At 40.5% G+C, this 71461-nt stretch overlaps 5 protein-coding genes across 5 annotated transcripts; all 5 read right to left on the bottom strand.

Moving 5' to 3' along the window:
* Positions 1–4536: 4536 nt before the first annotated feature.
* LOC138588704 (ras association domain-containing protein 8-like) lies at positions 4537–6431 on the bottom strand. The gene is made up of 2 exons (XM_069658944.1): positions 6402–6431; positions 4537–5196 (listed from the first exon to the last, which is right to left on the bottom strand). The coding sequence occupies exons 1-2, from the start codon at positions 6429–6431 to the stop codon at positions 4537–4539; spliced, it is 690 nt and encodes a 229-aa protein (XP_069515045.1).
* Positions 6432–14283: 7852 nt separating this feature from the next.
* On the bottom strand, positions 14284–18373 carry LOC138592502 (CUB and zona pellucida-like domain-containing protein 1). The gene is made up of 6 exons (XM_069663330.1): positions 18337–18373; positions 16776–16966; positions 16288–16688; positions 16037–16136; positions 14688–14901; positions 14284–14589 (listed from the first exon to the last, which is right to left on the bottom strand). Exons 1-6 carry the CDS (start codon positions 18371–18373, stop codon positions 14417–14419), a joined length of 1116 nt encoding a protein of 371 aa, XP_069519431.1. The 3' UTR covers positions 14284–14416.
* An 18584-nt stretch (positions 18374–36957) lies between these two features.
* On the bottom strand, positions 36958–38852 carry LOC138588684 (ras association domain-containing protein 8-like). The gene is made up of 2 exons (XM_069658922.1): positions 38823–38852; positions 36958–37617 (listed from the first exon to the last, which is right to left on the bottom strand). The coding sequence occupies exons 1-2, from the start codon at positions 38850–38852 to the stop codon at positions 36958–36960; spliced, it is 690 nt and encodes a 229-aa protein (XP_069515023.1).
* Positions 38853–46707: 7855 nt separating this feature from the next.
* LOC138588673 (CUB and zona pellucida-like domain-containing protein 1) lies at positions 46708–48579 on the bottom strand. The gene is made up of 3 exons (XM_069658910.1): positions 48454–48579; positions 47105–47318; positions 46708–47006 (listed from the first exon to the last, which is right to left on the bottom strand). Exons 1-3 carry the CDS (start codon positions 48577–48579, stop codon positions 46834–46836), a joined length of 513 nt encoding a protein of 170 aa, XP_069515011.1. The 3' UTR covers positions 46708–46833.
* Positions 48580–68418: 19839 nt separating this feature from the next.
* LOC138588662 (ras association domain-containing protein 8-like) lies at positions 68419–70313 on the bottom strand. Its single transcript, XM_069658899.1, has 2 exons — positions 70284–70313; positions 68419–69078 (listed from the first exon to the last, which is right to left on the bottom strand). The coding sequence occupies exons 1-2, from the start codon at positions 70311–70313 to the stop codon at positions 68419–68421; spliced, it is 690 nt and encodes a 229-aa protein (XP_069515000.1).
* Between the last annotated feature and the right edge of the window lie 1148 nt (positions 70314–71461).

Genomic DNA, 71461 nt, shown 5'->3' with positions numbered 1-71461 from the left:
ATTTATTTCAAAGTTGTTATAATTGTGGTTTATTTGTTTGTTTTGTAGTTTACGTTGAGTAGGGCCTAAAGAGCAGAATGAGCAGCGAGATTTACATGTGAAAATGCTCTCGTTAAATAAGTTGAATAAAAATCTCCTTTATGTCAAACAGGTCATTAAAGTGAGTCGTTGAGCAATATTGCAGTCATTTGATTTCAGCTACATTTCTATGGGCCAAACAGAGTTTTGATCTGCCTGCTACATTACGTCTCCTTCAGAGATACGCTACTGCCCCTGGCAAATAGTAAGCTTTTATTTTGGGGACATTTAAGTACTTTTGTCTTGTCAGATTTGGAGGCTACAGTTGATACAGTACATTGATACAGTTGTGGATTCAGTTTGTTTACCTGCAGCTGGAGCAGATATACTAGCTACCATTAGTAAACTCAGTGGTTAAAAGTAACCAAGTACATTTACCCGAGTGCTGTACTTATGCATTAATATGAGGTACTTTACTTTCTGCTCCTTTTATAGGCTACTTCTAAAGTACTCAACTACATCTCAGAGATAGACTGTGTATTAAACTTTTTACCCCACTACATTTATCTTACAGCTTTTAGTTACTTTTCATATTAATAATCAACGTTTGATATATAGATAAACTATGTGTAAGAAAAAATGTATTGGTCACCCATGGGTCATTCAACAATTGCCACCCAGCAGCACTTAAAGCTACAGCAGGCAACATTATCTCATAAGAATTTGGTTAAAATAACACATTTTGATCGTTGCATTTCCCTAATAATATCAAATTGAAATGATGTTGACTTGTGATCTGTGACTGTGAGCGCCTGCCCCTTTGTATCGAGTTTGTTAAAAAACTTGTCCGGTCTAAATCAAACAACCAATCAGCGTTAGCTTTCACGTAGCCACGTCACATAACCAATGAGAGCGACTCTATACAAACTAGCATCGTCCGGCTTCTACCTGAAGTGTGTCAGCAGCTCGCATGCAGCGGTTGTGTCAGTTAGGAGCTGTGGCAACTTTCGGTAAATTTCTTTTTGTATTTTAGCTGCATTTTGTAGGATAAGGAATCGAATAAGAAAACCCTTATTGATCCCACAATGGGGAAATTTCCAGTGTTGAACAGCAGCAAAGAGACATGTCCACAGAATGTGCTATTTTTGCAGCAGTCAATGGCTAGTGCAGGTGCCTATGCCTGAAAAATAACTGTCAAAAGTGTCGAAAGATGTTTTGGGGCTTTAATCCTTTCGCAACAGCATATTAGGAATAACTACAGTTTTGCTGAAATCATCTGTTCTGTCCTGAATGCTTTGGTGTCAGTCTCGTGGTTGCTAAAGTTTGCCAAATGAATTTCCCTCAGGATCAATAAAGTACCTGTCTGTCTATCTATCAACCAATATCCGTTTCCTGTCTTACATTTAAACTGTTTTCTTTTTCACTTAGATGCTGTGATCAAAGCTGCGGGCGAGGACATTGACCCGTTTGGTAGGTTGGACCTCTTTTGTGAGTATTCTTTTTGGGAGTTGTAACGGTAGCTTAGAAACACATGATGTAATTCCGGCGAAAGACTTAGAGGCGAGCGGTTTGCTTCCTGTGCTGCCTTGCTGGGAGTTCACCCTCTCCTTCACTTCTTTGACCATGAGCCCCGTCACCTCCTCCGTGCTCCGGCAGCAGATGTCCTTTCGAACACCTCTGCATGAGTCAGTGACACCCAGAAACTTGTGGACTTGGTTTTCTGTGACTTGTTGAATCTAGGAGCTTCTGAATGATTTTGGCTGACTTTGCTGCAAGTCCCTCTTCTCCAATGCCTTATAAATGTATTTGGATAAGATCCACGCACATCTCGGAAACAATCTCTTTTATGTTTTTGTCGTGAGACCCGTTTTCCAAACTGTCCCGCTGTGCTGCCGCCAGCTTGTCCAGAAACATGTGGATGTGGGACTAAGGGTCTCTGTTGGGATGACTGAAATGCTAAGTTCCATCATTTGTTTGTTGGGCTCCGCTTTGTTTCTTTTAGCTGAGTTCGCGTCTTTAAAATGAACTAAATGTTTTCTGACAGGCTGGAACTCATTCAACTTTGCCTTCGTAGGTTCAGGTGTCTGTTGTGATTCTGCTTCTGTGACGCACCTAGAAAAACTGAGCTTATTCTTGTAACTCTTATTTATAATTTTATTTGTCAAAGGTTCAGAAGTTTTTGGAATGTAATTCTTGGATATAAATAAACGTTTTAAGTTTTGAAATTGACAAAAGGGACCCAGACAATAAGATAATAACATTAACTGCCACCTGTTGAAACACGATGCATCACAAAAACTAAATATAATTTAGCAGAACATATACTTAAAGAATGTTTCGAGGGATTTTTATTACAACACAAGTTCTTTCAGGAATAAAATGTTTAATTTTGCTTCGAGTTAATCATTCTCAAGTGTTTCTTGAAAAACAGCCACATCACACACAACAAGCCCGCTGCCAGTTCAGAGAAGGCATAATGACGGGCAGAAGGGCAGTCTGTCTCCTGAAGGGGGCAGCTTGGGGACATTTTAAGAGGTGGACCAAATTTTCTCTTCATTGTTATAAAATGTACTTCTTATAATAATATAAGTACAAAATATGGTCCATATTATAGAGGATGTTTAAAGCTGCTACAAGCAGCTAAACTGGACTCATTATCTTTTGCACAAACCGATCTACATATTGAAATATTGATATCTTTATACAAGTGGCCACCGGCATTTGGTCGGTGTATTCAGGTTCCGGGGTTTGAGCGGCTCGCCCCGGAACTTGTATAAAAGGTCGGGTGTGTCGTCACACGCCAACTTTTGTCAATTCAACCCAGGAGCTCGTGTGTGTGTGTGTGTGTGTGTGTGTGTATGTGCAGGAAGGTCAGAAGGTGTGTGGCGTTAAATAATTGTGTTATGATTGAACTCTGTTTGTGCTTTTCTGTGAATGGAGGCATACCTGTCGCCAGCTCAAAATTTGAACCCTTGGCAGGCGAAGCGAGGGAATTGTTATAACATTGTAAATTACTGACGCTGTTGGTTTGAGCAATTTTAACTGAAACTGTAAGTATGAATTGACAATGTTTTGTGTGTTTTAGTTTCACGGTGTGACAAATAAAGACCAGATTGAGCACCAGTCGAACTCTACCGCTGTGTCATTGATGCCGAGGGCAGCTACACTTTATATGTTTATAGTTTATAGCGTGTGTGTTGTTCTGAGGTACGTGTTCGTACCTGGACTGGGCCAGGGGTTAGTTTAGTTTAAGTATTACACACTCATGTAAGGACTTCTTTGTCAGTGACACTAGGTGCAGGGGTGCTGTTTCACTTGTTGTTCGGTTCAGTTAGTCTCGTTTAGTTAGTCAGGTTTTATTTCTATTGTGTTTTACTTCACTCTAGGTTAGAGTCCTTCTTTGGTAAACTAAGTAATTAAAGTAATAAATATGTTTGATATTTCTATTTAAAGTTTTCTATCAAACATAATGAAAATGAAGTTATTCTAGAAATAATAAGGCCTAACATATTTAAACTTCTGGAAAATTGATAATGTATATAATCTAAGTGACATGTGCTTATGTCCCCTTATTTATAAATTCAATTGTTATAAAACCAAATGATTATGAAAACAACAATTGTCAGAAGACAAACAGCTCGCTCAGCCGATAGGCGGCTTCATTGAGTGTTTGTCCCGGCCGCTCACAGTGGATGTGTGATGTGTTACACAGAAAAAAACCCTCAGAACATCACAGCTAGCACCCTAAATTAAAAAAAAGCAGCGAGGCGTTTTAAGCTGCAACAATCACAGAAAAAGCTGTGAAATCCTGGAGGGACTGCATGAAGTCGTACTGCTGTATTCCAGGTTGTAAATGGTAAAAATAAAGGGCACCTGCTAATTGTTATCATTTAATCACTTCTCCATAGATGAGCAACCGATGAGACCATTGATGGTGAAGGAGGGAAATCTGTCGACATATCAAAGCACGACATATTTTATAACCCATTAGCTACCTTTAGACTATCGCTAATGCTAGCATCTAAGCACTTCCTTCATTATGTTAGCCAGTAAGCACGTTAACTAGTTAAGCGCTTTGACGCCCTCTAATGGAGCGCAAATAAACTGCATCATGAGCTGAACTGAAACAGTAAATACACACGAACCGTTTTCAAAAATAAAACAAACACTTTTAATAAATGTGAAAGTTTAATGATCAATAATTTACAAATCTGGTCTCATGTCACAGGTTCAATTAAGATATATTCATTTTTGTGAATAGCATCAACATTATTTTTATCCACTCTATAATTTGAAGAGATAATCTGGCAGTGACTGACACACACACACACACACACACACACACAGACAGTCAGACAGTCAGACAGACAGACAGACAGACAGGCACACACACACACACACACACACACACACACACACATAGACAGACAGACAGACAGACAGGCGCACACAGACACACACACACACACACACACACACACACACACACACACACACACACACACAATTTAGCATTGGCTAACAGCTCGATCCTCTCCAGCTCCTCCATCTCATCCACTGTTGTGCTGTTTTGACCTTCAGGGCCTCCGTACTGACCAGATGTGAAGACATACCTCGTTCTGTGTTTATCTCATCCTGTAACTGTCTCTCCCAGTGTTCTCTGTTCATCAGCTCTGTCTGGTTCTGCGTCAGCCGCTGCTCCAGCTCCTCCAGTTCCCCGGCTGGGACCGGATTCAGACCAGCAGACGATCTGTCCCGCTCCCAAACATCCGTCTCCCTCTCCGGAGCTTGAAGCTGAATCTCCAGGTCTTCTAGCCTCTTCTGTTGCTGCAGAATCTGCCTAAACACCTCTTCTTTAGAGGAGGAAGAAGGAAGAGCATTGACAGTGTTAAAGGGATCAAGGAGAGACACCAGGGAAGCTCTTGGTTCCGGGGAGGCTCGAGGCGATGGAGACCAGGCCCTGTTTGATTTCATCCTCCTGGGACTTGTTGACGGACCCAAACTGAAGGTGAGAGCTTTGTGTGGCTTTGTGCGGCCTTTAAGGGGCTCTGGTTCTGATGGTCTGGGCAGAGGATGAGCCTCTCTGGTGGGTGTGTCCCTGCCATCACTGAGGCTGGGACCCGTCCTCCGCAGAATTAACTGGACCTCTGCAGCCTGCTGCCCCAGCTGAGCCAGAAGCTGCAGAAAATACAAGCAGGAAGGGAAGGTCAGACCACAACATGAAACAGGACTGCAACCCAGGTCTGAAAGATGAACATCCTGTGTTGTTTTTCCCATCAATGGCTACTACTACTTCGCTAAACAGGACTTTCCCGTTCTTTTTACTACGTCACTTACAATACAGTAAGTTAGAGGCCCAATGTATCTCATGCAGAAGCTAAAATGCCAAACGGACTGTTTTTTTACCTGGGGTGGCACAAGAGAAAAGACTGTAGGATCATTTATATCAGGGTATATGCCTTTGGACGTGTGCTCAGCAAATCTCACAGACGGTCATTTATGGGGCGACACCTGCGAGCTAGTTCAGGCAGACAACTCGAGCTGCACTGATTTAATAATTGATATCGTCACTTCCACATCACCTGACAAACACTTCCTCCCAATTAGCGGTCTATTTTAGCTGCTTAAGATTTCCCGTCTCTCCCTCTGCTCTGTCATTGCCATCGCTGCCCTGCACCATTACTGCGCTCTTACTTTCAGCCCCACCACCACCCCAGCATCCACCTGCACGTCCGAATGGGGGGTTCAAGATGTTATCTCATCACTCCTCAATTTCAGCATGTAAAATAAATCGTCGAGGAGTGATGAGGTCGGAGCCTGGACGCCAAACACAAGCTGTGTTCTGCTGCTGCAACAAACATTTCAAACTATAACAAAGTGAGTTGTCTGACTGAAATATATTTCATGGTCAGAAACAAGAAAATCCATCTTTTGGTAAGTTCAAAACCTTTTTGGAAATTCCCGTCTACCTTTGACCGTCCTGTACCTGCGCCTCTGCTACCTGAGTGAGTGGGCACAGTCTATATACACATCTGGACTTCTACAGATGTCTCATCCCTGTATAAGTGTGATCTGAGTGTGTGATATGGAAACCAGTAAAACTTTTCCAGAATAAAACATAGGACTGTAACTCCGACCTTTGTCTTTATTCTAACAGACGTGTCATTGAGTTATTTCTAATCTTTGATCTAGACTACCTTTAGGGAAAGTCGGTATTCCTCCAAACCAAACCCTCTACAGATTCCTATCTGATAAAGCTCATTAGAATATGTGAACAAGCCTGTGTCGAAAGAAAAACTGAGCCACTTACCAACTGATTGTGCAAGAGCTATAACGACATCCTGGCAGGAAGTGTTCAGTGACAGGCCACACACCACTCTGACCACACCCTCCAGCCACACCTTCAGCTCCATCACTCTGTTCCAGCACTACAAGTGATCTGCAAGGAGACAGACGGAGACATCTGAAAACTGTATGTGTAATGCAATTTCAATAGAAAACAATATATATCCATTTAAAACATGAAATCAATACACGCATTAACCATTCAGGAAACATAAGCTATGAAAAGACCCCAAAAATAAAATCCACACCACTGGAGTTTGGTGATGTAGGATATACATGTGAGGGTTTTACATTTGTCTCTAGTCAGAGGTTTAGTTTGTTGTTTCTTCTAGTTTTAATAATGCTTGCGGGCAATATTGCAAATCAATGGACAGGACTGATATATTGCATTATTGAATTTTAATATTGTTTTTGCATCAAGTGATAAAGTACTTTGTTTTGCAGTGGAGGAACAACTACTCTGAGTCATTACCAAGTAAAACAGTCAAGAGCAAATATGCTCCTCCTGTGTGAAAAATTGTACTTAAAATATCAAAAGAAGGCTAGTTATTATGCAAATTACTTGACATGTATTAAATTGTAGTAAAATACAATATTTCTCTGAATTATAATAAAAATACATGAAATGTCCCCAGAAACCTCCAGAAGGGTTAGTGTCAGGTAAGTGCTCGAACAGCTGAGCTACAGATACACCCTGACTCTGACTTCTTTTTACCTTCACTGATTTTACAATCAAAGACCAATTTTGGGGCTCAGTAAAAGAGTTAAAAAATGTTTTTCATTAGTTGATTTTCGTTGATGGAGTCAAAGACTGTATTCACTGTTTCTTTTGCTGCGTTTTCAGAAAGTGTGAACCAACATTACATACATGTTTATTAAGTTTCCATTACTCTGTTGAAATATTTTGTGTGTAGCAGACTGTTACTATCAATCAAGCAATCAATCAAATTTTATTTGTATAACGCCGAATCATAACCCAAGTTATCTCAAGACACTTTAGAGCAGGTCTATACCGTACTCTTTGTTATGACTTACATAATGAAGAAAGAGCCAGAATAGAAATATAAAAAATGTAATGTATTTAAAATAATATATTGCCCCTGTAGATTTGTAGCTCTCAGCTCTTTTTATTCAAATGTTAAAAGTTAGGGTGGTGTGGTTGTCCAGAAAAGTCCGCTTAATTTAGCCTGCTAAACATAAAAATTGTCACGAAATATCAATAAAAACTAAACACACGTATTTATGTCTATAGATGTATGTATGTGTTTGGTGTTGCTTTAAACCGTCATACCTGAAATCAAAGCAAAACAACATTAAATGCAGCCTTTTACACTCTGGGATAAAATATATCACAACCGTTTAAATCTGTTTAACTTGCTCTCGTATGGATTACAGCACCACACGCTGTCTCTACAGAGCGACTACTGCCACCTGCTGGCGGACACAGAAACTGCACTAGAGCTACTGTAGCCGAGAGCAGGTGAGTTTTTCAGGGACTTAAATGTGCCAGAATGTATTTAAAGTAATTAGGACAAACAAATGATGAGGATGGGGACACTTTAGGGGGTTCATGGTATGAATACAATTTTAAATTAGTTGTAGGATATTTAAACCAGTACTGTTATACCTTAACACTAACGCATATTTAACACTCAAGTTTCAAGTTGTGATTTCAGTTATTTTTTTGAGTAGGGCAACTGACATGAAAGAAATTACATTAGTGTCTATTTTGAAATTTTTATCACATTTTATTGTTAAAAATATTAAAGACAATATTCCACTTTTATTACTAACTTAACCTGCACATTAAAAATACAAATAAACAATACAGCACACTTATAGTTACAGTAAAAATGGCCAAAAAACCCCAAATATATAAGCAAGTTTAACTTTGATGCAGCTGAATTTGACAAAATGTTGTTTAAAAGTGTGTTTTTAAAAATGTAAGCTGCACATTGAGGCTCTACTCTTTATTTACCATTGCCATGGGGAGTAATATTATCTGCACTTGATTATGTTTTCATTTCCCAGCCACGAGAATCAATGAAATATGCTTTTTGCTTAACAACAGACATAACAATTGACAGGCTATATGATTTAGTAATAAACTAATGATGTACTGTATCTATAATGAAACAATGTTGACGCCATAAACTGAGAATCTGAGCAGTTTTTTTTAAAGATAAAATCACAATGATATTGCTTTAAATCATTTGAATATTCAGTTTGACCCGTTGCTTCTTTTTTGGTTTTGATTTCTTCTATCGACATTTTTTTTACACTTTTATAACTTTACTAATGTTTCAAAGCCCATTTCGGTTGTCAAAAGGCCTCTGACAAGATTGAATGTGTCCGCTGTAAAATATGAGGAGAGTTCCCCCCCCAAGTGTGATCGTTTGTCAGACACAGAGGCAAAAACCAAAATATATTTAATGCTGCTGCTGACACAGCCAACAACATGTTCACATCTAAGTTCTAGAACCGTTTCTAGTGTTTTATTTAAATACACATTGTAGATCACTGACAACTCTACAGTTTTTAATGCAAACAAAGATATTGTATGAGAAATTTAAGTTTTCAAATTGTATTTTTATTTTTTCACATTTTTTAGGCAAATTATTTTAAGTGTGGGAAGAAACCAAGTGTGGCTGGTAGCACAGAGAAGAAGCTGGACATGATACAGGACTTCATTTTGATTAGATTTTTTCAGATTTTTTAATTTAACTTTTTTTTGCTAAATTATTTTAACTGTGGGAAGAAACCGAAGCACTCGGAGTAAACCCATGCCTACACAGGGAGCCTCCTCACAGCAATGGGGTCAAGGCTCTGATGTGAACCTTCACCTCCTTGCTGCGAGTTAAACACTGACGCCCTCTGGGGCCTGAAGTCCTGCATCATGTCCCACCTACCCAAAGAAAAAACCCATGATGACTAGCTACGTTGGAACATGGCAGTGAACGGCTTGGCCACGGTCTTAAAGACGGATCGGAAGAACCCTTTGATGCCGGTTTTCTTCTTTGGAGCCTCCAGATGTCTCTTTAAGGTTCCCACTATGTGCTGCATGACCGTCTGTTGCTGCAGCAGCATGCTCCTCCAGATCTCCTCTGCACCTAGATCTTTACACAGCTCCTTGTACACTGCCTTCGAAGTCTTATTAATGGTGTCAATACTAAGACTGACCTCGATCTTGGAGCCTTCCATCTCTGCCATGAGCAGCTCTGTCATTATTCTGAGGTGTTCTTTGAAGATGTCATTGGGCTGGTAAAGCTTAAGTTTTTTAAGAATCTGATATGCCAGCCCTGACACCATAACCTCACAGGTCAGTTTGTCCCATTTTAGTCCTTCCGTCTCACCTGTTGCTGGCTGTGCTGTCTCCTTTGCTTTGTCAATGACAGCTGGCTCATCAGTGACAGAAGCTGGTGCTGCGGTTAACAGGGGTGTCGTCTGCGTTTCTTCCTGTAACCAAGAAGCTTTACATCCTGAAAGACTTTTCACAACTCCCTCAATCAGCCTCAGAGCACCAGTAGACGGGTGTGTACTCCTCTCATACTTCCCCGCCTGCTGGTTGAGCCAGTTCCACATCAGCTTCATAAGCCTGTCGAATTCGGTGCGAATAAAACCCATGATGTGCACCTTTTGTTTCTTCTGTGGGTTCAGATTATTGAATATGAATTCACCCAGCATCTTCTGTGTGAATTCATGCAGACCGTTGGTGATGTCTCTGGCCATTCTCCTGAACAGACACATCACATCTGTGCCCGCTCTCCCGTCCTGTTCTTCTTCTGGTGGGATCATGTCCTCCACCAGGCAGTCCACGCCGTCGATTAGCAGCTTCATCGATGTTTTGTCTTTCTTTGGTAAGATGTCTTGGAACACTCTCTGAAGCTTTGCCACAACGTTGAGGATTGACTTCTTGGCAAACTTTTGGATGAAAAAGGCCTCTATTCTTCTCAACACCTTTGTCCAGCAGGATGTTGGTTCAGATGAGATCACTGACTCACATCTCCAGTGAGGTGGGTCTTCAGACTCCAGTTCAGCGTTGGCCATAATAACTTCCACAATGTCAGAAGCTGCCTGGTCTGTGTCTTTGTCAGAGCTGGACACAAGCAGGCCTAACTCTTCCTTTGAAACCTCATTATCACCATCAAAGACAGCGATATCATTTGTTTGGGCCTCCAGGATTGACTTGATTCTTTTAAAAGCTGTGGCTTTCAAGCTTTTCATGGGAAGAGTCCTTGGTGATTCATCCTCCACCAGTGGCGTTACGGGGGTCTGATATGACCCCCTGGTTACATCCAGCTCCTCCTCCTTCTCCTCCTGCTGCTGTGTCTCTGGTTCCTCTGATGTCTGAGATTCATCTTCGTCACTTGACTCAGGCAGGAATGACATATTCTTTTTTATATTTTCCAGAATATTCATAACGCATTTTGCAATTTTCTTCAGTCTTCGGGTGAAAGCCTTGGACACGCCGCCCCGCTCGGAATTCACCCTCTCCGTCACTTCTGTGACCACGAGCTCTGTCACCTCCTCCGTGCTCCGGCAGCGGATGTCCTCTCGAACACCCAACACCTCCGCGAGAGTCAATGGAATAGAGTCACCCACACACTCGCGGACTTGGTCCTCCGTGACGCTCTTCTGGGATTTGCTGGATCCACAAGAGCCTTTTGCAGTTTTCGGCCGACTCTGCAGTGAGTTCCTCTTCTGCACCATCTCATGAATGTATTTGGATAATATGCTAATAATATCCACAACCATTTCGGAAACTATCTCTTTTACCTTTGTTCCGTGGGATCCACTCTCCAGATCGACCCCCTGTTCCACCGTCAGCTTGTCCAGAAACCTGATGACAATCGGACGAAGTGTCTCGGTTGGAATGCCTGGAATGTGGAGTTCCATCTCCTCTTGTGTGTTTTGGCTCTGCATTGTTTTTTTTTAGTTGAGTTCGTGTCTTTGAAACGATGCAGACTAGTTGCTGCCGTGAGAGCTAAGGGGATCCCTTTAAACAAATAAACAAATGTATGTCTTCTGACAGGCTGGAACTAAAATAACTTCTGCTGTTGTGACGCACTGAGAAAAACGGACCTGTACACCACTTCAGTTTATAACATTTCACTTCAAAGGCTGGCTTTGATGTCTTGACGTTGACGATGACGTCATTGGGAAAGTTCTTAGAATGTAATTCTAATATGGTTGGACTGTCATGACGTCATATAAAATGGCTTTTTTTTTTTTTAAATTAAAAAAATATATATATTTATTTATTTTTAAACTTTATTGAGATTTGAAATTGACAAAAGGGATCCAGATAGTAAGGTTATATTAACTTCTATCTGATGAAACATGATGTATCACAGAAACTAAATATAATTGTGTGAAGTGTATCAGTGAAGGAAGTTCTTCATAAAATGTTTTGCTTTATTTAATTTTTTTTCTCATGTGTTGAACATTCCAAAAAGGCACAGTTCTGAACAGACAGTTTTTGTATTTATTCAAATCCAAACAAAACCAGGACCACAGACTCCTTCAGTTTGATCAGTTCATAGAAGGCATTAAGATAAGTCTCCAGAGGGGGGCAGTAAAGGGGCATTTAAGGTAGTGGACCAATTGTCATCCTTATTGCTCTAAAATTAACTGTCTAAGGAAGCTTAAAGAATAATGACCCCTCCCAAAAAATGGACTTTAATTTCCTAAAACAGCAAACATGCCTATGCGGGTGTACTGTGAAAAAAATGTGGTTTAACCAGGGAAGTTTTTACCCATTTTTACAGCATTATTTGCCCCCATGTGGGTTTTCTGTTGGCGGCCCACAGAAAGCCTTCTTGTCACAGAACTAATGAAACAAATCTCTCTTTCATATAGCCTATTTATAGTAATATATCACATATTGTAAAAAACAAACAAAAAAAAAGGCCCTCTGTTGCAGTTCATACTTGTCAGAAGATCACCGGGGGAGCTTCCCACTGGGGCCTGAAGTGTAACAGTTATGTTAACCACAGATCTTTTAATTAAGTCCTGTCCTTTTCTTTTGTGCTTTCTTTATTGTCACTTATGAACCTCAACTGTCAAGGGAGAATGTGGCACACACTCACTATCCCTTCTGCATGTGTGTCTCCCTTACGTCACAGAGATGTGTGTGCATGTGTAAATTGTCCCAAGATGAATGAAAGTTCATGGTGAATGAGATGCTTGAATGCTGCTGTCCGCTATTTTAACTGGCGTTGTGGCGTTATTTTTGGCATACTGCACATTTTGCTTTTGTTTGCATACTGCATACTTTATATAGTAGGCTACATGTTGGAGCCAAAATGTGATTTTTTTCTGTCTTTCATTTCTCCTGCCATGAGAACTTCTGTTACTTAGATCGTTTGTGGGGATCATTTTGTATTTATTTGGAATTTGGTAACTGAACACTAATTGGAGCCTTGTTCTGTATAGGGCTTCAGGTGATTGCTGGCAGGTGTGGATTGAAGCAAACAGTTTTGGACGGATTATTGGACATTGTGATTTCTGAAAACGTGTTTAATAATAGGATGTGATATTTTAAAGGGAAGAAATATGTGGACATTCGATCTGTTACTTTGGCTGGAGCACGAGTCCGAAACTTCCACAACTTGCACCTCGACGTTAGTGTCTATTTAGATAAAAATTAGTTTGTATAAATTAGGCACTAACTACATTTTAGTCAAATCAGTATGTACTGCTAGTATAGTATGGAATTTGGAGTTTTTATAGATGCTCACATCATAAGAAAGCTCCTGGACCCTGTGAGGAGTAACTGCAGATGTTCCCTGAAGCTTGGATCTGGGCATCCTCCAGGCAGACCACCATGGTGGACAGTTTTAAAGTCCAGCCTGAAATCCAACTTCAGCCTCGACTGTTTTCCTCCTTTGTCCCTTTGCTTCAGGTAACATCACATGAGCTTGTGAGTACAACATTTTATTGTTCTAACAAGACTATGAGTCATTCTAGTTTAGTTATGTTGTTGATTTATATTTTGGTGTTTTGATATCATTTTCTTTTTTTTCCTCGGTCACTTTGTCTCTTGTTGTCATGAGTTCTTATTGTTTAGTTTGTATATTGTGTTCCTGTCTTGGTTTAGTCTGGTTTAGTTGTGCATTTCATGTAGAGAATTTCCTGTTTTACTTTGTAGTCCTGTCAGTCCTGAGTTTGGTTCCTAGTGTTTCCTGTTTTATTTTGTAGTTCTTGCCCCTTGTATGTCATGTCTTGTTTTACTTCCCTCCGTTGTTCTGTTTCCCGCCTTTCAGATTGTTTTCACCTGCCCTTGATTGTCTCACCTGTGTCTAATTAGCTTCACCTCCCAGGTTTATTAAGTCTTTGTGCTCCCTTGTGTCAGTGTCGGTTCGTCTTCATCTTTATCCCGAATCTTTGTCAGTGATCCTGTTACCCGAACCTGTACCTGGACTTTCTTGTGACTCCCTATGTTTCTGTTGGATTTTTGGTTTTGCCTTTCAGTTGGATATTTTTGTTGGATTTCTACCTGGACTGTTTCCCAGTAAGCTTTTGTTTGTTGCCCTTTTGTCTTTTGTTAATTCAACTTTTGTTTGGTCTGCACCTTGGGTCCTCTCCCTTTTTGTTTTAGTCCAAACCCATCATGTTTCAACAGACTATATTATTGTTTTGTATTGTGTAGCTGTCTAAGGTGAAGCAATAAAGAATTTTTTTGCATGAAATTATGGCCTCCAAAAAGATTTTTATTTAAACTATTGTGATTACAAAAGACAAAAGTCAGCAATCAAGTGACTTGTCTTAAACTGTAACATGACATAGTTAGAAGCAGATGTGAAGCTTAATCAGATCCCACAACGACAAGAAACAACACTGAACAATCACCCAGCAGCTGCAGTGATAGATGATCAGAGTTCATTGATATAAAACTTATTTCCTGGTTTCCCATTTCCAAAGGTACACATCTCTCCTCCTTCAGGTTACACACCTGTGGACAAATCTATTTTAATTTGCACATAATTAGATACATGAACACCCAAATCCCTCAGCAGACATAATCTAAATAACTGCTTATATTCCAGTGTAATTAATATGGAATTGTTTCTCTGCCCACACTGCTGCCTTGACTTTCAAGTGTGGGCAGAGGCTGGTATTTCACCCCTGATATTTTGGCTTTGTACACGGCCACTCCGCTGATCATGCCAACAGCTGCAAGAAGACATCCAGCGATGAAAACCAGGTTGAGATTCAGGTTGATCCCTGGAGAAAGGAGAAGCACAACTTGAATCTGATCATGTCCAAACTGGGAGTCAAACAAGGCAGGTGTGCTGTGAAGAAAGCACTTCCTGTTTTCCTACCTGGGCTTTCTGTCCCGTCTGATGCTGATCTCACTGATCTCTTCAGGTGCAGGGGACCCTGGGAAATGAAGTGCGCCGTACTCTGGGTGACAGCCGCTCTCTTACGCTTGTAATTGCGGGGATTATTGGACAGTGTGGGGTTGAGGCATCCCTGCGAGCACCTGGTGTTGGGGTCTCCTGCTTGACACATCAGGACTGAGCAGCTGATGTACACCTGAATACAACAGGACATGTGCTCGTTATGTCAGGAAATTAACTGTTTTCAGCAGGATCCCTGAGAGGCAAGATACAACAAGAAAACTGTGGTCATCCATTTGTAAGTCATGGAAATAAATGTTTTGCAGCACAATAAGTTCGCAGGATAACTTCTCTAAGTTACTTTTTCTAATCTATGAAAATATGTCAGAAATTTGCCAGATGAAATAAAATAAACATCCCATTTTCCTACATATTTGTGGGTGTAATCTTCATTTTTCACAGCTACCCCATGTACTACTGGACTTTGTTTCTGGACTGAAACAATGACTGCATACAAAGATTGACAAGGCGTCTCACTGTACAACAATGAGGGCAAAATATCCCCTGGGGTAGGTGCTTCCATCTTGTACATTTGGAGCAATGACTGTATATAAAGATAGACAATGTGTCTCTCTATCTGCTCTCGTTGTACAAAAGTGAAGCCAAAATAACCCCGCAGTGGGCGCTGTCATCTGGCACATTTGGAGCCAGAGTCTGCACAGTAGAGATGGGCTGGTGGAGCCGCGGTATTGACATACCGCCCCTACCTCTAACCAGAACACACCTTTACCCGATCAACAAAACAACAAATATCCCTCATGTGTAGTTAACAGCAGAACAGTTCAGTGACTGTAGTGTTAGTGTTACTGTTAGTTATATCTCCTGTCAATCATGAGGCCACGCCCCCTTTTATAGCATCAAATAACTAATTCAAAGTAAACTTGTCAGAAAAATGAACACTGTGACATAAATCAGCATGATAAGAACTAACTATAATGACAGAAACCATGTTTGAGAAAAATGTTTTTGACGTGTATTTTGATTTTATAGTTTGACTCATGTCCCATCTGTTAACATGGAGGAGGCGGGCTTTATGAGCTATACTGCAGCCAGTCAGCAGGGGGCGATAGAGAGGGTTTAGCTTCACTTTAGGGAGCTGTCATGTCGGCCATCTTTTTATACTGTCTATGGACTGAAAGCATTGATATTTCAATGTCCCCATGCACTGTACAAACAACTTAGACATCATTTTATAAATTCCGTTAGATTAAAAAAAACCCAATTTGAGTTACTTGAGTTTCTCCAGTCTAACCACAAAGTGCATTCTTCACCTGGTCGTGTAAGCCAATGAACTTGAAGGCCTCCATGCTGAACCTGAACTGTCTGCTATGGGCAGGAGAATGGATTCTAACAGTTGAGTCCACGTTGCACCTGTCAGAGCAAATCAAAAAGTTCATGGGCAGAGGAGTTATTGTTTTGAGAGTGTCGATAAAAGCAGAAGATAAACAGAAAAAACAAACAAAAAAACACTCCCTAACTGGAATCAGAGCTTACAGAGCTTAGGGGGCGTACTCATGCCTACCCATTATCAATGATGGGGTAGGTTGGCCGGTAGTTGGGGTTGTCATATGGTGAAGCTCTGCAGGACTCCACAAACAGCTCGGTGTTGCTGACTGAAGACGTGGCCTCGATCTGCATGTAGATCCTGCTCCCTAAGTCGTACTCCAGAGGGTAAGAGCTCGGATCCATCATGGTCTGGAACTGGGCGTTAGGAAAGAACTCAAACTGGTACTTGAACTTTCCAAAGCCTTTCTCCCACACTGTGGTAATATTTCTGTGTGCTGTGAAGGCCTGAGTCACGTTCCCCCGTTTGGGGTACTGACAGTAGAACTTAACTTCCAGCAGGTGTTTCCTGGTGATCAGGTTTCTGCTGTTGTCAACTGTGATGATTTCATTCTTAAACTTTAGGTACTCGTCATCTTCCTGCAGAGTAAGAGGATATGCATTCAGTCCTCACACTGTTAAGAAGGAAAAAGCAACAACTAAAAAAGGAACAAATGACCCCGTTACCTCGATCTGAGTGCCGCAGGCGTTGAGGGGGATGATGGCGATGACATGAGTGCTGTTTGAGTGTGTCTGCAGGCTGCAGACGACGTTGGACGGGTCATTGAGCTGCAGATGATCCTCATGTAGTCTGGGAAACGTTGATTTGTCAACCTCTCCTCTCATTGTGGACTGCTTGCAGATCACATTAGCTTCCACTAGAGCAAGAGATGTGCAATCCCTTTTATTTTCATTGAAAAACACACATTATGTTGAGAGCTACGCATGTTTTAAAAAAAGGATCATGTGTAATAAAGCCAAAACCATATTTTTAACACGAAATTGCTCCAAGTTTGTCACACGTCAAAACCAAAGACAAACCCAAATGCACGACTCAGAGACCAGAGTTCACAAAAAAACAGTTTCTTTACTGAAACAGTAAACAGGTTACAAGGACAAAATATCCAGGCAGGCAAACCAAGTTAGAGGGATCAGACTGAGGCAGAGTCGGGAAACAGGCAGGGTCGATATCAGGATCAAAAACGGATAATAAGGCAGGATACAAAAACGCTGGAAGGTATAGGTACGAGACACTATGACAATCTGGCAGAGGGTGAGTGGGGAAGCACATGTTAAATAGTGTGGGGAGTGATTAGGGAATGAGGAGCAGGTGAGGTGAGACTACAGGTGAAGGGACTTGTCTAGATGAGGTAGGAGTGGTTAGGAGGTGGAGCTGGAGAGGAGGCGGGGTGAGTGAACTAAGGGTGAGGGGAGCTGAGAGATGAGAGTGACCGGGTCTGAAATGAGAGAATTAGTAAACAGAATATTGCAGACAAACAGAATGAATATTGCAGGTGTATAACTAAAACCATGACAAAGTTACAGTATGGATTTTTCTGAAGTGGGCTTGTATGAGGTACCATTAGTCAGTGCAGTGGTTGTCAAACGTTTTCAATCATTTCTCCAGCTCAGTGACCCCTGACCAGCACAGGAAAGTTATGGTAGAAAAAAAGTGTATTTGAAGACCAAAAACGTCTATACTGAAAAACACTTCATGAGGTCCGAGGCTTCATGCAGCTGTTGATCTAATTTAAACCCTTCCCAGCCTCTGCACTGTTTTTGTTGGGAGAAAATTAAGCAAGGGTTGTTTTTGCCTGTATTTTTTAGCTGTATCACTTCAACGATTCAAACCAAGAATCCATTTTGTTGATTGTCATTAAATATCAAAACTGCCTTTGGCTGATTTAACAACATAACAAACTTGATGTTATCGTGTTTGCTGTGACAGTTGACGGTCTACAACAGTTAACAATTGCACTGAAAATAAGAAAATTACAAATTAATTACAAAAGTACAATTATTATAGGAATTAAACATGACTGTACCTTTTTTATTTCAATACCGTTTGCAGTTCTCCAAAATACCTCTTGCTGTATTAGTACACCTGCAGAAACTCATATAGGCTAATGTAAACCAGGCATGTAGCCAAAGCATTAAGCATCATTATGTATATGTGCATCTATATTCATACCATTACAGCTTAAGTCACACTACAAAATGTTGATGCTTAAGTAGTAAATAGACTGACCTGTCCTCTCTCCAACGTCGACCACAACACACCTCATATCTGACTGATAGACGTTGGACCTGAAAAACATCCGAGGAACACTGAACACTTAAACTGTGGAGAGAAATGTAGCTGATTCATCATGAACATCATTAACAGGTACATCGTATACATCGTTGAATTTTATTTTTGCACAATTTACAATACACAAAAAGACAAAGATAACATGTAACAATATACAGTGAAGGGATTGACAGAAAACCCAATGGGCTTATGTAAAGTCTCCACTGAAATAATGTTAGAAATTTCACAATTTTATAAAGAACACAAAATTAGCACAGGGAAATAATATAACAACATATGATGGCAAACGAATAATATATATACTGTATATTGACAACAATAATACAACTAGTATCAAATTAAAATTTAAAATAGAGATTGTCAGTGTGTAGTGTGTATGTATGTGAGTATGTGTTTTGAGAATACTTGAGGTAAACAAATAAAACATGGATACATGGACAACAATGCATCAAAAGAGTAGTTTGAAGACAGCAGTTAGATGGTCTTTACGGCAACATTTTATGAACAATTTTTTTAAATGTCATAAAAGCCATTCCAAATACCTCAAAATCGTATGGAAAATTGACCTCTGCAAGTGAGAAATTTAAGATCTGAACATTCTGGAGGACCAACATTTTGCTCACAGTGCATTGTGTCTGTCACTTCTCCTTGGCCAAGCTATATAAACTCTTCAATCTCCTGAGTCTTCTTCCGTTTCTGGTTTGTCAAGCTACACAAATTCCCTCACAGTTAGCATAATAAAGAGCTGTAAAGGTAACATTGTGTCTGTCATTCCTGTTATCAGGCTGCAGAATTACAGATTATGGGCCGTAAATGAGGCTATGCAATGACCGACCTGTGTAACAAGTTGCAAAAGGGTTTTAATTTTTGGTAAGGCAAAATTGATCTAACGCTCTACTTTTCTCAGGAGGTAACGCAGTAACGTAACAAGTTACTTTTAAAAGTAACGTTACCACTGCTACCAAACCATCGACCTCTAGTGCTGTGTCTTGTGAATATAGCTCCCTATTCATAATCATGTGTATGTCAGCAGCTTTTGCACTCTCATTGCACTTTTGTCCATCGTCTCCTGTCCTGTGTTATTGTTGTGTTTTTAAATAATGTACACTACCAGTCAAAAGTTTGGACACACTTTCCCATTCACTTGTATGAGAAAATGTGTCCAAACTTTTGACTGGTAGTGTATATATATTTAAATCTTTATCTATAGGCCTGTACATAGCAGTTTTAGTTTTTGTTACCTTTAATTAATTAATTCATTCATTAATGTTACTTGTATTCTTGAATAAAATTCACTGAGATCAGGCATTTCAGGAAATGATGGCTCCAGTTACATAAATTATCTAGAGCAGAAAGACATTCACAGCAAAACTTGCTCCCAAGTGGCTCAGCACTTACCGTGTTGTGGCTCGAGTGGGTCCTGTTAACTGTGACGTTGTGATGTGGGACAGTGGAGCGGACAGGAAGGTGGTGCATGTCGCCCGTTTAAAGTCCTGCTATGCCACGGACAAAAAGACAAGGTGGACAAGCAGCCACTCCTTTATGAGGAGGTATCCATGAGGTCTTCCTGGGCTTCCCCGGAGAAATGGACACAAGTAGGAGGACGATGACGACAGAGGACAGTCTGCTGGAATGCACTTTTTTGTAAGGGGGAGACCCCAAATGCGATAAATGGCTGACCATTGGATATCAACATGGCGCACACTCACAGCACTCTTGTACAGCAGGAAGAGGTTCAGTCCATTTGTGTCCAACTGCCAGACCTACGTAGTCTTCTATTTTCTTAATTCCTCTGTCCCCACAAACTGGAATCATCCCACCAATTTACCCTCCAAATCTACGTTACCCCTCGAATCTACTATTCCCAGTAACATTATAGCGCAACAAGTATAAATATAAACTTCTAAGTTTAATCCAAAAGACAACTGGACTTGGTTGAAGTTCTTCAAGACGTCTTTAACGTTAGCTGTGAGTTAGCTGAACCAAGTACACCTCTGGTGTTGATGGGTCGTTAAGCTCACATGATCCTGAGTGTGAGTGTGATCTCAGCTGGGGCATCACACCTGTGGTGTGGCCACTATGTGACGCACAAAAAAGATGTGGTCACATTTTGTTTGTGAAGTAAGTACCTGATTGTGATGATCACGTGTATTTCAGCTATTGCTGATGAATTATTCTCTGTGTTAAAACACACTTATCTAGTTTTTGTGGACTTGTTAACCTTGTGCAATACCCAGCAGCGTCAGAAGGTGGCAGCAGGACGTTGGACAGCCGACCAGGATCCCGCTTTGCACTCTTGTTGACCCTCTCGCTATTCTGCTACGAGGATCAATGCAGCAACAGCCTTACGTTGCCCTGTCTGCTCATTATACCTTTTAAACAGGTTAGTGTCATGTATAAGCATGAAAAACACACAAGAATGGTACTTTGAAATAATGTATAATAATTAATGTATTTGTGCGGACTGTGTGTGAGTTGGAAGTGTGTTTTGAGAATGTTTGTGCCACGGAAATATAGGCTGCTTCCCAAGTCTCTTATTTGATAGCTCCTCGCTCCTCGCTCCTCGCCCGAACCGGAAGTAGTTCCGGAGCCGCCATATTGAGGACATAGACTGTATAAATAATGGACGTAGTCTCAGTGACGTCACCCATTGGTTTCTGAAGGTTCCTAAGAAGTGTTTGGAAGCCCGAATTGCGCCGCCGCTGGGGGTCGCCATATTGGAAATGCCAGAGACGGCTAATCCAGAGGCAGGCAAAGAGGCGGAGCACGACCGAGCTACAGCCTATGGCTGAGCTCTATGGGCGGGCCGCATGAATCAGCCAGCTACGGCTATGAAGCTAGGCTATATGCTCCTCAGCGTAGCTAACGGTTATTATCCATAGACTGTATAAATCATGAATGAGCTGGTTTGACTTTCCCAGGAGGAGATTCTGTCGGTGACTGACTGCAGGTGTTTAGTTATCAGACTAAAGAAGTAGCGGACTCGCTGCTCGCTCGCCCGGTGAGAGAGCGGCGAGCCGACACGTAACGGGAAACGTAAAAGAACCGGTCTTTATCACTACGGTCCGATGTAATCTCTCCGGGGAAACGCCAACAACTCCTGACTCCTATTTACTGACCGACGATTAAATAAATAAACACTGCACAGGCTAACAAGCAGCTAAAGGGAGCACAGTATACCTGCTACTTAGTGCTAAAAATATTTCAATACAATAACACTAGCATTTAACTCACCGAAAAGCTGGAGCTCAGACTTCTTGCACAGCCATAAAGTTCCATAAATCCCACAGAGAGATTATTTGTCCAAACTTTGAATGAAAAAATCCCCAAAAGTCTCCAACAACACAAACAGGTGAAGTTAAGCTCAGTGTCTGTGTGTCTGTGTTGACGTCTAGCAGACAGCCAGCAGGATCCACCTGTCAATCAATTGATCCGGCCCCTATGATTTAAGGCTTAATACAATTAAAACGAGTGTGTTAAATAAAAATTCACCCCCCGTACAGTTATCCTGAACAATAAAATTAGCTATTTATAACAAAACCGTTTTTTGTACCAGGCTGTAAACATGTTTATTTCAGCTGTAAAAATGGGCATTTTCCCACCTGCTATAATGTTATTTCTTGTTTTGTGGAGCCAGCCTCAAGTGGCCACTCGAGGAACTGCAGTTTTTTGCACTTCCGCATTGGCTTCATTTTTCAACACCCGAGGTTGCCGCTTGATTGAGGACCGTCTCAAAGCTCTTATCGCTGCTCGGAGGAGCGAGGAGCGAGGAGAGAGGAGGGAGTTCCGAGGATCGATAAGCGAGGATACACGAGAGCAGCCTCCACGGAAGTCTTTTACTGGCCGACACGCCCCCTTATTAGATATCAGTTAGTGATTGGACGCTGCAGCAGATCGGATTTGACAACCTGAGATCGTTTAGAACAAAATATTGATCATAACTTGTCGTAAAATATATAAAATGCAGTGAATAACTGCAGATTTGATTTGTTTTCTGAGTCAACATCTGAGTAAAAATAATAAAAATCAAAAGCAGCAAAAACAGATTCATTTCTATTAAATGTAATCTAAAAAAATACCTCTCGTCATGATCAGTTATTCCCCTGCTAACTTTTATTACAGATGAATGAAAGAATTCAGAGGGAGCAGGAGAGTCTCTCTGTCAGCAGGTAACACTTTTTACGTGTGAGAGTGATCATCAGGTCGGGTTTGATCAGCGTGACGTGATTTCTATTTATCCTGAAACTTTTAGCCTAATCAATAATGTTCATAGTTCATGAACAGACAGTATTTGGGCTTATTAAATAATGAATTCTGATCAGATGATCAGTGATCAAAAATGTAAATAATGAACAAATAATATAAAGACACAGTGCTGTAGGAAATGTCCGTCTGGCTCTGCAGCAGGAACACAGACTGCAGCCTGTTCTTCATGTGCAGGTGTTTGTTACACAGGTAACAGGATACAGAGAGGCAACACTGTTACTGTGCGTTTTATTAGAATTAATACAGAGCACATGTGTGCAGACAGAAACAGCTGTTAAAGCAGACTGACAGCTGATCCAGCGGTGATCAGCTGACGCGATCATCACAAACGGACGTCGCAGCACGTGACGCTTCATCGGAAAGGACGTCTCATGTCTCTTAAAAAACATTCCCTCGTTTCCTCTCTCCTCTCTTGGTTTCCTCGCGTCTCTCCATGCATCTCTGGTGGGAGGGACTAAGACGCAAGTGAACGACGCAAGTGAAGGGAACATGGATGCAATTTAAGAGGCTTGGGAAGCAGCCGTAGTGTGTCATCTCGTCGCCCCTTTTCTCTTTGGCTCCGCCCACTTACGGGTTGCTCTGCTCCAGTCTGCTCGCGTCCACCGGTATAGGTAGGTTAGTGTGTGTGAGGTGTTGCTGGCTTGTTTGAAATAAATATCCCTTGTTGCGCTGCCGTACTAGCCGTTTTTGCTTGTTTTAGACGCTCCTGTGCGGATCTCTCTTGGATCTCGCGGCTGTTTTGGCTCTACTGTGGCGCGAGCGGATACTTACTGCCTGATTGGGGTTGTTTGCCAGGTCTGAGAACGTTTCCCTGCTGCTGCGGCTCTAATTGGCGTAAGAAACACGGCTGCTTGGCTTCACAGCTTTTGCCCTGACTGTTTGCTTGCTTCACCCCACGTGATTTCGCCAAGCTCTGCTTCGCGTGGCTTTGCGTTTTAATCTCTATTTTTGTGTGTGTGGGTAAACCGTTTAAACCACCAGCCCCTCATTACCACTGGACTGACTTCTATTGACTGTATGTGGATTGGGGATCTGTTGGGGTTAATTTGATTTCGATTTTGCATTTCGTTGATTACTATTAGTTTCTTTTCTTTTGCTGTTTATTTCCTTGATTTGGTAATTATTTCTCTTTTGTCATCATTGTAATCATTCTTTTTTTTTTTTTTGGTTTATTGAAATTCAGTACTCATTAGTTGAGGTGATCTGTTAGTCCCCTTAATTAATATTATTTGTTCTCTTTAGTTTTGTTTAATTTCTATTACTCATTTTGGCAGCACATAACATTGGTTCATTTATTCGTTTAGTTTGTGTGTTGGTGGCTGCCAAACCCACAGTTTTGATATTTGTGTGTCATATCCTTTTGGGCACACTGATTGATCTGTTGTTTTGAGTGCGACCCCACTAATTTTCCTTTCTGTCCTTTCAGTTGCTGAGAGCCACGGGTGGAGGTGTTGGTGTCCTGGTGGCGGTGTCCCCTTCTGTGTGCTGTGTCTGGTTTGGGCTACCTCACGACTGTGCATGTGTGTGTGACTGGCACGTGTGATTGAGGGTGATTTACTTTTCGTGCTCCTTGGTTCCCAGGGATTTCCCCCTCACCTAGTGTCAGCTCCTCACTAGCGGTAAGCCTCAGCAACTGTTTGGTTCCCTTCCCCTCTTTTCCTCAAGTCCCACTGTTTTACTGGTTTTACTGATTGTCAACTTTATATTGTTTAATAAACTTTGTTTTACTTTGCAACTGGAACCACGTCTCTTGCCTCTCAGTTTAAGGAACCTGAGTGCCTGTTCTAATTCCTTGGATGCAATTCCCAAGGTGGCGTTGTCGGACTTGTGAATGTATAAAATAAGTGATTTATATACGTATATTATATCTATAAATAATTATACCTCTACCTCTAACTTGTCACACCACTTAGGGTTGCCACAGTCGTATCATAATGTGTGTCATTGCATCAAATCATTTCATATAGAATCATATTGGAGCATTTTGCATTGTTTTATAGTGTATCATTATGTTTTATCTTATTGTAACATGTATAGTATCATGTGGTATCTTATGGTATTGTACTGTTTTATTGTATTGTACTGTAGGTTATTGTATCATATTAAAGCACACTGTATGCTATTGTTTTGTATTGGGTCTATTGTATTGTTTAACTGTCTAAGGTTAAGCCATAAAGGATTTTAAACATGACATGATGGCCTTTAAAAAGATTTTTATACTGTAACATACAAATAAAAGTGCTGCACTCAAAATTATTCTTAAAATATCAAAAGTAGAGTAGTTGGGATGAAAATTACTTGGAAAAAATAAATTTAATTATAGTAAAATACAGTATTTCTCTCTGAAATATAGCAAAGAACGCATGAAATGTCCCCAGAAAACTGCAAAGGGGTTAGTCTCAGGTAAGTGCCGCAACAGGTGAGCTACAGATACACCTGACTTTTAAAAAAATATTTTATAATGTATGTGTAACAGGCTGTTACTACACTTGCATAATGAAGAAAGAGCCAGAATCGAAATATAAAATGTATTTAAAAACAAAAAAATCACATCGCCACACGCTGTCTCTACAAAGCGACTACTGCCACCTGCTGGCGAAAAACGGAAACTGCACTAGAGCGACTGAAGCCGAGAGCAGGCGAGTTTTTCAGGGGAATGTATTTAAAATAATTCTGACAAAGAAATGATGAGGATGGGGACACTTTAGGGTAAATGTTTTTAATGTTTGAATTTAGAGTTTCCCATCTATAAATTTGAGTGTGTTATCAAACCTTATTAATCAAATTTTCACAACAACAGACATAACAATTGACAGGCTATATGATTTAGTAATAAACTAATGATGTACTGTATCTATAATGAAACAATGTTGACACCATAAACTGAAAATGTGAGCATTTAAAAAAAAACAAAAAGATAAAATCACAATGATATTGCTTTAAATCATTTGTATATTCAGTTTGACTCGTTGCTTTTCACCCGTTGCTTCTTTTTTGATTAAAATCCAGGATAAACGAGTACAAACTGAGATCATGGCATCAAAAACATGAGTGCTAATTTCTCGTATTGACATCTTTTCATACTTCATTTTTTTTTACACTTTTATAACTTTACTAATGTTTCAAAGCCCATTTCGGTTGTCAAAAGGCCTCTGACAAGATTGAATGTGTCCGCTGTAAAATATGAGGAGAGTTCCCCCCCCAAGTGTGATCGTTTGTCAGACAGAGGCAAAAACCAAAATATATTTAATGCTGCTGCTGACACAGCCAACAACATGTTCACATCTAAGTTCTAGAACCGTTTCTAGTGTTTTATTTAAATACACATTGTAGATCACTGACAACTCTACAGTTTTTAATGCAAACAAAGATATTGTATGAGAAATTTAAGTTTTCAAATTGTATTTTTATTTTTTCACATTTTTTAGGCAAATTATTTTAAGTGTGGGAAGAAACCAAGTGTGGCTGGTAGCACAGAGAAGAAGCTGGACATGATACAGGACTTCATTTTGATTAGATTTTTTCAGATTTTTTAATTTAACTTTTTTTTGCTAAATTATTTTAACTGTGGGAAGAAACCGAAGCGCTCGGAGTAAACCCATGCCTACACAGGGAGCCTCCTCACAGCAATGGGGTCAAGGCTCTGATGTGAACCTTCACCTCCTTGCTGCGAGTTAAACACTGACGCCCTGTGGGGCCTGAAGTCCTGCATCATGTCCCACCTACCCAAAGAAAAATCCCATGATGACTAGCTACGTTGGAACATGGCAGTGAACGGCTTGGCCACGGTCTTAAAGACGGATCGGAAGAACCCTTTGATGCCGGTTTTCTTCTTTGGAGCCTCCAGATGTCTCTTTAAGGTTCCCACTATGTGCTGCATGACCGTCTGTTGCTGCAGCAGCATGCTCCTCCAGATCTCCTCTGCACCTAGATCTTTACACAGCTCCTTGTACACTGCCTTCGAAGTCTTATTAATGGTGTCAATACTAAGACTGACCTCGATCTTGGAGCCTTCCATCTCTGCCCAGAGCAGCTCTGTCATTATTCGGAGGTGTTCTTTGAAGATGTCATTGGGCTGGTAAAGCTTAAGTTTTTTAAGAATCTGATATGCCAGCCCTGACACCATAACCTCACAGGTCAGTTTGTCCCATTTTAGTCCTTCCGTCTCACCTGTTGCTGGCTGTGCTGTCTCCTTTGCTTTGTCAATGACAGCTGGCTCATCAGTGACAGAAGCTGGTGCTGCGGTTAACAGGGGTGTCGTCTGTGTTTCTTCCTGTAACCAAGAAGCTTTACGTCCTGAAAGACTTTTCACAACTCCCTCAATCAGCCTCAGAGCACCAGTAGACGGGTGTGTACTCCTCTCATACTTCCCCGCCTGCTGGTTGAGCCAGTTCCACATCAGCTTCATAAGCCTGTCGAATTCGGTGCGAATAAAACCCATGATGTGCACCTTTTGTTTCTTCTGTGGGTTCAGATTATTGAATATGAATTCACCCAGCATCTTCTGTGTGAATTCATGCAGACCGTTAGTGATGTCTCTGGCCATTCTCCTGAACAGACACATCACATCTGTGCCCGCTCTCCCGTCCTGTTCTTCTTCTGGTGGGATCATGTCCTCCACCAGGCAGTCCACGCCGTCGATTAGCAGCTTCATCGATGTTTTGTCTTTCTTTGGTAAGATGTCTTGGAACACTCTCTGAAGCTTTGCCACGACGTTGAGGATTGACTTCTTGGCAAACTTTTGGATGAAAAAGGCCTCTATTCTTCTCAACACCTTTGTCCAGCAGGATGTTGGTTCAGATGAGATCACTGACTCACATCTCCAGTGAGGTGGGTCTTCAGACTCCAGTTCAGCGTTGGCCATAATAACTTCCACAATGTCAGAAGCTGCCTGGTCTGTGTCTTTGTCAGAGCTGGACACAAGCAGGCCTAACTCTTCCTTTGAAACCTCATTATCACCATCAAAGACAGCGATATCATTTGTTTGGGCCTCCAGGATTGACTTGATTCTTTTAAAAGCTGTGGCTTTCAAGCTTTTCATGGGAAGAGTCCTTGGTGATTCATCCTCCACCAGTGGCGTTACGGGGGTCTGATATGACCCCCTGGTTACATCCAGCTCCTCCTCCTTCTCCTCCTGCTGCTGTGTCTCTGGTTCCTCTGATGTCTGAGATTCATCTTCGTCACTTGACTCAGGCAGGAATGACATATTCTTTTTTATATTTTCCAGAATATTCATAACGCATTTTGCAATTTTCTTCAGTCTTCGGGTGAAAGCCTTGGACACGCCGCCCCGCTCGGAATTCACCCTCTCCGTCACTTCTGTGATCACGAGCTCTGTCGCCTCCTCCGTGCTCCGGCAGCGGATGTCCTCTCGAACACCCAACACCTCCGCGAGGGTCAATGGAATAGAGTCACCCACACACTCGCGGACTTGGTCCTCCGTGACGCTCTTCTGGGATTTGCTGGATCCACGAGAGCCTTTTGCAGTTTTCGGCCGACTCTGCAGTGAGTTCCTCTTCTGCACCATCTCATGAATGTATTTGTATAATATGCTAATAATATCCACAACCATCTCGGAAACTATCTCTCTTACCTTTGTTCCGTGGGATCCACTCTCCAGATCGACCCCCTGTTCCACCGTCAGCTTGTCCAGAAACCTGATGACAATCGGACGAAGTGTCTCGGTTGGAATGCCTGGAATGTGGAGTTCCATCTCCTCTTTTTTTTTTTGGCTCTGCATTGTTTTTTTTTAGTTGAGTTCGTGTCTTTGAAACGATGCAGACTAGTTGCTGCCCTGAGAGCTAAGGGGATCCCTTTAAACAAATAAACAAATGTATGTCTTCTGACAGGCTGGAACTAAAATAACTTCTGCTGTTGTGACGCACTGAGAAAAACGGACCTGTACACCACTTCAGTTTATAACATTTCACTTCAAAGGCTGGCTTTGATGTCTTGACGTTGACGATGACGTCATTGGGAAAGTTGTTAGAATGTAATTCTAATATGGTTGGACTGTCATGACGTCATATAAAATGGCATTTTTTTAAATCAAAGAAATATATATATTTATTTATTTTTAAACTTTATTGAGATTTGAAATTGACAAAAGGGATCCAGATAGTAAGGTTATATTAACTTCTATCTGATGAAACATGATGTATCACAGAAACTAAATATAATTGTGTGAAGTGTATCAGTGAAGGAAGTTCTTAATAAAATGTTTTGCTTTATTTAATTTTTTTTCTCATGTGTTGAACATTCCAAAAAGGCACAGTTCTGAACAGACAGTTTTTGTATTTATTCAAATCCAAACAAAACCAGGACCACAGACTCCTTCAGTTTGATCAGTTCATAGAAGGCATTAAGATAAGTCTCCAGAGGGGGGCAGTAAAGGGGCATTTAAGGTAGTGGACCAATTGCCATCCTTATTGCTCTAAAATTAACTGTCTAAGGAAGCTTAAAGAATAATGACCCCTCCCAAAAAATGGACTTTAATTTCCTAAAACAGCAAACATGCCTATGCGGGTGTACTGTGAAAAAAATGTGGTTTAACCAGGGAAGTTTTTACCCATTTTTACAGCATTATTTGCCCCCATGTGGGTTTTCTGTTGGTGGCCCACAGAAAGCCTTCTTGTCACAGAACTAATGAAGCAAATCTCTCTTTCATATAGCCTATTTATAGTAATATATCACATATTGTAAAATACAAACAAAAAAAGGGCCTCTGTTGCAGTTCATACTTGTCAGAAGATCACCGGGGGAGCTTCCCACTGGGGCCTGAAGTGTAACAGTTATGTTAACCACAGATCTTTTAATTAAGTCCTGTCCTTTTCTTTTGTGCTTTCTTTATTGTCACTTATGAACCTCAACTGTCAAGGGAGAATGTGGCACACACTCACTATCCCTTCTGCATGTGTGTCTCCCTTACGTCACAGAGATGTGTGTGCATGTGTAAATTGTCCCAAGATGAATGAAAGTTCATGGTGAATGAGATGCTTGAATGCTGCTGTCCGCTATTTTAACTGGCGTTGTGGCGTTATTTTTGGCATACTGCACATTTTGCTTTTGTTTGCATACTGCATACTTTATATAGTAGGCTACATGTTGGAGCCAAAATGTGATTTTTTTCTGTCTTTCATTTCTCCTGCCATGAGAACTTCTGTTACTTAGATCGTTTGTGGGGATCATTTTGTATTTATTTGGAATTTGGTAACTGAACACTAATTGGAGCCTTGTTCTGTATAGGGCTTCAGGTGATTGCTGGCAGGTGTGGATTGAAGCAAACAGTTTTGGACGGATTATTGGACATTGTGATTTCTGAAAACGTGTTTAATAATAGGATGTGATATTTTAAAGGGAAGAAATATGTGGACATTCGATCTGTTACTTTGGCTGGAGCACGCGTCCGAAACTTCCACAACTTGCACCTCAACGTTAGTGTCTATTTAGATAAAAATTAGTTTATATAAATTAGGCACTAACTATATTTTAGTCAAATCAGTATGTACTGCTAGTATAGTATGGAATTTGGAGTTTTTATAGATGCTCACGTCATAAGAAAGCTCCTGGAGCCTGTGAGGAGTAACTGCAGATGTTCCCTGAAGCTTGGATCTGGGCATCCTCCAGGCAGACCACCATGGTGGACAGTTTTAAAGTCCAGCCTGAAATCCAACTTCAGCCTCGACTGTTTTCCTCCTTTGTCCCTTTGCTTCAGGTAACATCACATGAGCCTGTGAGTACAACATTTTATTGTTCTATCAAGACTATGAGTCATTCTAGTTTAGTTGTGTTGTTGATTTATATTTTGGTGTTTTGATATCATGTCCTTTTTTCCTCGGTCACTTTGTCTCTTGTTGTCATGAGTTCTTATTGTTTAGTTTGTATATTGTGTTCCTGTCTTGGTTTAGTCTGGTTTAGTTGTGCATTTCATGTAGAGAATTTCCTGTTTTACTTTGTAGTCCTGTCAGTCCTGAGTTTGGTTCCTAGTGTTTCCTGTTTTATTTTGTAGTTCTTGCCCCTTGTATGTCATGTCTTGTTTTACTTCCCTCTGTTGTTGTGTTTCCCGCCTTTCAGATTGTTTTCACCTGCCCTTGATTGTCTCACCTGTGTCTAATTAGCTTCACCTCCCAGGTTTATTTAGTCTTTGTGCTCCCTTCTGTTAGTGTCGGTTCGTCGTCATCTTTATCCCGAATCTTTGTCAGTGATCCTGTTACCCGAACCTGTACCTGGACTTTCTTGTGACTCCCTATGTTTCTGTTGGATTTTTGGTTTTGCCTTTCAGTTGGATATTTTTGTTGGATTTCTACCTGGACTGTTTCCCAGTAAGCTTTTGTTTGTTGCCCTTTTGTCTTTTGTTAATTCAACTTTTGTTTGGTCTGCCCCTTGGGTCCTCTCCCTTTTTGTTTTAGTCCAAACCATGACACTATTTTGATCTTATAACAAGATATTTTCGTATTCTAACAAAAAACAAACTAAAGGTCTAATGACAAGAGAACCCTAATTTATGGTTTTTTACAGCGATACATTTTATGTTATACCATGATAACTTGCATTGTTGTCACATGAAATGTTTCACAGTAAACCAGGATAAGGTGGTTTCAGACAAATTCATTTCAGAGGTCTTGCCTTTTTACAGCATAAATAGGAATACCGTTCTGTTTAATGGCTATGCGGAACCCTAATCCAAACTGATATATTATGACGTCACTGATGAACAACCGACCTCGTAGAAATTAAATAATTAAGTTTATAGGTGGACGTGAATGTCCTTTCAGTTTGCCTCCATCAAATTGGATGATGTCAATGCTTGTATTGCTTTTAGCTCTTCTGTTGTTTTTATTGCCTTTACTGGTTTCTATCTCTCCTATTACTTTTACAGCTTTTATTTCTTTTTGCCTCATTTCCTTTCTTTTATCTCTTTTAGTTATTTTATTTTATTAACTCTTTCTACTTCTTCCTGCTTCGTCCCCTTGGTCTTGGTTGTGTGGGTTCTCCTGTTGCCTATTGGGTTTTGTGCTTTGCTTGTTCTGTGAGTTGCTTGTTTTGTGATTTGCAGGTTTTATGATCTGCTCGTTCTCTGCTTTGCTTTGCTTGCTTGGCTGTCAAAGCACTTTGTAAACTCTTGTTTTTAAAGGTGCTATATAAATAAAGTTATATATAATAGTTAAGCAAATTTAAACAAATCTTCATAACTGAAATATTGAACAGATACAGAACAGAAGAACAAAAGGCTAAACTAGACTAATATCACTACTGTGTATCTTGTGTAATTAATATTATGTGGTTGTTACATTTTTTGTCTGGTTAGCTATAGGTATCTGTATTAAGTGTTACTTTGAATGCTTCGGCCTACACTGAATTGATATAGCTTATAGAAAAAAGGGTTAGGACTAGATAAGTTTTTTTTCACTTCATCCTACAGCCTTTTCGAACAGACTTTAGTTATGAATTGAGACTCTTTAGAAAGAATGCGGTTATTGTGATTTGCCTGAATGGTTTTTTTTCCTTTATGTTGCCATTTAAACATGTTCGAGATAAATAAATGAAAGAATCATTTTAAAAAGATGTTGAATTTGTATATAACTTAACTGTTTAATCTGCATTAAAGCTTAGCGTTATACGTTATTTGCTGCAACCGATTTCCATCAATTGTTTTGACTAGAAAAATATGGAATAAACAAATAAAACGTCGGAGTGGTGGTGATGTTGGCGCTGTTTTGACTCTTACCCAGATTAATTAAATGAATTCATCCTTGATGTGGATTGATAAACAAATCCAGAGGTTATTTCTCCAAAATACATAATTATTACTTTATTCATATAGAACTTTTATTAACTATATAGCTTCATTTATTCCTGCAAGAATAAGGAATATTTATTTCAAAGTTGTTATAATTGTGGTTTATTTGTTTGTTTTGTAGTTTACGTTGAGTAGGGCCTAAAGAGCAGAATGAGCAGCGAGATTTACATGTGAAAATGCTCTCGTTAAATAAGTTGAATAAAAATCTCCTTTATGTCAAACAGGTCATTAAAGTGAGTCGTTGAGCAATATTGTAGTCATTTGATTTCAGCTACATTTCTATGGGCCAAACAGAGTTTTGATCTGCCTGCTACATTACGTCTCCTTCAGAGATACGCTACTGCCCCTGGCAAATAGTAAGCTTTTATTTTGGGGACATTTAAGTACTTTTGTCTTGTCAGATTTGGAGGCTACAGTTGATACAGTACATTGATACAGTTGTGGATTCAGTTTGTTTACCTGCAGCTGGAGCAGATATACTAGCTACCATTAGTAAACTCAGTGGTTAAAAGTAACCAAGTACATTTACCCGAGTGCTGTACTTATGCATTAATATGAGGTACTTTACTTTCTGCTCCTTTTATAGGCTACTTCTAAAGTACTCAACTACATCTCAGAGATAGACTGTGTATTAAACTTTTTACCCCACTACATTTATCTTACAGCTTTTAGTTACTTTTCATATTAATAATCAACGTTTGATATATAGATAAACTATGTGTAAGAAAAAATGTATTGGTCACCCATGGGTCATTCAACAATTGCCACCCAGCAGCACTTAAAGCTACAGCAGGCAACATTATCTCATAAGAATTTGGTTAAAATAACACATTTTGATCGTTGCATTTCCCTAATAATATCAAATTGAAATGATGTTGACTTGTGATCTGTGACTGTGAGCGCCTGCCCCTTTGTATCGAGTTTGTTAAAAAAATTGTCCGGTCTAAATCAAACAACCAATCAGCGTTAGCTTTCACGTAGCCACGTCACATAACCAATGAGAGCGACTCTATACAAACTAGCATCGTCCGGCTTCTACCTGAAGTGTGTCAGCAGCTCGCATGCAGCGGTTGTGTCAGTTAGGAGCTGTGGCAACTTTCGGTAAATTTCTTTTTGTATTTTAGCTGCATTTTGTAGGATAAGGAATCGAATAAGAAAACCCTTATTGATCCCACAATGGGGAAATTTCCAGTGTTGAACAGCAGCAAAGAGACATGTCCACAGAATGTGCTATTTTTGCAGCAGTCAATGGCTAGTGCAGGTGCCTATGCCTGAAAAATAACTGTCAAAAGTGTCGAAAGATGTTTTGGGGCTTTAATCCTTTCGCAACAGCATATTAGGAATAACTACAGTTTTGCTGAAATCATCTGTTCTGTCCTGAATGCTTTGGTGTCAGTCTCGTGGTTGCTAAAGTTTGCCAAATGAATTTCCCTCAGGATCAATAAAGTACCTGTCTGTCTATCTATCAACCAATATCCGTTTCCTGTCTTACATTTAAACTGTTTTCTTTTTCACTTGGATGCTGTGATCAAAGCTGCGGGCGAGGACATTGACCCGTTTGGTAGGTTGGACCTCTTTTGTGAGTATTCTTTTTGGGAGTTGTAACGGTAGCTTAGAAACACATGATGTAATTCCGGCAAAAGACTTAGAGGCGAGCGGTTTGCTTCCTGTGCTGCCTTGCTGGGAGTTCACCCTCTCCTTCACTTCTTTGACCATGAGCCCCGTCACCTCCTCCGTGCTCCGGCAGCAGATGTCCTTTCGAACACCTCTGCATGAGTCAGTGACACCCAGAAACTTGTGGACTTGGTTTTCTGTGACTTGTTGAATCTAGGAGCTTCTGAATGATTTTGGCTGACTTTGCTGCAAGTCCCTCTTCTCCAATGCCTTATAAATGTATTTGGATAAGATCCACGCACATCTCGGAAACAATCTCTTTTATGTTTTTGTCGTGAGACCCGTTTTCCAAACTGTCCCGCTGTGCTGCCGCCAGCTTGTCCAGAAACATGTGGATGTGGGACTAAGGGTCTCTGTTGGGATGACTGAAATGCTAAGTTCCATCTTTTGTTTGTTGGGCTCCGCTTTGTTTCTTTTAGCTGAGTTCGCGTCTTTAAAATGAACTAAATGTTTTCTGACAGGCTGGAACTCATTCAACTTTGCCTTCGTAGGTTCAGGTGTCTGTTGTGATTCTGCTTCTGTGACGCACCTAGAAAAACTGAGCTTATTCTTGTAACTCTTATTTATAATTTTATTTGTCAAAGGTTCAGAAGTTTTTGGAATGTAATTCTTGGATATAAATAAACGTTTTAAGTTTTGAAATTGACAAAAGGGACCCAGACAATAAGATAATAACATTAACTGCCACCTGTTGAAACACGATGCATCACAAAAACTAAATATAATTTTGCAGAACATATACTTAAAGAATGTTTCGAGGGATTTTTATTACAACACAAGTTCTTTCAGGAATAAAATGTTTAATTTTGCTTCGAGTTAATCATTCTCAAGTGTTTCTTGAAAAACAGCCACATCACACACAACAAGCCCGCTGCCAGTTCAGAGAAGGCATAATGACGGGCAGAAGGGCAGTCTGTCTCCTGAAGGGGGCAGCTTGGGGACATTTTAAGAGGTGGACCAAATTTTCTCTTCATTGTTATAAAATGTACTTCTTATAATAATATAAGTACAAAATATGGTCCATATTATAGAGGATGTTTAAAGCTGCTACAAGCAGCTAAACTGGACTCATTATCTTTTGCACAAACCGATCTACATATTGAAATATTGATATCTTTATACAAGTGGCCACCGGCATTTGGTCGGTGTATTCAGGTTCCGGGGTTTGAGCGGCTCGCCCCGGAACTTGTATAAAAGGTCGGGTGTGTCGTCACACGCCAACTTTTGTCAATTCAACCCAGGAGCTCGTGTGTGTGTGTGTGTGTGTGTGTGTGTATGTGCAGGAAGGTCAGAAGGTGTGTGGCGTTAAATAATTGTGTTATGATTGAACTCTGTTTGTGCTTTTCTGTGAATGGAGGCATACCTGTCGCCAGCTCAAAATTTGAACCCTTGGCAGGCGAAGCGAGGGAATTGTTATAACATTGTAAATTACTGACGCTGTTGGTTTGAGCAATTTTAACTGAAACTGTAAGTATGAATTGACAATGTTTTGTGTGTTTTAGTTTCACGGTGTGACAAATAAAGACCAGATTGAGCACCAGTCGAACTCTACCGCTGTGTCATTGATGCCGAGGGCAGCTACACTTTATATGTTTATAGTTTATAGCGTGTGTGTTGTTCTGAGGTACGTGTTCGTACCTGGACTGGGCCAGGGGTTAGTTTAGTTTAAGTATTACACACTCATGTAAGGACTTCTTTGTCAGTGACACTAGGTGCAGGGGTGCTGTTTCACTTGTTGTTCGGTTCAGTTAGTCTCGTTTAGTTAGTCAGGTTTTATTTCTATTGTGTTTTACTTCACTCTAGGTTAGAGTCCTTCTTTGGTAAACTAAGTAATTAAAGTAATAAATATGTTTGATATTTCTATTTAAAGTTTTCTATCAAACATAATGAAAATGAAGTTATTCTAGAAATAATAAGGCCTAACATATTTAAACTTCTGGAAAATTGATAATGTATATAATCTAAGTGACATGTGCTTATGTCCCCTTATTTATAAATTCAATTGTTATAAAACCAAATGATTATGAAAACAACAATTGTCAGAAGACAAACAGCTCGCTCAGCCGATAGGCGGCTTCATTGAGTGTTTGTCCCGGCCGCTCACAGTGGATGTGTGATGTGTTACACAGAAAAAAACCCTCAGAACATCACAGCTAGCACCCTAAATTAAAAAAAAGCAGCGAGGCGTTTTAAGCTGCAACAATCACAGAAAAAGCTGTGAAATCCTGGAGGGACTGCATGAAGTCGTACTGCTGTATTCCAGGTTGTAAATGGTAAAAATAAAGGGCACCTGCTAATTGTTATCATTTAATCACTTCTCCATAGATGAGCAACCGATGAGACCATTGATGGTGAAGGAGGGAAATCTGTCGACATATCAAAGCACGACATATTTTATAACCCATTAGCTACCTTTAGACTATCGCTAATGCTAGCATCTAAGCACTTCCTTCATTATGTTAGCCAGTAAGCACGTTAACTAGTTAAGCGCTTTGACGCCCTCTAATGGAGCGCAAATAAACTGCATCATGAGCTGAACTGAAACAGTAAATACACACGAACCGTTTTCAAAAATAAAACAAACACTTTTAATAAATGTGAAAGTTTAATGATCAATAATTTACAAATCTGGTCTCATGTCACAGGTTCAATTAAGATATATTCATTTTTGTGAATAGCATCAACATTATTTTTATCCACTCTATAATTTGAAGAGATAATCTGGCAGTGACTGACACACACACACACACACGCAGAAACACACGCAGACACACACACACACACACACACACACACACACACACACAATTTAGCATTGGCTAACAGCTCGATCCTCTCCAGCTCCTCCATCTCATCCACTGTTGTGCTGTTTTGACCTTCAGGGCCTCCGTACTGACCAGATGTGAAGACATACCTCGTTCTGTGTTTATCTCATCCTGTAACTGTCTCTCCCAGTGTTCTCTGTTCATCAGCTCTGTCTGGTTCTGCGTCAGCCGCTGCTCCAGCTCCTCCAGTTCCCCGGCTGGGACCGGATTCAGACCAGCAGACGATCTGTCCCGCTCCCAAACATCCGTCTCCCTCTCCGGAGCTTGAAGCTGAATCTCCAGGTCTTCTAGCCTCTTCTGTTGCTGCAGAATCTGCCTAAACACCTCTTCTTTAGAGGAGGAAGAAGGAAGAGCATTGACAGTGTTAAAGGGATCAAGGAGAGACACCAGGGAAGCTCTTGGTTCCGGGGAGGCTCGAGGCGATGGAGACCAGGCCCTGTTTGATTTCATCCTCCTGGGACTTGTTGACGGACCCAAACTGAAGGTGAGAGCTTTGTGTGGCTTTGTGCGGCCTTTAAGGGGCTCTGGTTCTGATGGTCTGGGCAGAGGATGAGCCTCTCTGGTGGGTGTGTCCCTGCCATCACTGAGGCTGGGAGCCGTCCTCCGCAGAATTAACTGGACCTCTGCAGCCTGCTGCCCCAGCTGAGCCAGAAGCTGCAGAAAATACAAGCAGGAAGGGAAGGTCAGACCACAACATGAAACAGGACTGCAACCCAGGTCTGAAAGATGAACATCCTGTGTTGTTTTTCCCATCAATGGCTACTACTACTTCGCTAAACAGGACTTTCCCGTTCTTTTTACTACGTCACTTACAATACAGTAAGTTAGAGGCCCAATGTATCTCATGCAGAAGCTAAAATGCCAAACGGACTGTTTTTTTACCTGGGGTGGCACAAGAGAAAAGACTGTAGGATCATTTATATCAGGGTATATGCCTTTGGACGTGTGCTCAGCAAATCTCACAGACGGTCATTTATGGGGCGACACCTGCGAGCTAGTTCAGGCAGACAACTCGAGCTGCACTGATTTAATAATTGATATCGTCACTTCCACATCACCTGACAAACACTTCCTCCCAATTAGCGGTCTATTTTAGCTGCTTAAGATTTCCCGTCTCTCCCTCTGCTCTGTCATTGCCATCGCTGCCCTGCACCATTACTGCGCTCTTACTTTCAGCCCCACCACCACCCCAGCATCCACCTGCACGTCCGAATGGGGGGTTCAAGATGTTATCTCATCACTCCTCAATTTCAGCATGTAAAATAAATCGGCGAGGAGTGATGAGGTCGGAGCCTGGACGCCAAACACAAGCGGTGTTCTGCTGCTGCAACAAACATTTCAAACTATAACAAAGTGAGCTGTCTGACTGAAATATATTTCATGGTCAGAAACAAGAAAATCCATCTTTTGGTAAGTTCAAAACCTTTTTGGAAATTCCCGTCTACCTTTGACCGTCCTGTACCTGCGCCTCTGCTACCTGAGTGAGTGGGCACAGTCTATATACACATCTGGACTTCTACAGATGTCTCATCCCTGTATAAGTGTGATCTGAGTGTGTGATATGGAAACCAGTAAAACTTTTCCAGAATAAAACATAGGACTGTAACTCCGACCTTTGTCTTTATTCTAACAGACGTGTCATTGAGTTATTTCTAATCTTTGATCTAGACTACCTTTAGGGAAAGTCGGTATTCCTCCAAACCAAACCCTCTACAGATTCCTATCTGATAAAGCTCATTAGAATATGTGAACAAGCCTGTGTCGAAAGAAAAACTGAGCCACTTACCAACTGATTGTGCAAGAGCTATAACGACATCCTGGCAGGAAGTGTTCAGTGACAGGCCACACACCACTCTGACCACACCCTCCAGCCACACCTTCAGCTCCATCACTCTGTTCCAGCACTACAAGTGATCTGCAAGGAGACAGACGGAGACATCTGAAAACTGTATGTGTAATGCAATTTCAATAGAAAACAATATATATCCATTTAAAACATGAAATCAATACACGCATTAACCATTCAGGAAACATAAGCTATGAAAAGACCCCAAAAATAAAATCCACACCACTGGAGTTTGGTGATGTAGGATATACATGTGAGGGTTTTACATTTGTCTCTAGTCAGAGGTTTAGTTTGTTGTTTCTTCTAGTTTTAATAAAGCTTGCGGGCAATATTGCAAATCAATGGACAGGACTGATATATTGCATTATTGAATTTTAATATTGTTTTTGCATCAAGTGATAAAGTACTTTGTTTTGCAGTGGAGGAACAACTACTCCGAGTCATTACCAAGTAAAACAGTCAAGAGCAAATATGCTCCTCCTGTGTGAAAAATTGTACTTAAAATATCAAAAGAAGGCTAGTTATTATGCAAATTACTTGACATGTATTAAATTGTAGTAAAATACAATATTTCTCTGAATTATAATAAAAATACATGAAATGTCCCCAGAAACCTCCAGAAGGGTTAGTGTCAGGTAAGTGCTCAAACAGCTGAGCTACAGATACACCCTGACTCTGACTTCTTTTTACCTTCACTGATTTTACAATCAAAGACCAATTTTGGGGCTCAGTAAAAGAGTTAAAAAATGTTTTTCATTAGTTGATTTTCGTTGATAGAGTCAAAGACTGTATTCACTGTTTCTTTTGCTGCGTTTTCAGAAAGTGTGAACCAACATTACATACATGTTTATTAAGTTTCCATTACTCTGTTGAAATATTTTGTGTGTAGCAGACTGTTACTATCAATCAAGCAATCAATCAAATTTTATTTGTATAACGCCGAATCATAACCCAAGTTATCTCAAGACACTTTAGAGCAGGTCTATACCGTACTCTTTGTTATGACTTACATAATGAAGAAAGAGCCAGAATAGAAATATAAAAAATGTAATGTATTTAAAATAATATATTGCCCCTGTAGATTTGTAGCTCTCAGCTCTTTTTATTCAAATGTTAAAAGTTAGGGTGATGTGGTTGTCCAGAAAAGTCCGCTTAATTTAGCCTGCTAAACATAAAAATTGTCACGAAATATCAATAAAAACTAAACACACTTATTTATGTCTATAGATGTATGTATGTGTTTGGTGTTGCTTTAAACCGTCATACCTGAAATCAAAGCAAAACAACATTAAATGCAGCCTTTTACACTCTGGGATAAAATATATCACAACCGTTTAAATCTGTTTAACTTGCTCTCGTATGGATTACAGCACCACACGCTGTCTCTACAGAGCGACTACTGCCACCTGCTGGCGGACACAGAAACTGCACTAGAGCTACTGTAGCCGAGAGCAGGTGAGTTTTTCAGGGACTTAAATGTGCCAGAATGTATTTAAAGTAATTAGGACAAACAAATGATGAGGATGGGGACACTTTAGGGGGTTCATGGTATTATTACAATTTTAAATTAGTTGTAGGATATTTAAACCAGTACTGTTATACCTTAACACTAACGCATATTTAACACTCAAGTTTCAAGTTGTGATTTCAGTTATTTTTTTGAGTAGGGCAACTGACATGAAAGAAATTACATTAGTGTCTATTTTGAAATTTTTATCACATTTTATTGTTAAAAATATTAAAGACAATATTCCACTTTTATTACTAACTTAACCTGCACATTAAAAATACAAATAAACAATACAGCACACTTATAGTTACAGTAAAAATGGCCAAAAAACCCCAAATATATAAGCAAGTTTAACTTTGATGCAGCTGAATTTGACAAAATGTTGTTTAAAAGTGTGTTTTTAAAAATGTAAGCTGCACATTGAGGCTCTACTCTTTATTTACCATTGCCATGGGGAGTAATATTATCTGCACTTGATTATGTTTTCATTTCCCAGCCACGAGAATCAATGAAATATGCTTTTTGCTTAACAACAGACATAACAATTGACAGGCTATATGATTTAGTAATAAACTAATGATGTACTGTATCTATAATGAAACAATGTTGACGCCATAAACTGAGAATCTGAGCAGTTTTTTTTAAAGATAAAATCACAATGATATTGCTTTAAATCATTTGAATATTCAGTTTGACCCGTTGCTTCTTTTTTGGTTTTGATTTCTTCTATTGACATTTTTTTACACTTTTATAACTTTACTAATGTTTCAAAGCCCATTTCGGTTGTCAAAAGGCCTCTGACAAGATTGAATGTGTCCGCTGTAAAATATGAGGAGAGTTCCCCCCCCCAAGTGTGATCGTTTGTCAGACACAGAGGCAAAAACCAAAATATATTTAATGCTGCTGCTGACACAGCCAACAACATGTTCACATCTAAGTTCTAGAACCGTTTCTAGTGTTTTATTTAAATACACATTGTAGATCACTGACAACTCTACAGTTTTTAATGCAAACAAAGATATTGTATGAGAAATTTAAGTTTTCAAATTGTATTTTTATTTTTTCACATTTTTTAGGCAAATTATTTTAAGTGTGGGAAGAAACCAAGTGTGGCTGGTAGCACAGAGAAGAAGCTGGACATGATACAGGACTTCATTTTGATTAGATTTTTTCAGATTTTTTAATTTAACTTTTTTTTGCTAAATTATTTTAACTGTGGGAAGAAACCGAAGCGCTCGGAGTAAACCCATGCCTACACAGGGAGCCTCCTCACAGCAATGGGGTCAAGGCTCTGATGTGAACCTTCACCTCCTTGCTGCGAGTTAAACACTGACGCCCTCTGGGGCCTGAAGTCCTGCATCATGTCCCACCTACCCAAAGAAAAAACCCATGATGACTAGCTACGTTGGAACATGGCAGTGAACGGCTTGGCCACGGTCTTAAAGACGGATCGGAAGAACCCTTTGATGCCGGTTTTCTTCTTTGGAGCCTCCAGATGTCTCTTTAAGGTTCCCACTATGTGCTGCATGACCGTCTGTTGCTGCAGCAGCATGCTCCTCCAGATCTCCTCTGCACCTAGATCTTTACACAGCTCCTTGTACACTGCCTTCGAAGTCTTATTAATGCTGTCAATACTAAGACTGACCTCGATCTTGGAGCCTTCCATCTCTGCCATGAGCAGCTCTGTCATTATTCGGAGGTGTTCTTTGAAGATGTCATTGGGCTGGTAAAGCTTAAGTTTTTTAAGAATCTGATATGCCAGCCCTGACACCATAACCTCACAGGTCAGTTTGTCCCATTTTAGTCCTTCCGTCTCACCTGTTGCTGGCTGTGCTGTCTCCTTTGCTTTGTCAATGACAGCTGGCTCATCAGTGACAGAAGCTGGTGCTGCGGTTAACAGGGGTGTCGTCTGCGTTTCTTCCTGTAACCAAGAAGCTTTACGTCCTGAGAGACTTTTCACAACTCCCTCAATCAGCCTCAGAGCACCAGTAGACGGGTGTGTACTCCTCTCATACTTCCCCGCCTGCTGGTTGAGCCAGTTCCACATCAGCTTCATAAGCCTGTCGAATTCGGTGCGAATAAAACCCATGATGTGCACCTTTTGTTTCTTCTGTGGGTTCAGGTTATTGAATATGAATTCACCCAGCATCTTCTGTGTGAATTCATGCAGACCGTTGGTGATGTCTCTGGCCATTCTCCTGAACAGACACATCACATCTGTGCCCGCTCTCCCGTCCTGTTCTTCTTCTGGTGGGATCATGTCCTCCACCAGGCAGTCCACGCCGTCGATTAGCAGCTTCATCGATGTTTTGTCTTTCTTTGGTAAGATGTCTTGGAACACTCTCTGAAGCTTTGCCACGACGTTGAGGATTGACTTCTTGGCAAACTTTTGGATGAAAAAGGCCTCTATTCTTCTCAACACCTTTGTCCAGCAGGATGTTGGTTCAGATGAGATCACTGACACACATCTCCAGTGAGGTGGGTCTTCAGACTCCAGTTCAGCGTTGGCCATAATAACTTCCACAATGTCAGAAGCTGCCTGGTCTGTGTCTTTGTCAGAGCTGGACACAAGCAGGCCTAACTCTTCCTTTGAAACCTCATTATCACCATCAAAGACAGCGATATCATTTGTTTGGGCCTCCAGGATTGACTTGATTCTTTTAAAAGCTGTGGCTTTCAAGCTTTTCATGGGAAGAGTCCTTGGTGATTCATCCTCCACCAGTGGCGTTACGGGGGTCTGATATGACCCCCTGGTTACATCCAGCTCCTCCTCCTTCTCCTCCTGCTGCTGTGTCTCTGGTTCCTCTGATGTCTGAGATTCATCTTCGTCACTTGACTCAGGCAGGAATGACATATTCTTTTTTATATTTTCCAGAATATTCATAACGCATTTTGCAATTTTCTTCAGTCTTTGGGTGAAAGCCTTGGACACGCCGCCCCGCTCGGAATTCACCCTCTCCGTCACTTCTGTGACCACGAGCTCTGTCGCCTCCTCCGTGCTCCGGCAGCGGATGTCCTCTCGAACACCCAACACCTCCGCGAGGGTCAATGGAATAGAGTCACCCACACACTCGCGGACTTGGTCCTCCGTGACGCTCTTCTGGGATTTGCTGGATCCACGAGAGCCTTTTGCAGTTTTCGGCCGACTCTGCAGTGAGTTCCTCTTCTGCACCATCTCATGAATGTATTTGGATAATATGCTAATAATATCCACAACCATCTCGGAAACTATCTCTCTTACCTTTGTTCCGTGGGATCCACTCTCCAGATCGACCCCCTGTTCCACCGTCAGCTTGTCCAGAAACTTGATGACAATCGGACGAAGTGTCTCGGTTGGAATGCCTGGAATGTGGAGTTCCATCTCCTCTTGTGTGTTTTGGCTCTGCATTGTTTTTTTTTAGTTGAGTTCGTGTCTTTGAAACGATGCAGACTAGTTGCTGCCCTGAGAGCTAAGGGGATCCCTTTAAACTAATAAACAAATGTATGTCTTCTGACAGGCTGGAACTAAAATAACTTTTGCTGTTGTGACGCACTGAGAAAAACGGACCTGTACACCACTTCAGTTTATAACATTTCACTTCAAAGGCTGGCTTTGATGTCTTGACGTTGACGATGACGTCATTGGGAAAGTTCTTAGAATGTAATTCTAATATGGTTGGCCTGTCATGACGTCATATAAAATGGCATTTTTTTAAATCAAAGAAATATATATATTTATTTATTTTTAAACTTTATTGAGATTTGAAATTGACAAAAGGGATCCAGATAGTAAGGTTATATTAACTTCTATCTGATGAAACATGATGTATCACAGAAACTAAATATAATTGTGTGAAGTGTATCAGTGAAGGAAGTTCTTAAGAAAATGTTTTGCTTTATTTAATTTTTTTTCTCATGTGTTGAACATTCCAAAAAGGCACAGTTCTGAACAGACAGTTTTTGTATTTATTCAAATCCAAACAAAACCAGGACCACAGACTCCTTCAGTTTGATCAGTTCATAGAAGGCATTAAGATAAGTCTCCAGAGGGGGGCAGTAAAGGGGCATTTAAGGTAGTGGACCAATTGTCATCCTTATTGCTCTAAAATTAACTGTCTAAGGAAGCTTAAAGAATAATGACCCCTCCCAAAAAATGGACTTTAATTTCCTAAAACAGCAAACATGCCTATGCGGGTGTACTGTGAAAAAAATGTGGTTTAACCAGGGAAGTTTTTACCCATTTTTACAGCATTATTTGCCCCCATGTGGGTTTTCTGTTGGTGGCCCACAGAAAGCCTTCTTGTCACAGAACTAATGAAACAAATCTCTCTTTCATATAGCCTATTTATAGTAATATATCACATATTGTAAAAAAAAAAAAAAAAAAAAAAAGGCCCTCTGTTGCAGTTCATACTTGTCAGAAGATCACCGGGGGAGCTTCCCACTGGGGCCTGAAGTGTAACAGTTATGTTAACCACAGATCTTTTAATTAAGTCCTGTCCTTTTCTTTTGTGCTTTCTTTATTGTCACTTATGAACCTCAACTGTCAAGGGAGAATGTGGCACACACTCACTATCCCTTCTGCATGTGTGTCTCCCTTACGTCACAGAGATGTGTGTGCATGTGTAAATTGTCCCAAGATGAATGAAAGTTCATGGTGAATGAGATGCTTGAATGCTGCTGTCCGCTATTTTAACTGGCGTTGTGGCGTTATTTTTGGCATACTGCACATTTTGCTTTTGTTTGCATACTGCATACTTTATATAGTAGGCTACATGTTGGAGCCAAAATGTGATTTTTTTCTGTCTTTCATTTCTCCTGCCATGAGAACTTCTGTTACTTAGATCGTTTGTGGGGATCATTTTGTATTTATTTGGAATTTGGTAACTGAACACTAATTGGAGCCTTGTTCTGTATAGGGCTTCAGGTGATTGCTGGCAGGTGTGGATTGAAGCAAACAGTTTTGGACGGATTATTGGACATTGTGATTTCTGAAAACGTGTTTAATAATAGGATGTGATATTTTAAAGGGAAGAAATATGTGGACATTCGATCTGTTACTTTGGCTGGAGCACGCGTCCGAAACTTCCACAACTTGCACCTCAACGTTAGTGTCTATTTAGATAAAAATTAGTTTGTATAAATTAGGCACTAACTACATTTTAGCCAAATCAGTATGTACTGCTAGTATAGTATGGAATTTGGAGTTTTTATAGATGCTCACGTCATAAGAAAGCTCCTGGACCCTGTGAGGAGTAACTGCAGATGTTCCCTAAAGCTTGGATCTGGGCATCCTCCAGGCAGACCACCATGGTGGACAGTTTTAAAGTCCAGCCTGAAATCCAACTTCAGCCTCGACTGTTTTCCTCCTTTGTCCCTTTGCTTCAGGTAACATCACATGAGCTTGTGAGTACAACATTTTGTTGTTCTAACAAGACTATGAGTCATTCTAGTTTAGTTGTGTTGTTGATTTATATTTTGGTGTTTTGATATCATGTCCTTTTTTCCTCGGTCACTTTGTCTCTTGTTGTCATGAGTTCTTATTGTTTAGTTTGTATATTGTGTTCCTGTCTTGGTTTAGTCTGGTTTAGTTGTGCATTTCATGTAGAGAATTTCCTGTTTTACTTTGTAGTCCTGTCAGTCCTGAGTTTGGTTCCTAGTGTTTCCTGTTTTATTTTGTAGTTCTTGCCCCTTGTATGTCATGTCTTGTTTTACTTCCCTCCGTTGTTGTGTTTCCCGCCTTTCAGATTGTTTTCACCTGCCCTTGATTGTCTCATTTGTGTCTAATTAGCTTCACCTCCCAGGTTTATTAAGTCTTTGTGCTCCCTTGTGTCAGTGTCGGTTCGTCGTCATCTTTATCCCGAATCTTTGTCAGTGATCCTGTTACCCGAACCTGTACCTGGACTTTCTTGTGACTCCCTATGTTTCTGTTGGATTTTTGGTTTTACCTTTCAGTTGGATATTTTTGTTGGATTTCTACCTGGACTGTTTCCCAGTAAGCTTTTGTTTGTTGCCCTTTTGTCTTTTGTTAATTCAACTTTTGTTTGGTCTGCCCCTTGGGTCCTCTCCCTTTTTGTTTTAGTCCAAACCCATCATGTTTCAACAGACTATATTATTGTTTTGTATTGTGTAGCTGTCTAAGGTGAAGCAATAAAGAATTTTTTTGCATGAAATTATGGCCTTCAAAAAGATTTTTATTTAAACTATTGTGATTACAAAAGACAAAAGTCAGCAATCAAGTGACTTGTCTTAAACTGTAACATGACATAGTTAGAAGCAGATGTGAAGCTTAATCAGATCCCACAACGACAAGAAACAACACTGAACAATCACCCAGCAGCTGCAGTGATAGATGATCAGAGTTCATTGATATAAAACTTATTTCCTGGTTTCCCATTTCCAAAGGTACACATCTCTCCTCCTTCAGGTTACACACCTGTGGACAAATCTATTTTAATTTGCACATAATTAGATACATGAACACCCAAATCCCTCAGCAGACATAATCTAAATAACTGCTTATATTCCAGTGTAATTAATATGGAATTGTTTCTCTGCCCACACTGCTGCCTTGACTTTCAAGTGTGGGCAGAGGCTGGTATTTCACCCCTGATATTTTGGCTTTGTACACGGCCACTCCGCTGATCATGCCAACAGCTGCAAGAAGACATCCAGCGATGAAAACCAGGTTGAGATTCAGGTTGATCCCTGGAGAAAGGAGAAGCACAACTTGAATCTGATCATGTCCAAACTGGGAGTCAAACAAGGCAGGTGTGCTGTGAAGAAAGCACTTCCTGTTTTCCTACCTGGGCTTTCTGTCCCGTCTGATGCTGATCTCACTGATCTCTTCAGGTGCAGGGGACCCTGGGAAATGAAGTGCGCCGTACTCTGGGTGACAGCCGCTCTCTTACGCTTGTAATTGCGGGGATTATTGGACAGTGTGGGGTTGAGGCATCCCTGCGAGCACCTGGTGTTGGGGTCTCCTGCTTGACACATCAGGACTGAGCAGCTGATGTACACCTGAATACAACAGGACATGTGCTCGTTATGTCAGGAAATTAACTGTTTTCAGCAGGATCCCTGAGAGGCAAGATACAACAAGAAAACTGTGGTCATCCATTTGTAAGTCATGGAAATAAATGTTTTGCAGCACAATAAGTTCGCAGGATAACTTCTCTAAGTTACTTTTTCTAATCTATGAAAATATGTCAGAAATTTGCCAGATGAAATAAAATAAACATCCCATTTTCCTACATATTTGTGGGTGTAATCTTCATTTTTCACAGCTACCCCATGTACTACTGGACTTTGTTTCTGGACTGAAACAATGACTGCATACAAAGATTGACAAGGCGTCTCACTGTACAACAATGAGGGCAAAATATCCCCTGGGGTAGGTGCTTCCATCTTGTACATTTGGAGCAATGACTGTATATAAAGATAGACAATGTGTCTCTCTATCTGCTCTCGTTGTACAAAAGTGAAGCCAAAATAACCCCGCAGTGGGCGCTGTCATCTGGCACATTTGGAGCCAGAGTCTGCACAGTAGAGATGGGCTGGTGGAGCCGCGGTATTGTCATACCGCCCCTACCTCTAACCAGAACACACCTTTACCCGATCAACAAAACAACAAATATCCCTCATGTGTAGTTAACAGCAGAACAGTTCAGTGACTGTAGTGTTAGTGTTACTGTTAGTTATATCTCCTGTCAATCATGAGGCCACGCCCCCTTTTATAGCATCAAATAACTAATTCAAAGTAAACTTGTCAGAAAAATGAACACTGTGACATAAATCAGCATGATAAGAACTAACTATAATGACAGAAACCATGTTTGAGAAAAATGTTTTTGACGTGTATTTTGATTTTATAGTTTGACTCATGTCCCATCTGTTAACATGGAGGAGGCGGGCTTTATGAGCTATACTGCAGCCAGTCAGCAGGGGGCGATAGAGAGGGTTTAGCTTCACTTTAGGGAGCTGTCATGTCGGCCATCTTTTTATACAGTCTATGGACTGAAAGCATTGATATTTCAATGTCCCCATGCACTGCACAAACAACTTAGACATCATTTTATAAATTCCGTTAGATTAAAAAAAAAACAATTTGGGTTACTTGAGTTTCTCCAGTCTAACCACAAAGTGCATTCTTCACCTGGTCGTGTAAGCCAATGAACTTGAAGGCCTCCATGCTGAACCTGAACTGTCTGCTATGGGCAGGAGAATGGATTCTAACAGTTGAGTCCACGTTGCACCTGTCAGAGCAAATCAAAAAGTTCATGGGCAGAGGAGTTATTGTTTTAAACTTTAGGTACTCGTCATCTTCCTGCAGAGTAAGAGGATATGCATTCAGTCCTCACACTGTTAAGAAGGAAAAAGCAACAACTAAAAAAGGAACAAATGACCCCGTTACCTCGATCTGAGTGCCGCAGGCGTTGAGGGGGATGATGGCGATGACATGAGTGCTGTTTGAGTGTGTCTGCAGGCTGCAGACGACGTTGGACGGGTCATTGAGCTGCAGATGATCCTCATGTAGTCTGGGAAACGTTGATTTGTCAACCTCTCCTCTCATTGTGGACTGCTTGCAGATCACATTAGCTTCCACTAGAGCAAGAGATGTGCAATCCCTTTTATTTTCATTGAAAAACACACATTATGTTGAGAGCTACGCATGTTTTAAAAAAAGGATCATGTGTAATAAAGCCAAAACCATATTTTTAACACGAAATTGCTCAAAGTTTGTCACACGTCAAAACCAAAGACAAACCCAAATGCACGACTCAGAGACCAGAGTTCACAAAAAAACAGTTTCTTTACTGAAACAGTAAACAGGTTACAAGGACAAAATATCCAGGCAGGCAAACCAAGTTAGAGGGATCAGACTGAGGCAGAGTCGGGAAACAGGCAGGGTCGATATCAGGATCAAAAACGGATAATAAGGCAGGATACAAAAACGCTGGAAGGTATAGGTACGAGACACTATGACAATCTGGCAGAGGGTGAGTGGGGAAGCACATGTTAAATAGTGTGGGGAGTGATTAGGGAATGAGGAGCAGGTGAGGTGAGACTACAGGTGAAGGGACTTGTCTAGATGAGGTAGGAGTGGTTAGGAGGTGGAGCTGGAGAGGAGGCGGGGTGAGTGAACTAAGGGTGAGGGGAGCTGAGAGATGAGAGTGACCGGGTCTGAAATGAGAGAATTAGTAAACAGAATATTGCAGACAAACAGAATGAATATTGCAGGTGTATAACTAAAACCATGACAAAGTTACAGTATGGATTTTTCTGAAGTGGGCTTGTATGAGGTACCATTAGTCAGTGCAGTGGTTGTCAAACGTTTTCAATCATTTCTCCAGCTCAGTGACCCCTGACCAGCACAGGAAAGTTATGGTAGAAAAAAAGTGTATTTGAAGACCAAAAACGTCTATACTGAAAAACACTTCATGAGGTCCGAGGCTTCATGCAGCTGTTGATCTAATTTAAACCCTTCCCAGCCTCTGCACTGTTTTTGTTGGGAGAAAATTAAGCAAGGGTTGTTTTTGCCTGTATTTTTTAGCTGTATCACTTCAACGATTCAAACCAAGAATCCATTTTGTTGATTGTCATTAAATATCAAAACTGCCTTTGGCTGATTTAACAACATAACAAACTTGATGTTATCGTGTTTGCTGTGACAGTTGACGGTCTACAACAGTTAACAATTGCACTGAAAATAAGAAAATTACAAATTAATTACAAAAGTACAATTATTATAGGAATTAAACATGACTGTACCTTTTTTATTTCAATACCGTTTGCAGTTCTCCAAAATACCTCTTGCTGTATTAGTACACCTGCAGAAACTCATATAGGCTAATGTAAACCAGGCATGTAGCCAAAGCATTAAGCATCATTATGTATATGTGCATCTATATTCATACCATTACAGCTTAAGTCACACTACAAAATGTTGATGCTTAAGTAGTAAATAGACTGACCTGTCCTCTCTCCAACGTCGACCACAACACACCTCATATCTGACTGATAGACGTTGGACCTGAAAAACATCCGAGGAACACTGAACACTTAAACTGTGGAGAGAAATGTAGCTGATTCATCATGAACATCATTAACAGGTACATCGTATACATCGTTGAATTTTATTTTTGCACAATTTACAATACACAAAAAGACAAAGATAACATGTAACAATATACAGTGAAGGGATTGACAGAAAACCCAATGGACTTATGTAAAGTCTCCACTGAAATAATGTTAGAAATTTCACAATTTTATAAAGAACACAAAATTAGCACAGGGAAATAATATAACAACATATGATGGCAAACAAATAATATATATACTGTATATTGACAACAATAATACAACTAGTATCAAATTAAAATTTAAAATAGAGATTGTCAGTGTGTAGTGTGTATGTATGTGAGTATGTGTTTTGAGAATACTTGAGGTAAACAAATAAAACATGGATACATGGACAACAATGCATCAAAAGAGTAGTTTGAAGACAGCAGTTAGATGGTCTTTACGGCAACATTTTATGAACAATTTTTTTAAATGTCATAAAAGCCATTCCAAATACCTCAAAATCGTATGGAAAATTGACCTCTGCAAGTGAGAAATTTAAGATCTGAACATTCTGGAGGACCAACATTTTGCTCACAGTGCATTGTGTCTGTCACTTCTCCTTGGCCAAGCTATATAAACTCTTCAATCTCCTGAGTCTTCTTCCGTTTCTGGTTTGTCAAGCTACACAAATTCCCTCACAGTTAGCATAATAAAGAGCTGTAAAGGTAACATTGTGTCTGTCATTCCTGTTATCAGGCTGCAGAATTACAGATTATGGGCCGTAAATGAGGCTATGCAATGACCGACCTGTGTAACAAGTTACAAAAGGGTTTTAATTTTTGGTAAGGCAAAATTGATCTAACGCTCTACTTTTCTCAGGAGGTAACGCAGTAACGTAACAAGTTACTTTTAAAAGTAACGTTACCACTGCTACCAAACCATCGACCTCTAGTGCTGTGTCTTGTGAATATAGCTCCCTATTCATAATCATGTGTATGTCAGCAGCTTTTGCACTCTCATTGCACTTTTGTCCATCGTCTCCTGTCCTGTGTTATTGTTGTGTTTTTAAATAATGTACACTACCAGTCAAAAGTTTGGACACACTTTCCCATTCACTTGTATGAGAAAATGTGTCCAAACTTTTGACTGGTAGTGTATATATATTTAAATCTTTATCTATAGGCCTGTACATAGCAGTTTTAGTTTTTGTTACCTTTAATTAATTAATTCATTCATTAATGTTACTTGTATTCTTGAATAAAATTCACTGAGATCAGGCATTTCAGGAAATGATGGCTCCAGTTACATAAATTATCTAGAGCAGAAAGACATTCACAGCAAAACTTGCTCCCAAGTGGCTCAGCACTTACCGTGTTGTGGCTCGAGTGGGTCCTGTTAACTGTGACGTTGTGATGTGGGACAGTGGAGCGGACAGGAAGGTGGTGCATGTCGCCCGTTTAAAGTCCTGCTATGCCACGGACAAAAAGACAAGGTGGACAAGCAGCCACTCCTTTATGAGGAGGTATCCATGAGGTCTTCCTGGGCTTCCCCGGAGAAATGGACACAAGTAGGAGGACGATGACGACAGAGGACAGTCTGCTGGAATGCACTTTTTTGTAAGGGGGAGACCCCAAATGCGATAAATGGCTGACCATTGGATATCAACATGGCGCACACTCACAGCACTCTTGTACAGCAGGAAGAGGTTCAGTCCATTTGTGTCCAACTGCCAGACCTACGTAGTCTTCTATTTTCTTAATTCCTCTGTCCCCACAAACTGGAATCATCCCACCAATTTACCCTCCAAATCTACGTTACCCCTCGAATCTACTATTCCCAGTAACATTATAGCGCAACAAGTATAAATATAAACTTCTAAGTTTAATCCAAAAGGCAACTGGACTTGGTTGAAGTTCTTCAAGACGTCTTTAACGTTAGCTGTGAGTTAGCTGAACCAAGTACACCTCTGGTGTTGATGGGTCGTTAAGCTCACATGATCCTGAGTGTGAGTGTGATCTCAGCTGGGGCATCACACCTGTGGTGTGGCCACTATGTGACGCACAAAAAAGATGTGGTCACATTTTGTTTGTGAAGTAAGTACCTGATTGTGATGATCACGTGTATTTCAGCTATTGCTGATGAATTATTCTCTGTGTTAAAACACACTTATCTAGTTTTTGTGGACTTGTTAACCTTGTGCAATACCCAGCAGCGTCAGAAGGTGGCAGCAGGACGTTGGACAGCCGACCAGGATCCCGCTTTGCACTCTTGTTGACCCTCTCGCTATTCTGCTACGAGGATCAATGCAGCAACAGCCTTACGTTGCCCTGTCTGCTCATTATACCTTTTAAACAGGTTAGTGTCATGTATAAGCATGAAAAACACACAAGAATGGTACTTTGAAATAATGTATAATAATTAATGTATTTGTGCGGACTGTGTGTGAGTTGGAAGTGTGTTTTGAGAATGTTTGTGCCACGGAAATATAGGCTGCTTCCCAAGTCTCTTATTTGATAGCTCCTCGCTCCTCGCTCCTCGCCCGAACCGGAAGTAGTTCCGGAGCCGCCATATTGAGGACATAGACTGTATAAATAATGGACGTAGTCTCAGTGACGTCACCCATTGGTTTCTGAAGGTTCCTAAGAAGTGTTTGGAAGCCCGAATTGCGCCGCCGCTGGGGGTCGCCATATTGGAAATGCCAGAGACGGCTAATCCAGAGGCAGGCAAAGAGGCGGAGCACGACCGAGCTACAGCCTATGGCTGAGCTCTATGGGCGGGCCGCATGAATCAGCCAGCTACGGCTATGAAGCTAGGCTATATGCTCCTCAGCGTAGCTAACGGTTATTATCCATAGACTGTATAAATCATGAATGAGCTGGTTTGACTTTCCCAGGAGGAGATTCTGTCGGTGACTGACTGCAGGTGTTTAGTTATCAGACTAAAGAAGTAGCGGACTCGCTGCTCGCTCGCCCGGTGAGAGAGCGGCGAGCCGACACGTAACGGGAAACGTAAAAGAACCGGTCTTTATCACTACGGTCCGATGTAATCTCTCCGGGGAAACGCCAACAACTCCTGACTCCTATTTACTGACCGACGATTAAATAAATAAACACTGCACAGGCTAACAAGCAGCTAAAGGGAGCACAGTATACCTGCTACTTAGTGCTAAAAATATTTCAGTACAATAACACTAGCATTTAACTCACCGAAAAGCTGGAGCTCAGACTTCTTGCACAGCCATAAAGTTCCATAAATCCCACAGAGAGATTATTTGTCCAAACTTTGAATGAAAAAATCCCCAAAAGTCTCCAACAACACAAACAGGTGAAGTTAAGCTCAGTGTCTGTGTGTCTGTGTTGACGTCTAGCAGACAGCCAGCAGGATCCACCTGTCAATCAATTGATCCGGCCCCTATGATTTAAGGCTTAATACAATTAAAACGAGTGTGTTAAATAAAAATTCACCCCCCGTACAGTTATCCTGAACAATAAAATTAGCTATTTATAACAAAACCGTTTTTTGTACCAGGCTGTAAACATGTTTATTTCAGCTGTAAAAATGGGCATTTTCCCACCTGCTATAATGTTATTTCTTGTTTTGTGGAGCCAGCCTCAAGTGGCCACTCGAGGAACTGCAGTTTTTTGCACTTCCGCATTGGCTTCATTTTTCAACACCCGAGGTTGCCGCTTGATTGAGGACCGTCTCAAAGCTCTTATCGCTGCTCGGAGGAGCGAGGAGCGAGGAGAGAGGAGGGAGTTCCGAGGATCGATAAGCGAGGATACACGAGAGCAGCCTCCACGGAAGTCTTTTACTGGCCGACACGCCCCCTTATTAGATATCAGTTAGTGATTGGACGCTGCAGCAGATCGGATTTGACAACCTGAGATCGTTTAGAACAAAATATTGATCATAACTTGTCGTAAAATATATAAAATGCAGTGAATAACTGCAGATTTGATTTGTTTTCTGAGTCAACATCTGAGTAAAAATAATAAAAATCAAAAGCAGCAAAAACAGATTCATTTCTATTAAATGTAATCTAAAAAAATACCTCTCGTCATGATCAGTTATTTCCCTGCTAACTTTTATTACAGATGAATGAAAGAATTCAGAGGGAGCAGGAGAGTCTCTCTGTCAGCAGGTAACACTTTTTACGTGTGAGAGTGATCATCAGGTCGGGTTTGATCAGCGTGACGTGATTTCTATTTATCCTGAAACTTTTAGCCTAATCAATAATGTTCATAGTTCATGAACAGACAGTATTTGGGCTTATTAAATAATGAATTCTGATCAGATGATCAGTGATCAAAAATGTAAATAATGAACAAATAATATAAAGACACAGTGCTGTAGGAAATGTCCGTCTGGCTCTGCAGCAGGAACACAGACTGCAGCCTGTTCTTCATGTGCAGGTGTTTGTTACACAGGTAACAGGATACAGAGAGGCAACACTGTTACTGTGCGTTTTATTAGAATTAATACAGAGCACATGTGTGCAGACAGAAACAGCTGTTAAAGCAGACTGACAGCTGATCCAGCGGTGATCAGCTGACGCGATCATCACAAACGGACGTCGCAGCACGTGACGCTTCATCGGAAAGGACGTCTCATGTCTCTTAAAAAACATTCCCTCGTTTCCTCTCTCCTCTCTTGGTTTCCTCGCGTCTCTCCATGCATCTCTGGTGGGAGGGACTAAGACGCAAGTGAACGACGCAAGTGAAGGGAACATGGATGCAATTTAAGAGGCTTGGGAAGCAGCCGTAGTGTGTCATCTCGTCGCCCCTTTTCTCTTTGGCTCCGCCCACTTACGGGTTGCTCTGCTCCAGTCTGCTCGCGTCCACCGGTATAGGTAGGTTAGTGTGTGTGAGGTGTTGCTGGCTTGTTTGAAATAAATATCCCTTGTTGCGCTGCCGTACTAGCCGTTTTTGCTTGTTTTAGACGCTCCTGTGCGGATCTCTCTTGGATCTCGCGGCTGTTTTGGCTCTACTGTGGCGCGAGCGGATACTTACTGCCTGATTGGGGTTGTTTGCCAGGTCTGAGAACGTTTCCCTGCTGCTGCGGCTCTAATTGGCGTAAGAAACACGGCTGCTTGGCTTCACAGCTTTTGCCCTGACTGTTTGCTTGCTTCACCCCACGTGATTTCGCCAAGCTCTGCTTCGCGTGGCTTTGCGTTTTAATCTCTATTTTTGTGTGTGTGGGTAAACCGTTTAAACCACCAGCCCCTCATTACCACTGGACTGACTTCTATTGACTGTATGTGGATTGGGGATCTGTTGGGGTTAATTTGATTTCGATTTTGCATTTCGTTGATTACTATTAGTTTCTTTTCTTTTGCTGTTTATTTCCTTGATTTGGTAATTATTTCTCTTTTGTCATCATTGTAATCATTCTTTTTTTTTTTTTTGGTTTATTGAAATTCAGTACTCATTAGTTGAGGTGATCTGTTAGTCCCCTTAATTAATATTATTTGTTCTCTTTAGTTTTGTTTAATTTCTATTACTCATTTTGGCAGCACATAACATTGGTTCATTTATTCGTTTAGTTTGTGTGTTGGTGGCTGCCAAACCCACAGTTTTGATATTTGTGTGTCATATCCTTTTGGGCACACTGATTGATCTGTTGTTTTGAGTGCGACCCCACTAATTTTCCTTTCTGTCCTTTCAGTTGCTGAGAGCCACGGGTGGAGGTGTTGGTGTCCTGGTGGCGGTGTCCCCTTCTGTGTGCTGTGTCTGGTTTGGGCTACCTCACGACTGTGCATGTGTGTGTGACTGGCACGTGTGATTGAGGGTGATTTACTTTTCGTGCTCCTTGGTTCCCAGGGATTTCCCCCTCACCTAGTGTCAGCTCCTCACTAGCGGTAAGCCTCAGCAACTGTTTGGTTCCCTTCCCCTCTTTTCCTCAAGTCCCACTGTTTTACTGGTTTTACTGATTGTCAACTTTATATTGTTTAATAAACTTTGTTTTACTTTGCAACTGGAACCACGTCTCTTGCCTCTCAGTTTAAGGAACCTGAGTGCCTGTTCTAATTCCTTGGATGCAATTCCCAAGGTGGCGTTGTCGGACTTGTGAATGTATAAAATAAGTGATTTATATACGTATATTATATCTATAAATAATTATACCTCTACCTCTAACTTGTCACACCACTTAGGGTTGCCACAGTCGTATCATAATGTGTGTCATTGCATCAAATCATTTCATATAGAATCATATTGGAGCATTTTGCATTGTTTTATAGTGTATCATTATGTTTTATCTTATTGTAACATGTATAGTATCATGTGGTATCTTATGGTATTGTACTGTTTTATTGTATTGTACTGTAGGTTATTGTATCATATTAAAGCACACTGTATGCTATTGTTTTGTATTGGGTCTATTGTATTGTTTAACTGTCTAAGGTTAAGCCATAAAGGATTTTAAACATGACATGATGGCCTTTAAAAAGATTTTTATACTGTAACATACAAATAAAAGTGCTGCACTCAAAATTATTCTTAAAATATCAAAAGTAGAGTAGTTGGGATGAAAATTACTTGGAAAAAATAAATTTAATTATAGTAAAATACAGTATTTCTCTCTGAAATATAGCAAAGAACGCATGAAATGTCCCCAGAAAACTGCAAAGGGGTTAGTCTCAGGTAAGTGCCGCAACAGGTGAGCTACAGATACACCTGACTTTTAAAAAAATATTTTATAATGTATGTGTAACAGGCTGTTACTACACTTGCATAATGAAGAAAGAGCCAGAATCGAAATATAAAATGTATTTAAAAACAAAAAAATCACATCGCCACACGCTGTCTCTACAAAGCGACTACTGCCACCTGCTGGCGAAAAACGGAAACTGCACTAGAGCGACTGAAGCCGAGAGCAGGCGAGTTTTTCAGGGGAATGTATTTAAAATAATTCTGACAAAGAAATGATGAGGATGGGGACACTTTAGGGTAAATGTTTTTAATGTTTGAATTTAGAGTTTCCCATCTATAAATTTGAGTGTGTTATCAAACCTTATTAATCAAATTTTCACAACAACAGACATAACAATTGACAGGCTATATGATTTAGTAATAAACTAATGATGTACTGTATCTATAATGAAACAATGTTGACACCATAAACTGAAAATGTGAGCATTTAAAAAAAAACAAAAAGATAAAATCACAATGATATTGCTTTAAATCATTTGTATATTCAGTTTGACTCGTTGCTTTTCACCCGTTGCTTCTTTTTTGATTAAAATCCAGGATAAACGAGTACAAACTGAGATCATGGCATCAAAAACATGAGTGCTAATTTCTCGTATTGACATCTTTTCATACTTCATTTTTTTTTACACTTTTATAACTTTACTAATGTTTCAAAGCCCATTTCGGTTGTCAAAAGGCCTCTGACAAGATTGAATGTGTCCGCTGTAAAATATGAGGAGAGTTCCCCCCCCAAGTGTGATCGTTTGTCAGACAGAGGCAAAAACCAAAATATATTTAATGCTGCTGCTGACACAGCCAACAACATGTTCACATCTAAGTTCTAGAACCGTTTCTAGTGTTTTATTTAAATACACATTGTAGATCACTGACAACTCTACAGTTTTTAATGCAAACAAAGATATTGTATGAGAAATTTAAGTTTTCAAATTGTATTTTTATTTTTTCACATTTTTTAATTGAATTTTTTAGGCAAATTATTTTAAGTGTGGGAAGAAACCAAGTGTGGCTGGTAGCACAGAGAAGAAGCTGGACATGATACAGGACTTCATTTTGATTAGATTTTTTCAGATTTTTTAATTTAACTTTTTTTTGCTAAATTATTTTAACTGTGGGAAGAAACCGAAGCGCTCGGAGTAAACCCATGCCTACACAGGGAGCCTCCTCACAGCAATGGGGTCAAGGCTCTGATGTGAACCTTCACCTCCTTGCTGCGAGTTAAACACTGACGCCCTCTGGGGCCTGAAGTCCTGCATCATGTCCCACCTACCCAAAGAAAAATCCCATGATGACTAGCTACGTTGGAACATGGCAGTGAACGGCTTGGCCACGGTCTTAAAGACGGATCGGAAGAACCCTTTGATGCCGGTTTTCTTCTTTGGAGCCTCCAGATGTCTCTTTAAGGTTCCCACTATGTGCTGCATGACCGTCTGTTGCTGCAGCAGCATGCTCCTCCAGATCTCCTCTGCACCTAGATCTTTACACAGCTCCTTGTACACTGCCTTCGAAGTCTTATTAATGGTGTCAATACTAAGACTGACCTCGATCTTGGAGCCTTCCATCTCTGCCCAGAGCAGCTCTGTCATTATTCGGAGGTGTTCTTTGAAGATGTCATTGGGCTGGTAAAGCTTAAGTTTTTTAAGAATCTGATATGCCAGCCCTGACACCATAACCTCACAGGTCAGTTTGTCCCATTTTAGTCCTTCCGTCTCACCTGTTGCTGGCTGTGCTGTCTCCTTTGCTTTGTCAATGACAGCTGGCTCATCAGTGACAGAAGCTGGTGCTGCGGTTAACAGGGGTGTCGTCTGTGTTTCTTCCTGTAACCAAGAAGCTTTACGTCCTGAAAGACTTTTCACAACTCCCTCAATCAGCCTCAGAGCACCAGTAGACGGGTGTGTACTCCTCTCATACTTCCCCGCCTGCTGGTTGAGCCAGTTCCACATCAGCTTCATAAGCCTGTCGAATTCGGTGCGAATAAAACCCATGATGTGCACCTTTTGTTTCTTCTGTGGGTTCAGATTATTGAATATGAATTCACCCAGCATCTTCTGTGTGAATTCATGCAGACCGTTAGTGATGTCTCTGGCCATTCTCCTGAACAGACACATCACATCTGTGCCCGCTCTCCCGTCCTGTTCTTCTTCTGGTGGGATCATGTCCTCCACCAGGCAGTCCACGCCGTCGATTAGCAGCTTCATCGATGTTTTGTCTTTCTTTGGTAAGATGTCTTGGAACACTCTCTGAAGCTTTGCCACGACGTTGAGGATTGACTTCTTGGCAAACTTTTGGATGAAAAAGGCCTCTATTCTTCTCAACACCTTTGTCCAGCAGGATGTTGGTTCAGATGAGATCACTGACTCACATCTCCAGTGAGGTGGGTCTTCAGACTCCAGTTCAGCGTTGGCCATAATAACTTCCACAATGTCAGAAGCTGCCTGGTCTGTGTCTTTGTCAGAGCTGGACACAAGCAGGCCTAACTCTTCCTTTGAAACCTCATTATCACCATCAAAGACAGCGATATCATTTGTTTGGGCCTCCAGGATTGACTTGATTCTTTTAAAAGCTGTGGCTTTCAAGCTTTTCATGGGAAGAGTCCTTGGTGATTCATCCTCCACCAGTGGCGTTACGGGGGTCTGATATGACCCCCTGGTTACATCCAGCTCCTCCTCCTTCTCCTCCTGCTGCTGTGTCTCTGGTTCCTCTGATGTCTGAGATTCATCTTCGTCACTTGACTCAGGCAGGAATGACATATTCTTTTTTATATTTTCCAGAATATTCATAACGCATTTTGCAATTTTCTTCAGTCTTCGGGTGAAAGCCTTGGACACGCCGCCCCGCTCGGAATTCACCCTCTCCGTCACTTCTGTGATCACGAGCTCTGTCGCCTCCTCCGTGCTCCGGCAGCGGATGTCCTCTCGAACACCCAACACCTCCGCGAGGGTCAATGGAATAGAGTCACCCACACACTCGCGGACTTGGTCCTCCGTGACGCTCTTCTGGGATTTGCTGGATCCACGAGAGCCTTTTGCAGTTTTCGGCCGACTCTGCAGTGAGTTCCTCTTCTGCACCATCTCATGAATGTATTTGTATAATATGCTAATAATATCCACAACCATCTCGGAAACTATCTCTCTTACCTTTGTTCCGTGGGATCCACTCTCCAGATCGACCCCCTGTTCCACCGTCAGCTTGTCCAGAAACCTGATGACAATCGGACGAAGTGTCTCGGTTGGAATGCCTGGAATGTGGAGTTCCATCTCCTCTTGTGTGTTTTGGCTCTGCATTGTTTTTTTTTAGTTGAGTTCGTGTCTTTGAAACGATGCAGACTAGTTGCTGCCCTGAGAGCTAAGGGGATCCCTTTAAACAAATAAACAAATGTATGTCTTCTGACAGGCTGGAACTAAAATAACTTCTGCTGTTGTGACGCACTGAGAAAAACGGACCTGTACACCACTTCAGTTTATAACATTTCACTTCAAAGGCTGGCTTTGATGTCTTGACGTTGACGATGACGTCATTGGGAAAGTTGTTAGAATGTAATTCTAATATGGTTGGACTGTCATGACGTCATATAAAATGGCATTTTTTTAAATCAAAGAAATATATATATTTATTTATTTTTAAACTTTATTGAGATTTGAAATTGACAAAAGGGATCCAGATAGTAAGGTTATATTAACTTCTATCTGATGAAACATGATGTATCACAGAAACTAAATATAATTGTGTGAAGTGTATCAGTGAAGGAAGTTCTTAATAAAATGTTTTGCTTTATTTAATTTTTTTTCTCATGTGTTGAACATTCCAAAAAGGCACAGTTCTGAACAGACAGTTTTTGTATTTATTCAAATCCAAACAAAACCAGGACCACAGACTCCTTCAGTTTGATCAGTTCATAGAAGGCATTAAGATAAGTCTCCAGAGGGGGGCAGTAAAGGGGCATTTAAGGTAGTGGACCAATTGCCATCCTTATTGCTCTAAAATTAACTGTCTAAGGAAGCTTAAAGAATAATGACCCCTCCCAAAAAATGGACTTTAATTTCCTAAAACAGCAAACATGCCTATGCGGGTGTACTGTGAAAAAAATGTGGTTTAACCAGGGAAGTTTTTACCCATTTTTACAGCATTATTTGCCCCCATGTGGGTTTTCTGTTGGTGGCCCACAGAAAGCCTTCTTGTCACAGAACTAATGAAGCAAATCTCTCTTTCATATAGCCTATTTATAGTAATATATCACATATTGTAAAATACAAACAAAAAAAGGGCCTCTGTTGCAGTTCATACTTGTCAGAAGATCACCGGGGGAGCTTCCCACTGGGGCCTGAAGTGTAACAGTTATGTTAACCACAGATCTTTTAATTAAGTCCTGTCCTTTTCTTTTGTGCTTTCTTTATTGTCACTTATGAACCTCAACTGTCAAGGGAGAATGTGGCACACACTCACTATCCCTTCTGCATGTGTGTCTCCCTTACGTCACAGAGATGTGTGTGCATGTGTAAATTGTCCCAAGATGAATGAAAGTTCATGGTGAATGAGATGCTTGAATGCTGCTGTCCGCTATTTTAACTGGCGTTGTGGCGTTATTTTTGGCATACTGCACATTTTGCTTTTGTTTGCATACTGCATACTTTATATAGTAGGCTACATGTTGGAGCCAAAATGTGATTTTTTTCTGTCTTTCATTTCTCCTGCCATGAGAACTTCTGTTACTTAGATCGTTTGTGGGGATCATTTTGTATTTATTTGGAATTTGGTAACTGAACACTAATTGGAGCCTTGTTCTGTATAGGGCTTCAGGTGATTGCTGGCAGGTGTGGATTGAAGCAAACAGTTTTGGACGGATTATTGGACATTGTGATTTCTGAAAACGTGTTTAATAATAGGATGTAATATTTTAAAGGGAAGAAATATGTGGACATTCGATCTGTTACTTTGGCTGGAGCACGCGTCCGAAACTTCCACAACTTGCACCTCAACGTTAGTGTCTATTTAGATAAAAATTAGTTTATATAAATTAGGCACTAACTATATTTTAGTCAAATCAGTATGTACTGCTAGTATAGTATGGAATTTGGAGTTTTTATAGATGCTCACGTCATAAGAAAGCTCCTGGAGCCTGTGAGGAGTAACTGCAGATGTTCCCTGAAGCTTGGATCTGGGCATCCTCCAGGCAGACCACCATGGTGGACAGTTTTAAAGTCCAGCCTGAAATCCAACTTCAGCCTCGACTGTTTTCCTCCTTTGTCCCTTTGCTTCAGGTAACATCACATGAGCCTGTGAGTACAACATTTTATTGTTCTATCAAGACTATGAGTCATTCTAGTTTAGTTGTGTTGTTGATTTATATTTTGGTGTTTTGATATCATGTCCTTTTTTCCTCGGTCACTTTGTCTCTTGTTGTCATGAGTTCTTATTGTTTAGTTTGTATATTGTGTTCCTGTCTTGGTTTAGTCTGGTTTAGTTGTGCATTTCATGTAGAGAATTTCCTGTTTTACTTTGTAGTCCTGTCAGTCCTGAGTTTGGTTCCTAGTGTTTCCTGTTTTATTTTGTAGTTCTTGCCCCTTGTATGTCATGTCTTGTTTTACTTCCCTCTGTTGTTGTGTTTCCCGCCTTTCAGATTGTTTTCACCTGCCCTTGATTGTCTCACCTGTGTCTAATTAGCTTCACCTCCCAGGTTTATTTAGTCTTTGTGCTCCCTTCTGTTAGTGTCGGTTCGTCGTCATCTTTATCCCGAATCTTTGTCAGTGATCCTGTTACCCGAACCTGTACCTGGACTTTCTTGTGACTCCCTATGTTTCTGTTGGATTTTTGGTTTTGCCTTTCAGTTGGATATTTTTGTTGGATTTCTACCTGGACTGTTTCCCAGTAAGCTTTTGTTTGTTGCCCTTTTGTCTTTTGTTAATTCAACTTTTGTTTGGTCTGCCCCTTGGGTCCTCTCCCTTTTTGTTTTAGTCCAAACCATGACACTATTTTGATCTTATAACAAGATATTTTCGTATTCTAACAAAAAACAAACTAAAGGTCTAATGACAAGAGAACCCTAATTTATGGTTTTTTACAGCGATACATTTTATGTTATACCATGATAACTTGCATTGTTGTCACATGAAATGTTTCACAGTAAACCAGGATAAGGTGGTTTCAGACAAATTCATTTCAGAGGTCTTGCCTTTTTACAGCATAAATAGGAATACCGTTCTGTTTAATGGCTATGCGGAACCCTAATCCAAACTGATATATTATGACGTCACTGATGAACAACCGACCTCGTAGAAATTAAATAATTAAGTTTATAGGTGGAGGTGAATGTCCTTTCAGTTTGCCTCCATCAAATTGGATGATGTCAATGCTTGTATTGCTTTTAGCTCTTCTGTTGTTTTTATTGCCTTTACTGGTTTCTATCTCTCCTATTACTTTTACAGCTTTTATTTCTTTTTGCCTCATTTCCTTTCTTTTATCTCTTTTAGTTATTTTATTTTATTAACTCTTTCTACTTCTTCCTGCTTCGTCCCCTTGGTCTTGGTTGTGTGGGTTCTCCTGTTGCCTATTGGGTTTTGTGCTTTGCTTGTTCTGTGAGTTGCTTGTTTTGTGATTTGCAGGTTTTATGATCTGCTCGTTCTCTGCTTTGCTTTGCTTGCTTGGCTGTCAAAGCACTTTGTAAACTCTTGTTTTTAAAGGTGCTATATAAATAAAGTTATATATAATAGTTAAGCAAATTTAAACAAATCTTCATAACTGAAATATTGAACAGATACAGAACAGAAGAACAAAAGGCTAAACTAGACTAATATCACTACTGTGTATCTTGTGTAATTAATATTATGTGGTTGTTACATTTTTTGTCTGGTTAGCTATAGGTATCTGTATTAAGTGTTACTTTGAATGCTTCGGCCTACACTGAATTGATATAGCTTATAGAAAAAAGGGTTAGGACTAGATAAGTTTTTTTTCACTTCATCCTACAGCCTTTTCGAACAGACTTTAGTTATGAATTGAGACTCTTTAGAAAGAATGCGGTTATTGTGATTTGCCTGAATGGTTTTTTTTCCTTTATGTTGCCATTTAAACATGTTCGAGATAAATAAATGAAAGAATCATTTTAAAAAGATGTTGAATTTGTATATAACTTAACTGTTTAATCTGCATTAAAGCTTAGCGTTATACGTTATTTGCTGCAACCGATTTCCATCAATTGTTTTGACTAGAAAAATATGGAATAAACAAATAAAACGTCGGAGTGGTGGTGATGTTGGCGCTGTTTTGACTCTTACCCAGATTAATTAAATGAATGAATTGATAAACAAATCCAGAGGTTATTTCTCCAAAATACATAATTATTACTTTATTCATATAGAACTTTTATTAACTATATAGCTCCATTTATTCCTGCAAGAATAAGGAATATTTATTTCAAAGTTGTTATAATTGTGGTTTATTTGTTTGTTTTGTAGTTTACGTTGAGTAGGGCCTAAAGAGCAGAATGAGCAGCGAGATTTACATGTGAAAATGCTCTCGTTAAATAAGTTGAATAAAAATCTCCTTTATGTCAAACAGGTCATTAAAGTGAGTCGTTGAGCAATATTGTAGTCATTTGATTTCAGCTACATTTCTATGGGCCAAACAGAGTTTTGATCTGCCTGCTACATTACGTCTCCTTCAGAGATACGCTACTGCCCCTGGCAAATAGTAAGCTTTTATTTTGGGGACATTTAAGTACTTTTGTCTTGTCAGATTTGGAGGCTACAGTTGATACAGTACATTGATACAGTTGTGGATTCAGTTTGTTTACCTGCAGCTGGAGCAGATATACTAGCTACCATTAGTAAACTCAGTGGTTAAAAGTAACCAAGTACATTTACCCGAGTGCTGTACTTATGCATTAATATGAGGTACTTTACTTTCTGCTCCTTTTATAGGCTACTTCTAAAGTACTCAACTACATCTCAGAGATAGACTGTGTATTAAACTTTTTACCCCACTACATTTATCTTACAGCTTTTAGTTACTTTTCATATTAATAATCAACGTTTGATATATAGATAAACTATGTGTAAGAAAAAATGTATTGGTCACCCATGGGTCATTCAACAATTGCCACCCAGCAGCACTTAAAGCTACAGCAGGCAACATTATCTCATAAGAATTTGGTTAAAATAACACATTTTGATCGTTGCATTTCCCTAATAATATCAAATTGAAATGATGTTGACTTGTGATCTGTGACTGTGAGCGCCTGCCCCTTTGTATCGAGTTTGTTAAAAAAATTGTCCGGTCTAAATCAAACAACCAATCAGCGTTAGCTTTCACGTAGCCACGTCACATAACCAATGAGAGCGACTCTATACAAACTAGCATCGTCCGGCTTCTACCTGAAGTGTGTCAGCAGCTCGCATGCAGCGGTTGTGTCAGTTAGGAGCTGTGGCAACTTTCGGTAAATTTCTTTTTGTATTTTAGCTGCATTTTGTAGGATAAGGAATCGAATAAGAAAACCCTTATTGATCCCACAATGGGGAAATTTCCAGTGTTGAACAGCAGCAAAGAGACATGTCCACAGAATGTGCTATTTTTGCAGCAGTCAATGGCTAGTGCAGGTGCCTATGCCTGAAAAATAACTGTCAAAAGTGTCGAAAGATGTTTTGGGGCTTTAATCCTTTCGCAACAGCATATTAGGAATAACTACAGTTTTGCTGAAATCATCTGTTCTGTCCTGAATGCTTTGGTGTCAGTCTCGTGGTTGCTAAAGTTTGCCAAATGAATTTCCCTCAGGATCAATAAAGTACCTGTCTATCTATCAACCAATATCCGTTTCCTGTCTTACATTTAAACTGTTTTCTTTTTCACTTGGATGCTGTGATCAAAGCTGCGGGCGAGGACATTGACCCGTTTGGTAGGTTGGACCTCTTTTGTGAGTATTCTTTTTGGGAGTTGTAACGGTAGCTTAGAAACACATGATGTAATTCCGGCAAAAGACTTAGAGGCGAGCGGTTTGCTTCCTGTGCTGCCTTGCTGGGAGTTCACCCTCTCCTTCACTTCTTTGACCATGAGCCCCGTCACCTCCTCCGTGCTCCGGCAGCAGATGTCCTTTCGAACACCTCTGCATGAGTCAGTGACACCCAGAAACTTGTGGACTTGGTTTTCTGTGACTTGTTGAATCTAGGAGCTTCTGAATGATTTTGGCTGACTTTGCTGCAAGTCCCTCTTCTCCAATGCCTTATAAATGTATTTGGATAAGATCCACGCACATCTCGGAAACAATCTCTTTTATGTTTTTGTCGTGAGACCCGTTTTCCAAACTGTCCCGCTGTGCTGCCGCCAGCTTGTCCAGAAACATGTGGATGTGGGACTAAGGGTCTCTGTTGGGATGACTGAAATGCTAAGTTCCATCTTTTGTTTGTTGGGCTCCGCTTTGTTTCTTTTAGCTGAGTTCGCGTCTTTAAAATGAACTAAATGTTTTCTGACAGGCTGGAACTCATTCAACTTTACCTTCGTAGGTTCAGGTGTCTGTTGTGATTCTGCTTCTGTGACGCACCTAGAAAAACTGAGCTTATTCTTGTAACTCTTATTTATAATTTTATTTGTCAAAGGTTCAGAAGTTTTTGGAATGTAATTCTTGGGTATAAATAAACGTTTTAAGTTTTGAAATTGACAAAAGGGACCCAGACAATAAGATAATAACATTAACTGCCACCTGTTGAAACACGATGCATCACAAAAACTAAATATAATTTTGCAGAACATATACTTAAAGAATGTTTCGAGGGATTTTTATTACAACACAAGTTCTTTCAGGAATAAAATGTTTAATTTTGCTTCGAGTTAATCATTCTCAAGTGTTTCTTGAAAAACAGCCACATCACACACAACAAGCCCGCTGCCAGTTCAGAGAAGGCATAATGACGGGCAGAAGGGCAGTCTGTCTCCTGAAGGGGGCAGCTTGGGGACATTTTAAGAGGTGGACCAAATTTTCTCTTCATTGTTATAAAATGTACTTCTTATAATAATATAAGTACAAAATATGGTCCATATTATAGAGGATGTTTAAAGCTGCTACAAGCAGCTAAACTGGACTCATTATCTTTTGCACAAACCGATCTACATATTGAAATATTGATATCTTTATATGTTTATAGTTTATAGCGTGTGTGTTGTTCTGAGGTACGTGTTCGTACCTGGACTGGGCCAGGGGTTAGTTTAGTTTAAGTATTACACACTCATGTAAGGACTTCTTTGTCAGTGACACTAGGTGCAGGGGTGCTGTTTCACTTGTTGTTCGGTTCAGTTAGTCTCGTTTAGTTAGTCAGGTTTTATTTCTATTGTTTTACTTCACTCTAGGTTAGAGTCCTTCTTTGGTAAACTAAGTAATTAAAGTAATAAATATGTTTGATATTTCTATTTCAAGTTTTCTATCAAACATAATGAAAATGAAGTTATTCTAGAAATAATAAGGCCTAACATATTTAAACTTCTGGAAAATTGATAATGTATATAATGTAAGTGACATGTGCTTATGTCCCCTTATTTATAAATTCAATTGTTATAAAACCAAATGATTATGAAAACAACAATTGTCAGAAGACAAACAGCTCGCTCAGCCGATAGGCGGCTTCATTGAGTGTTTGTCCCGGCCGCTCACAGTGGATGTGTGATGTGTTACACAGAAAAAAACCCTCAGAACATCACAGCTAGCACCCTAAATTAAAAAAAAGCAGCGAGGCGTTTTAAGCTGCAACAATCACAGAAAAAGCTGTGAAATCCTGGAGGGACTGCATGAAGTCGTACTGCTGTATTCCAGGTTGTAAATGGTAAAAATAAAGGGCACCTGCTAATTGTTATCATTTAATCACTTCTCCATAGATGAGCAACCGATGAGACCATTGATGGTGAAGGAGGGAAATCTGTCGACATATCAAAGCACGACATATTTTATAACCCATTAGCTACCTTTAGACTATCGCTAATGCTAGCATCTAAGCACTTCCTTCATTATGTTAGCCAGTAAGCACGTTAACTAGTTAAGCGCTTTGACGCCCTCTAATGGAGCGCAAATAAACTGCATCATGAGCTGAACTGAAACAGTAAATACACACGAACCGTTTTCAAAAATAAAACAAACACTTTTAATAAATGTGAAAGTTTAATGATCAATAATTTACAAATCTGGTCTCATGTCACAGGTTCAATTAAGATATATTCATTTTTGTGAATAGCATCAACATTATTTTTATCCACTCTATAATTTGAAGAGATAATCTGGCAGTGACTGACACACACACACACACACGCAGAAACACACGCAGACACACACACACACACACACACACACACACACACACACAATTTAGCATTGGCTAACAGCTCGATCCTCTCCAGCTCCTCCATCTCATCCACTGTTGTGCTGTTTTGACCTTCAGGGCCTCCGTACTGACCAGATGTGAAGACATACCTCGTTCTGTGTTTATCTCATCCTGTAACTGTCTCTCCCAGTGTTCTCTGTTCATCAGCTCTGTCTGGTTCTGCGTCAGCCGCTGCTCCAGCTCCTCCAGTTCCCCGGCTGGGACCGGATTCAGACCAGCAGACGATCTGTCCCGCTCCCAAACATCCGTCTCCCTCTCCGGAGCTTGAAGCTGAATCTCCAGGTCTTCTAGCCTCTTCTGTTGCTGCAGAATCTGCCTAAACACCTCTTCTTTAGAGGAGGAAGAAGGAAGAGCATTGACAGTGTTAAAGGGATCAAGGAGAGACACCAGGGAAGCTCTTGGTTCCGGGGAGGCTCGAGGCGATGGAGACCAGGCCCTGTTTGATTTCATCCTCCTGGGACTTGTTGACGGACCCAAACTGAAGGTGAGAGCTTTGTGTGGCTTTGTGCGGCCTTTAAGGGGCTCTGGTTCTGATGGTCTGGGCAGAGGATGAGCCTCTCTGGTGGGTGTGTCCCTGCCATCACTGAGGCTGGGAGCCGTCCTCCGCAGAATTAACTGGACCTCTGCAGCCTGCTGCCCCAGCTGAGCCAGAAGCTGCAGAAAATACAAGCAGGAAGGGAAGGTCAGACCACAACATGAAACAGGACTGCAACCCAGGTCTGAAAGATGAACATCCTGTGTTGTTTTTCCCATCAATGGCTACTACTACTTCGCTAAACAGGACTTTCCCGTTCTTTTTACTACGTCACTTACAATACAGTAAGTTAGAGGCCCAATGTATCTCATGCAGAAGCTAAAATGCCAAACGGACTGTTTTTTTACCTGGGGTGGCACAAGAGAAAAGACTGTAGGATCATTTATATCAGGGTATATGCCTTTGGACGTGTGCTCAGCAAATCTCACAGACGGTCATTTATGGGGCGACACCTGCGAGCTAGTTCAGGCAGACAACTCGAGCTGCACTGATTTAATAATTGATATCGTCACTTCCACATCACCTGACAAACACTTCCTCCCAATTAGCGGTCTATTTTAGCTGCTTAAGATTTCCCGTCTCTCCCTCTGCTCTGTCATTGCCATCGCTGCCCTGCACCATTACTGCGCTCTTACTTTCAGCCCCACCACCACCCCAGCATCCACCTGCACGTCCGAATGGGGGGTTCAAGATGTTATCTCATCACTCCTCAATTTCAGCATGTAAAATAAATCGGCGAGGAGTGATGAGGTCGGAGCCTGGACGCCAAACACAAGCGGTGTTCTGCTGCTGCAACAAACATTTCAAACTATAACAAAGTGAGCTGTCTGACTGAAATATATTTCATGGTCAGAAACAAGAAAATCCATCTTTTGGTAAGTTCAAAACCTTTTTGGAAATTCCCGTCTACCTTTGACCGTCCTGTACCTGCGCCTCTGCTACCTGAGTGAGTGGGCACAGTCTATATACACATCTGGACTTCTACAGATGTCTCATCCCTGTATAAGTGTGATCTGAGTGTGTGATATGGAAACCAGTAAAACTTTTCCAGAATAAAACATAGGACTGTAACTCCGACCTTTGTCTTTATTCTAACAGACGTGTCATTGAGTTATTTCTAATCTTTGATCTAGACTACCTTTAGGGAAAGTCGGTATTCCTCCAAACCAAACCCTCTACAGATTCCTATCTGATAAAGCTCATTAGAATATGTGAACAAGCCTGTGTCGAAAGAAAAACTGAGCCACTTACCAACTGATTGTGCAAGAGCTATAACGACATCCTGGCAGGAAGTGTTCAGTGACAGGCCACACACCACTCTGACCACACCCTCCAGCCACACCTTCAGCTCCATCACTCTGTTCCAGCACTACAAGTGATCTGCAAGGAGACAGACGGAGACATCTGAAAACTGTATGTGTAATGCAATTTCAATAGAAAACAATATATATCCATTTAAAACATGAAATCAATACACGCATTAACCATTCAGGAAACATAAGCTATGAAAAGACCCCAAAAATAAAATCCACACCACTGGAGTTTGGTGATGTAGGATATACATGTGAGGGTTTTACATTTGTCTCTAGTCAGAGGTTTAGTTTGTTGTTTCTTCTAGTTTTAATAAAGCTTGCGGGCAATATTGCAAATCAATGGACAGGACTGATATATTGCATTATTGAATTTTAATATTGTTTTTGCATCAAGTGATAAAGTACTTTGTTTTGCAGTGGAGGAACAACTACTCCGAGTCATTACCAAGTAAAACAGTCAAGAGCAAATATGCTCCTCCTGTGTGAAAAATTGTACTTAAAATATCAAAAGAAGGCTAGTTATTATGCAAATTACTTGACATGTATTAAATTGTAGTAAAATACAATATTTCTCTGAATTATAATAAAAATACATGAAATGTCCCCAGAAACCTCCAGAAGGGTTAGTGTCAGGTAAGTGCTCAAACAGCTGAGCTACAGATACACCCTGACTCTGACTTCTTTTTACCTTCACTGATTTTACAATCAAAGACCAATTTTGGGGCTCAGTAAAAGAGTTAAAAAATGTTTTTCATTAGTTGATTTTCGTTGATAGAGTCAAAGACTGTATTCACTGTTTCTTTTGCTGCGTTTTCAGAAAGTGTGAACCAACATTACATACATGTTTATTAAGTTTCCATTACTCTGTTGAAATATTTTGTGTGTAGCAGACTGTTACTATCAATCAAGCAATCAATCAAATTTTATTTGTATAACGCCGAATCATAACCCAAGTTATCTCAAGACACTTTAGAGCAGGTCTATACCGTACTCTTTGTTATGACTTACATAATGAAGAAAGAGCCAGAATAGAAATATAAAAAATGTAATGTATTTAAAATAATATATTGCCCCTGTAGATTTGTAGCTCTCAGCTCTTTTTATTCAAATGTTAAAAGTTAGGGTGATGTGGTTGTCCAGAAAAGTCCGCTTAATTTAGCCTGCTAAACATAAAAATTGTCACGAAATA

The sequence above is a fragment of the Semicossyphus pulcher genome, unplaced genomic scaffold (genome assembly GCF_022749685.1).
Source record: "Semicossyphus pulcher isolate SPU_LCO1_2020_fin unplaced genomic scaffold, fSemPul1.0.p SCAF_1, whole genome shotgun sequence".
NCBI classification, from domain to species: Eukaryota; Metazoa; Chordata; class Actinopteri; order Labriformes; family Labridae; genus Semicossyphus; species Semicossyphus pulcher.
Note: the sequence above shows the minus strand (reverse complement) of the source record. Positions and strands in the feature narration are given on the sequence as shown.

Bases quoted from the DNA above. Each gene is read 5' to 3' on its own strand.
- LOC138588704 (XM_069658944.1), bottom strand. From the start codon at position 6,431: ATGGAGCTGAAGGTGTGGCTGGAGGGTGTG. The intron at 5,197-6,401 runs GTCAGAGTGGTG...TATTTTCTGCAG, and splicing joins AGGTGTGGCTGGAGGGTGTG to CTTCTGGCTCAGCTGGGGCA.
- LOC138592502 (XM_069663330.1), bottom strand. From the start codon at position 18,373: ATGAGGTGTGTTGTGGTCGACGTTGGAGAGAGGACAG. The intron at 16,137-16,287 runs GTAGGCATGAGT...TTGCTCTGACAG, and splicing joins TACCCCATCATTGATAATGG to GTGCAACGTGGACTCAACTG. The intron at 14,902-16,036 runs GTGAAGAATGCA...TGTTGTATTCAG, and splicing joins TCATTGGCTTACACGACCAG to GTGTACATCAGCTGCTCAGT.
- LOC138588684 (XM_069658922.1), bottom strand. From the start codon at position 38,852: ATGGAGCTGAAGGTGTGGCTGGAGGGTGTG. The intron at 37,618-38,822 runs GTCAGAGTGGTG...TATTTTCTGCAG, and splicing joins AGGTGTGGCTGGAGGGTGTG to CTTCTGGCTCAGCTGGGGCA.
- LOC138588673 (XM_069658910.1), bottom strand. From the start codon at position 48,579: ATGAACTTTTTGATTTGCTCTGACAGGTGCAACGTGGACTCAACTGTT. The intron at 47,319-48,453 runs GTGAAGAATGCA...TGTTGTATTCAG, and splicing joins TCATTGGCTTACACGACCAG to GTGTACATCAGCTGCTCAGT. The intron at 47,007-47,104 runs GTAGGAAAACAG...TCCTTTCTCCAG, and splicing joins AGACGGGACAGAAAGCCCAG to GGATCAACCTGAATCTCAAC.
- LOC138588662 (XM_069658899.1), bottom strand. From the start codon at position 70,313: ATGGAGCTGAAGGTGTGGCTGGAGGGTGTG. The intron at 69,079-70,283 runs GTCAGAGTGGTG...TATTTTCTGCAG, and splicing joins AGGTGTGGCTGGAGGGTGTG to CTTCTGGCTCAGCTGGGGCA.